The sequence below is a fragment of the Malania oleifera genome, chromosome 4 (assembly GCF_029873635.1).
Source record: "Malania oleifera isolate guangnan ecotype guangnan chromosome 4, ASM2987363v1, whole genome shotgun sequence".
Classification (NCBI taxonomy): domain Eukaryota; kingdom Viridiplantae; phylum Streptophyta; class Magnoliopsida; order Santalales; family Ximeniaceae; genus Malania; species Malania oleifera.
The window spans coordinates 36,864,411-36,936,499 of NC_080420.1; the positions used below are offsets into that span (position 1 = coordinate 36,864,411).

Consider the following 72,089-nt stretch of genomic DNA (forward strand, 5'->3'; position numbering starts at 1 on the left):
TACACAAAAAATTTACATTTGTTGTATTCCAGGTGAAGGCCTGAAAAGGGAGACTAGTCCTATAGAATAGTCTCGGATTGGCTTAGATCCGGTCAGGAAAGTTAGGTGCACCATCCTGGTAAGGTGTAGGTTGAGGTCAGCCCAATGAATTGACCATGTTGTAAATGGTGTCACTCCACCCGTTAAGTGAGCTATAGTGGAATCTTTGTATTGGTGTAGCCAAGGCAGGGACATAGGAACAGTTGGCCAAACCCCAATAACATTTCTTGTGCGTGCTTCTAATTTTTGCATTTTAAATTCTAGCACATGAATGTTTATATTTTACTATTGTGAACGATTGGGTTTATAATTGCATAGACAGACCCTAGGTTGAGTAAACTGTTGCTAGATTAGTTGAACCTAGGAGAAATTCTAAATACCCAATTCACCCCCCTCTTGGGAATACACCAAAGTTAACATATGTCAAGACTTACCCCCTCATGACTAAGTTGTGCAGCTCAAAGGTGGGGCTAAACACTAGTTGGCCCTCTAGTGCTAGCCTAACTGTATGCATATCTGGATGCCGATAGCATGAAAGGCCCGCTCCACCTGGTCCGAATGCCAAGGAGTTCAAAACTCTACCTGAGGGCACAATCGGCTGTACCATACTCTATTTGAGACGTATGGTTGCACTGTTTATACTATAATGCAACGGTATCGTGCTCTGTAAACTGTTGTATTCTATTGGGGTCTAATACTATACAATAATATTCCTGTATAAATCTAGCTATTTTACCATGATTATATATTTCTATATTAACCATGATCCTGTATAAACTGTATAGCCATGATGCTATAGTAACTGTATATCTGTATATCTATATATTCTGTAATTCTGTAACTGTAATTCTGTATTCTGTATGTTATGGCTCTATATTCTATATAATCTGTATTTTTGTATATCATGATTCTATATTCTATATATCATGGTTCTATATTCTATATAATCATGGTTCTGTATATTTTTATATAATCATGGTAAATAAAAACTTTGTATAATCACTCTGTAAAATACTGTACAATCATGCTTTGAGATTTACTACGAAATCATAATTCCGTAAAATATAGTGTAAGCATGATTCTGTAAAATACTATATAATCATATAAGTTGTATTCCTGTATAATTCTGTATATAAAGTTGTGTATGCTATGTTTCATAATTATGTAGGCTATATAATCATGCTTTTGTAAAACTATATAACATATTCTATAATATTCCAGTATTTATCAAGCCACACAATTCAATAAACTTTACACATATGTAGCTTTAAATACTGCTCATAGTTTCACACATGCAGCGTTCATAATTTTCAACTCTCTAAAATAACACCCATATAATTCCCAATCAAACCACTGAATTTACCGTAATAACTATAACATTCACTTTTCCCCAACTCCATATATTCATCATTTCTAAACTATAATTTACCTAAGTTTCTATAAATATACCCGCTGGGTTCCTCAACCCATATTCATAGGGTCCCAAAAACACATGAATCCTAAAAACACAATACCCCAGTTTTACTCCACAAAACATTAGTATATTCCCATACAACACAAAATCTAAACTCATATAAGCTTGGAAATACTAAAAATTCCCAAATATTCAACTTACCCTAGTTTTGGAATATTGCCCAAGTTGGCCTAACCAACAATCCACTCCAGCAGACTTGAAGAAAATCTTCCTAGGAGTAGTGTGGCGGCTTCCGATCGTCGACCCAGTGAAGAACAAAGCTGAAATCATAGAGAGAAAGGGAGGGGGACAGTTTTAGAGAGAGAAGGGTTTCTGCATGAATTTCTCACCAAAAAACTTGAATTAAGCATATTTATAAACCGGGATTCGTCGACGAGATATGTTACCTCGTCGACGAGTCCATGAAGGGAGTTCGTCAACGAACTCGTAACCCTCGTCAACGAACTTTAGGCTCTGCTAAACCCTTCTCAGTAAGTTCTTGTCGATAAGACACGTGTCCACGTCGACAAGCCCAAGAAGGATGCTCGTTGACAAGAACCCAGCGTTCGTCGACAAGACCCTATAAGTTCCCTTTTTTAAAAAAATTTTCCTTTTCCTCTCTCTTTCTTTTATTATTTAATTACTATAATTCTTTGGGTCTCTACATTCTCCCCTCCTTATAAAATTTCATTCTCAAAATTTACTATCTATATTGAACACCATCCATCGAGGAAAACATGTTACTTATTTTATTAATTACCCTCTCTTGTGGCGGATGAATACTATTGTTACATAAGCAGTTATGGGAGATTACAATTATACCCATAAAATAAAAATTCTCCCAAAACTAAATACTACCTACCCTATAATCTAAAATACAACTATACATTTATCACTCTATACTAAATAAAATAAAACTGCTGTTATTTGAACACTACTGACTATTACTGTATCTCACTAAATAAGTGTGGGTATTTATGTCTGATTTCCTCCTTAAGCTACCACGAAGCTTCCTCTATAGCATGATTCCTCCATAGGACTTTTACTAACTGAATTTTCTTGGTACACAATTCCTGTTCTTTCTTGTCTAAGATCTGTACTGGTGCTTCCTCATATGCCAGTGGATCTCTAAGCTCTATCTCTGCATAATTGATCATGTGGGATGGGTCCGAGACATATTTCCTCAGCATGGAAACATGAAATACATCGTTTATTTTAGATAGAGCTGGTGGTAGAGCTAGCATGTAGGCAATTGACCCCACTTTTTCAAGTATCTCAAATGGGCTAATGAACCTAGGGCTTAGCTTACCCTTTTTTACAAATCTCATAACTCCTTTCAGTGGAGCTACCTTCAAAAATACCCAATCTCCCATGTCAAACTCTAACTCCCAACGTGAGTATCTACATAACTTTTCTGTCGACTCTTAGTTACACTGATTTTGTCTTTTATTAGACGAAATTTATGGTATGCCAGCTGTACCAACTTTGGTCTCAATACTCGCCTTTCCCCCACTTCATCCCATTATAACGGAGAACGACACCTCCTACCATATAAAACTTCGTACGGTGTCATCCCAATGCTGGTCTAATAGTTGTTCTTGTACACAAACTCGACTAGCAGTAAATATTGGTTCTAAATGCCACCGAAATTCGGTACGCATGCTCACAACATATCCTCAAGTATTTAAATTATCCTCTCTGTCTGCCCATCTGTCTAAGGATGAAAAGAAGTGTTAAACGCTAACTGTGACCCCCTAGCCTCCTGAAAGCTCCTCCAAAATTGTGAAGTAAATCGGGGGTCTCAGTCTGAGACTATAGATACTGGCACACCATGAGAGCACACTATCTCCTTAATGTATAATTTTGCCAGTGTGTCAATAGAATAGTTGACTTTGATAGGGATAAAGTGAGTGGTCTTCATCAGCCGATCTACAACTACCCATATAATGTTTTGTCCCTATTGCACTGGTGGTAGCCCTGACACAAAATCCAAGGAAACATGATCCCATTTCCACTCAGGGATGTAAAGTGGTTGCACCTGTCTCACGAGTCTCTGGTGCTCAGCCTTTATCTACTGGCACATCAAGCACTGTTTCACGAATTCAGTAATCTCCCTTTTCATTCTGATCCACCAGAAGGATTCATATAGATCCCGATACATTTTCATACTTCTCAGATGCATAGTGTAAAGGGATCTATGAGCCTCTTCTAAGATCATTCTCCTGATCTCGGCATCTGAAGGAATGCATAGTCTAACACGAAACCTCAAAGCTACGTCATTTGAAATAGTGAACTCTTCCTTCTGTCCATCCTACACTTTATCCATCAGTTCTGCTAATTCTGGATCACTTCTCTAAGTGGTTTTAATTCTTTCTTTCAAAGTAGGCTGAACCACTAGGTTGGCAATGAATGCCTGGTGATCACCTTCCATCAGCTCCACACCTAACCTCTCCAAATCCATCAAGATAAGGTGCTGAATCTCCACTGTTGACAATACTACCCCCACTGACTTCCGGCTCAGTACATCAGCTACCACATTTGCTTTCCCTAGGTGGTAACTAATAGTGCAGTCATAATCTTTAATAAGCTCTAGCCATCTTCTTTGCTTTTTATTCAGTTCTTTCTGAGTGAAGAAATATTTCAAACATTTTTGGTCCGTGAAAATTTCACATTCCCCTCCATAAAGATAGTGTCTCCAAATCTTGAGAGCATACACCACTAGTTCTTCTCATATTCTTTAAGTTGCCTGGATGCATAAGCAATAACTCTCTCGTATTGCATCAACACGCATTCGAGCCCCTTCAGAGACGCATCACTGTAAATGACATATCCATCCTCTCCTGATGGAATAGCCAACATTAGAGCAGTAACCAACCTCTGTTTCAACTCTTGAAAGCTCTGCTCACATTCATCAAACCATTCAAATCTCGCATTCTTCCTTGTGAGTCGTGTCAAGGGACCTGACAGTCTGGAAAACTCATCCACAAAGTGCCAGTAATACCATGCTAGTCTTAGAAAACTCCTGATTTTTTGAACATTTTTCGGCCTTGCCCAATCTACCATTGCCTCTATCATGCCTGGGTCAACTGCTATACCATTCCCAAATATCACATGCCCTAGAAAAATGACCTGCTTAAGCCAGAATTCACATTTCTTGAATTTCGTGTACAACTTTCTTTCCCTCAATACCTACAACACCAGCCTTAGATGATGTTTATGCTCCTCAAAACTTTTCGAATAGACCAGTATATCATCTATAAAAATCACAACAAACTAATCTAGATACTGATAGAACACTCGATTCATCAGGTCCATAAACACTATCGGTGCATTTGTCAGACCAAATGGCATAACCAGAAACTTGTAATGCCCATAATGGGTCCTGAAAGCTTTCTTCGGAACATCCTTTGCTTTAACTCTCACTTGGTGATAACCTGACCAGAGATCAATCTTGGAGTAGACTTAAGTCCCCTGGAGCTGATCAAATAAATCATCGATTTTTGGAAGAAGATATTTATTCTTTATCATCACCTTTTTATTTCTCTATAATCAATGCACATCCTCATGGTCCCATCTTTCTTCTTTAGGAATAAAACTGTTGCTCCCCAAGGCAACACGCTGGGTCTGTTAAAACCTTTTTTCTAACAACTCGTGCAACTGATATTGTAATTCTTTTAATTTAGCTGGAGCCATTCTGTAAGGCACTTCAGATATTGGTGTCGTCCCTAGAAGCAGATCAATTGCAAATTCTATCTCTCGATCAGGTGGTAAGCCAGGTAACTCCTCCGGAAAAAACATCTAGAAATTGCCTAACCACTGAAATATCAGTAAGCTTTAATTCTTCCTCTGGCCTCTCCTTTACATAAGCTATGAATCCCTGACAACCGTCTTGAAGCAGTCTCCTCACCTGTAAAGCCGACACTAACTGCGGTGGGGCACACACACGTTATCCCATGAATCTGAATTCTTGCTCTCCCGGGGGTTTGAAAATCACTTCTTTCTAATGACAGTCAATGTTGGCATGATTAGTTGCCAACCAATTCATACCTAATATCACATCAAACCCCTGCAGGTCTAATACCATAAGATCAGCTGGTAGTACTTTCCCTTAAATGGCCACTAGAAAATTCCTAAGTATTTTCCTACATCTCACTGCAGATCCAGTTGGCGTGGCAATAGATAACTCTACCTCTAAAAGTTGTGCCTTAATCCCCGATAATTTAACATAACTCGATGATACAAATGAATGGGTAGCACCTGTGTCAAACAAAACAACAACTTTACATGATAAAGCGGTAAAAGTACCTGTCACAACGTCTGCTATAGTTTTTGCGTCTCTCGGTGTCAGCACATAAACCCTCGTCGGGGCTACATTCCTCTACTGGCTGCCACCCTTGGGTGCCTAATTATGTCTTTGGATATGTTTAGGGGTTGGTGCTTTATTCAGTGATCACTGACACTCTCGTGCTATGTGTTCAAGTCTACCACAACTATAGCAAACATTACTCCCTAACTGGTATGAGCCTGTATGCCTCCTACCACAAGTGGAGCAAATAAGGTATGCCTGCTCACCCTGATACCCGTGATCCCCTCCCTCCTATCTCTAAACTCTGCCAGACCTATCTCCCCTCCAACAGCCTAATTTAGAGCTCACCTGAAATCTCGAAGATTCGCGCCTCTTTCTCTGACTCGAGGTTCCCACATCCGTTTGGCTTAGTGCTCCGGCATCTTTCTGCTCGCTCTCCTCTACCATAGTGGCCCTATCAACCATCTCAAAGAAGTCCTGCAGCTTTAAAACCACCACTTGTTTATAAATGTCCCGTCTTAAACCCCTCTTAAACATCCTAGCCTTTTTCACTTCATCTAGAACAATATAAAGGGCGAAGCACGACAGATCAATAAACTTCACCGCATACTGCTAGACTGTAAGATTTCCATGAGTTAATCCCAAAAATTATGCTACCTTTGCCTCCTAACAATGGTGGGAAAATAACGATCAAAGAAGATTTCTTTAAATCGACACCAGATCATAGCTACTGGTACCTGCCTCTGTTCCTCCAGTAACCTCGTAGCAGGCCACCACCTCTCGGCCTCACCTGCAAGTTTAAAGGCAACATAAAGAACCCTCTGCTCATTGGTGCAATGGAGGACCATCGGTATTTTCTCAATCTCTTGCATCCAATTTTCAGCCACTACAGGATTAGCTCCTCTTGAAAAGGTTGGAGGATTCATCTTCGTAAACTTTTCAATGGTACAGCCTCGCTTTGTCGATGGTCCTCCCTACTCTTTGGAGTTACATACAATCTCAGTCATAACCTTCCGAGCCACACTACATAAGACTGCGTCTGAGTCCCCACCTCTTGCACCAGAGGGGCCTGTCCCATCATCCCACTATCATGAGCGCTACTCCCTCTAGGGTCCATCCTGAAAAAGAAAATAAACATAATCTAAGGACCCTGTCTGTATAACATAACTAACATATTCATCTACTTGAAATATCATATCATCAATTAATCTATCATCCTTACCCTCAATTTAAGATTCAATCCAATAATTGAGAAACACAACCCGACCGTAGTTTACTATGGCTTTCCTGAAATCGTCACCCTAGGAAAGACACAGAAACAACAATGGTAATTATGCTTCCCCATTACAAAACAAAGCCCTAAATACTTATCTCCATTCCCCCAACATTGACTTAATAAATTCTGGATCCATTCCTATACTTTGGTATTATTTCAGTTGTACTCTATAGTCTACAAAACCTAACAACCTATCAAATTAGGCTTTGATACCAAATTGTAACGACCTGAAATTTTCATCCTTTTTTTTTTTTCCTTTTCTATATTAATAAATGGGCTTTGAAACCTTACATGAACATAATTGACGTCGTCACGGCCCGAGGTGGGACCATGGTATCCTGTGCATTTCATATAATCCTTAAGCAACAAAAGTACATACACATCCAACATATACCAAAGTACAATACCAGAGTACCATATACCTAGTTGTACACATACACACATATATACAAAACACTTCCCAAAAACAAAGTCTAAAAAACATTGTGGCCTCCACATACCAGCCTAAAACTCACCCCAAAAATTATACCGACTCAACACCACCTCTACCTCTAAGTCAACTCTTCTTGCCTCTCCAGATTGCCTGAAATGTTTAATAAATTTTAGGGTGAGACACCTCTCGATAAGGAGAAACATGTTATCACCAGTGTGTGGCATATGAGTTAGTTGGCAACATATCATTTAATTAATGTTGTATATGATATATATATATATATATATATATATATATCAAGAAAACATCTGTATAATAACACATGCTTATATCATATTGACTATGGAAATTTCTAAGTTTTCTATTCAAAAGTACTTCTATCTATAATACGTAATCTCTACTTTCTGTGTGTACTATACATAGTTATATATCTGTAAACTTCCCCCTGGATGGCTATATGTCATGACTTACCCCCTCATGACTAGGTTGTGCGGCCCAAAGGTGGGGCTAAACACTAGTTTGCCCTCCAGTGCTAGCCTAAATGTATGCATATCTAGATGCCTATAGCATGAAAGGCCCACTCCACCTGGTCCGGACGCCAGAGAGCTCACATCTCTACCTGAGGGCATAATCGGCTGTACCATACTCTATTTGAGATGTATGGTTGCACTAACTATATTGTAACGCAACGGTACCGTACTCTATAAACTGTTGTATTCCATTGGGGTCTGATACTGTACAATAATATTTCTATATAAACCTACCTATTTTACCATAATTCTGTATTTCTGTATTAACCATGATCCTGTATAAACTATATAGCCATGACGCTATAATAACTGTATATCTGTATATCTATATATTCTGTAATTCTGTAACTATAATTCTGTATTATGTATGTAATATCTCTATATTTTGTAGAATCTGTATTTCTGTATATCATGATTCTATATTCTGTATATCATAGTTCTATATTTTGTATAATCATGGTATATATTTCGGTATAATCATGGTAAAAAAAAACTTCGTATAATCACTCTGTAAAATACTGTACAATCATGCTCTAAGATTTACTAAGAAATCATAATTCTGTAAAATACTGTATAAGCATGATTCTGTAAAATAATGTATAATCATATAAGTTGTATTTCTGTAAAATTATGTATATTAAAATTTATATGTTGTGTTTCATAATTCTGTAGGCTATATAATCATGCTTCTGTAAAACTGTATAACATATTCTATAATATTCTAGTATTTCTCAAGCCACACAATTCAATAAACTCTATACATATGTTCTGTAAAACTGTATAATTTTCATGTTCTAATCATATACTACATCACACTAATAAAACGTCTAATAAGGCTCGCATAACATGTATTCCCCTTACCTAGCTATCTAACTCTAAATACTGCTCATAGTTTCACGCATGCAATGTTCATAATTTTCAACTCCCTAAAATAGCACCCATATAATTCCCAATCAAACCACTGAATTTACCGTAATAACTATAACATTCACTTTTCCCCAACTCCACATATTTATCATTTCTAAACTATTTACATGAGTTTCTAGAAATATACTCGCTGGGGTCCTTAACCTATATTCGCAGGATCCTAAAAACACCCTAATCCTGAAAACACAATACCCCAGTTTTACTCCACAAAAAATTAGTATATTACGATACAATACAGAATCTAAACTCAGATAAGTTTGGTAATACTGAAAATGCCCAAATATTCAACTTACCCTGGTTTTGGGATGGTGCTTAAGTTGGCGTAACCAACAATCCACTCCAGCAAACTTGGAGAGAATCTTCCCAGGAGTAACGTGGCAGCTTCCAATCGTCGAACTGATAAAGAATGAAGTTGGAATTATAGAGAGAAGGGGAGGGGAATGGTTTTAAAAAGAGAAGGGTTTCCTACTTGAATTTCTCGCTGAAAACCCAAATGAAGCCTATTTATAAACTGAAATTCGTCGAAAAGACACATCACCTCGTCGATGAGTCCATGAAGGGAGTTTGTCAACGAACTTCAGGCTCTGTTAAACCCCTCTCGGTAAGTTCTCCTCGACAAGACACGCATCCACGTCGACGAGCCCAAGAAGGATGCTCGTCAATGAGAACCCGACGTTTGCGATGAGACCCTATGAGTCCCTTTTTTTAAAAAAAATTCCTTTTCTTCTCTTTTCTTTTATTATTTAATTACTATAATTATTTGGGTCTCTACAGAAGGCGCTTGAGTTATCAGAGCAAAATCCATAGTAGAAAGATCAAATGATGTATTTGGTGGACACTTCTTCCCAAGGACAATTCGTGACCAGACCACCAATGTTCAACGGCTCCAACTATCCAACAGGGAAGAATCGAATGGCCATCTTCATTCAATCACATGATCTAGAGATCTAGTAAGTCATCACAAATGGAGACTTCATCTTCAATAATGATAAAGAGGAACCAAAATCAATAGAAGAGATGTCACCACAGAAAAGAGGTTAGTACAATTTAATTTTAAAACCAAAAATTTTCTTCACTGTGCTTTGAGTGATGATAAATATAATCATATTTGCAGATGTGAAACCAAAAAAGAAATATGGGATAAGCTTTAAGACACATATGAGGTATTTAAAGAAGTAAAAGACTTAGAGAAGCCTGAGAAAGAAATAGGTATTGACCTAGAAACATTTAGTTCTAATCACATATACAAAGTAGAATAAGATGAAATTGATGGATTATCCACCGATGATGACATAGAAGAAGAAGCACACATTTGCCTCATGGCCGACGAACAAGAAGGAACAAGTTCTAATAATGATGATTATGCTCCTTCTTATAATGAATTAAAAATCACATGTACTAAAATATATAATGAATTAATTGTGATCAAAAGAAAGAACAAAAACCTTGAGAAAGAGCTTGTTTTAATTAAATAAAGGGAACCCTCCTTTAATGAAGAAAATGTTTCCCTTAAAAGGGAAAACGAGGAGCTTATTGAAAATGCTCAAAAAGACCATGAAGTTTTTCAAGTAGAAGTAGGAAATTTGAAAAATCAAATTTAAAATATTTTAAAAGAAAATACTCTCTTGAAAAAGAAAGATGAAGATCATGGAAAAACTATTAACGATTTTACAAGAGAAAAAGAAAGCTCCAATAAATTTTTGGGAGTTAAAAGAAATAGCTTTTACAAAAAGAATTTCAAATCCTCTTATAAATCACATGATTATGCATCATCAAGAAAAAATAGGGTTAATGAGACAAAACCTTCACATGCAAACAAAATTTGCTTTTATTGTGAAAGAAAAGGGCATTTCGTTATTCATACCCTTTCGGAGGTGCTAGAGGTAAGGAAAGGAAGCTAGTATAGGTTGTTAAGAAAACAAACCCTTTGGGACCCAAGGAAGAATGGGTGCCAAAATGGATTACTTGATTTTTTCTTTAAGGCCTAGGATTAGGAAATAGGATCTAGGTAGACTTAAAGGGATTGTGATGACTAAGTAAGTTTAGATAGTGCAAAACTTAGAAACATTTGTCATAATAGCGCTCAACGTATAAAATCCTAGTTTAAGTATAATAACGATTTGTTATGCTGAGGACTCTAGAAAATTAAGCCAATATGATGAGTTCAAATGATATATCCAATATGGTCTATAAACTGTAAATATCCTTATTGATTGGTTAATGTATATTTAAAGTATCGGTTATAGCTTATGGGAAAAAATAGCATGCACACCCTCACAAGCTCTATACATAGTGAGGGGAATGGTGTATTCCTTTGAGGGGGGTGAATTGGGTTTTAAAAACTTTTGCTGATAATAAATTTGGCAATTTACCAAAACATATCCCAATCAAAATATAATGTGTGTGTGTAACCATAAATGCAAACATACACTTGCAAAAATATAAAGTAGATAAGAGAGAGAGAGAGAGACAAAGATTTTTAGCGAGATTCGTCCAATCCTACCTATGTCCTCGCCTTGGGCAACCCCCCCCCCCCCCCCCAAGGATTTCACTAACTAGCTCCCTTAACTTAGTGGAGCCAAACCATTTACACTCCTTATAGGGTGGAGCCCCTCTTTACATATTCCTTACACGATGGTGCCCTCCTCTTTAGGCAATACCCCATGTCTGGTCACCAATCCTTCTAGGCAAACCAACCTCGCTGAGCGATGTTCCCTCGCTTAGTGCAGATCACACCGCAACCACTCCTTTTAAGCGGAGCCACCTCTCCAAGTGATGTACCCTCACTTGGCCACAGTTCACAACTTGAACTGCAAAGGGCTATTCCGAAAAATAGTTTTTGTACAATAGAAATGCTTCTTAAAAAGCTGATTTGTACACTTTGAAAAATCTTAATGCACTCTCAAATGATTTATAAATTTAAGCTTAGTAGAGTATAGGTTTTCTCACAAAAATATTTTCCAACAAAGACTGAGAATATGGAAGATGATTTTTCTTAAAATGATTGACCTTTCAAATATCAAATGTGAGAAGCCTCTCAAGCAAATATACATAGAGTGAATATATGCTCAAGGCTCTCTTGAGTAACCCAAATATTTTTCCTCCAAAAAATATTTTTCAAATAAAAGAAAGGGAGAAACTAGGGTTTTCATTTAAAATAATTGACCTTTGAAATATAAAATCACAAGTAGGCTCTTAAGCAATATATATGTGAATGTGAGATATATGCTCAAGCCTTTACTTAAAGAAAGCCAAAAATAATTTTCTCTAAAGAAATATTTTCAAAATGAACGAAGGAGAAATTTTAACTTTGGAATAGCACAAGGGGAAGAGGTCTTTGTAGCAATATATATGAATGAATATATGGCCAAGACTTTCAAATATAACTCAAAATTTTTTTCTCCAAAAGAAGTTTTTCAAATGAAGAATGGGAGAAAAATAATTTTGATCTTCAAAAGATTAGGGAGGCTCAAGCTATATATATGGAAATGAATATAAGCTCAAGCCGTCCAATGAACCCTTAAAAAATATTTTCTCCAAAAAGAATTTGTCAAAAAGAGTAGAGGAGAAAGTATGAATTTGATGCATAAAAGGGGTTTGAAAAATAATGGGAATCCAAAATATATGCAAGTGTGCTCCCAATATTTTTCCCAACCATCTCCAAGTGATTTGGATTCATATTTATAGGTAAAAGAAAATTATGACCATTATATGACCGTTGAGCATTATTAAAATATTTTATTTTGAATTTTATAGCCGTTCTATGCCCATAAATTCAAAATCCCGATAGATCTAGTCGACTGGGATAAGGTCTGGTCGACTGGCCCTAAGGCGATTTCCAATTTCGCAAGAAACGGTTTTCCAGGCTCAAGATCCAGTCGGTTGGTCTTCAACCACTTTAAAGGCCGATCGACTGGTCTTCAAAAGTTTTAAAAGCGCCAATCGGCTAAACCTTTGCAAATATGGCCAAGTGGTCTGGCCGGTTGACTGGGCTTATAACGTCGATCGACTGAGCCTTTACAATATTGGATTTTTGGCCATGTGCACACTCCAGTCAACTGGGCCTATCATGTTGGTTGATTGACCCTTAAGAAAACTTGAGTTTTGCCTTCTTTTTAAGTTCAAACTCATTTAAAACCTTTTGTATAAGTTTAGCATTTTAAATAAAAAGTTTTTATGTCACGCCCTGAACCCAGAAATGAGACCCAGGGTGTGTTATATTAACCTAACCTATCCCTAATTCATACAAAATACCAATGATACAATAATGAATGAGGTGGGTCCGACCCTGTGGGGTTCTCGTACACCCTATACACATTCATATCCATGGTAAATAGGCAGCGGAAAAAGTTCTTTCTATACATACATTGTACCATACCAGAGTCTATACAAAAAGAGTCTGAGCTCCATAATACAAAACATAAACTCGAGTGCCAACCAAAACCCCAAAATGACAACCCGATATAGTCCTAGTACTTACACAAGTACTACTCGCAATACACCGACCACTACGCTCCCAACATAAGGACGGTAGTTCCGGTTACTCGAAGGACTTGAAAAACATATACGTACGATAGGGGTAAGACACCTCTCAGTAAGGAAGAATCATGTCATATCGGTGTGTGGCATATGAGTGTTATCATGACATAAAACATACACAGTTCAAGACATTTCTAGTATTTTCACAAAATAGTTCCAGTATAGTGCTCATCACACACACACACATGATCAAGTAACCCGATGTTGTCACATCCTTCGGCTTGAAGTCGGCCCGCATTACACAACGTCCCCGGAACATGGCGTAGCCCCAGGCTCCCATGGCATCATACTGATACAACTGGTGGATTCATACCCTTCGGTGATCAACCAGTAAGGCTCATGCCCTTGGATATAGAGCCAGACACTCTTAGCACTGGAAAGTGGTATTTCACACCCTTGGATATAGAGTCGGACACTCTTTCACAACCTAGAACAATTCGGAACCCCATTCTTATATCTCATTTCAGAAAATCACAACTCATGCATGCTCATATAACAAAACATTCCACACCCATTTGATAATCTAAAAAAAAATCATAATTTTTTCCAAAATACAGTTTAAACAAGTCAAGGCACAGCCACCCCCATAACATAATATATATCACAATATATCCATGATTTTCAAACAAAACTAGAGAACATACTTACAATTCCATTCTCTACAGAACTATTAAAACGGAAATGAAAATCGAGCCTTACCTCGATTTTGGGTCAAAACCCGAAAATACTCGAAACGAAAAACTATTCCAAAAATCTTGAAGAGAATCCTTCCTTGATCCTCGTAGTAACGTTGGATCATTGATTCAGGCAACAATCGGTGAAGAAATCTAGAGAGAGAGAGTGGAATTCGAGTTCTTAGAGAGAGAGAGAGAGAGAGAGAGAGAGAGAGAGAGAGAGAGAGAGAGAGATGAAACTTGATTACTTAGCCTCAAAGCAACCCAAATATATATTTATAGCACCTTTGACTCAGCCAAACTCATCGAGGAGGCGGCGTCTTCGTCAACAAGTCAACGAAGGCAGTTCGTCGACGTGGCGATGGCCTCATCAATGAGCTTGAGATTTCTGGATTTCCTGAACCTCTTGGCTTCTCCTCATCGACGATCCCCTGTATTTCGTTACCGAACAACAAAAGGGTCTTCGTCGACAAACTCTAGCTTCTTCGACGAAGCCTGCTCAATTTACTGTTTTGCCCTTTTCTTTATTTATTTATTCCAGATCTCATGGATCGGGTTCTTAAATTTTATGAAAAGCTTAGAGGTTCCTAAGGTCATTCTTGATCATTGTTTGAGCCTCAATTTAAATCATGTGATATGCATGCACATTAAAACCTAATTACTATTACAATCCAAAAATAAAAAAAAAAGTCTTCATTCTTCTGCTCTTTGAATTCCTGTGGAATATGCCGAGGTATGATTGTCTAAGTACTTTTACGGCTTCCATATTGCATCTGTCACTTGTGCTTGCAAAAATATAAACATATTCATACACTAGGTACACAAATGAGATGATGTAATTTGTCATAATAAAAACAGGGATCAGATTCAAAAAGTCAACAATCTCCCCCTTTTGATGATGACAAACACATGAGCAAAATTGGGTTCAGCTTGAAAAGGCTCCTCTTAAGAATATGCATAATTTTGAAAAATATTTAATACAGTTCAAGCATATAAAACCAATAAGGCTTTAGACTTTTTCAAGTTAAGCAATTAAGTGCAATTCAAGTCAATGTGCGTATAGTATTGAAGCTTATTTTGAAAAAATATTCAATCAAGCACAATATTTACATGATACAAAAATAATTTTAGTTTTGCAATTAGTATCATGTCTTATCATTTTCCAACTTGTGGGAAACAACAGGCAGTCACTTATTAATTTCAAGAACTGCTGTCGTTGCTACCTGCTCTGCCCTTATGATTACTTTCTATTCTACTTTTCAAGATTGAGGCAGGAGCACAGGTAAGCTATGCTATAATAAAAGGTTAGGAGGAGACGAATTATGAATTTTGCTCATAAACATTCTCCCCCTTTTGTCATCAACAAAAGGGTTAAAAGAAATATCTCCTTGAAGAGTATTTCAAACAATTAGAGCCCTTAAGTTTTTGAATTTCATGACACAAATTGATTTTATAAAATTATAAGTAGCATATGTCATGAGTTTAAAAAAGATCTCCCCTTTGAATATTATCATTAATTGCAAGGGATTGATACCAAAGCTTGCTGAGAAAGAAACTTTAACATAAAGAGTCAAGCAAGCCTATATTTTTGTGGTGAACATTTAAGCATATTTCAAATCATATTTTAATTAGAAAAATCAACCATATAGATCCCAAAAAAATTGAAAATTTTTAATGCAAGATCATATGGAAAAAATTTGAGCAATGGTTGCACCTAATGTTACTGTGGGAAAAATATGTTTATACATATGTATGAATAGAAAGAGTAAAGATCTTGGTGGGAATCTGCAGGAAGGATGGGCTTACAAAAGAGAGGATTGGTTGAAGGGATTTTTGAACATGCCACTTCTAAAAGCTTTAAAAGAAGTCTAAGCTAAAGGATGGGTGAGCGTAATAAAGATGGAATTTTAATTTCAAAAGCTCCCCTTTTTTATTTGAATGCAAGCTTAGATGCATTTAAGTGTTGAAATGTGTCGATTAGTATAAATAACTGGTTTTGAATTTTTAACCTAATTTTTACTAGATATATGTAAAATCATTTGTGTTCAACCTTTAAGTTATTTCTAGGACACACATGCACCGGAGAATTGAAATTAAGTCGTGTACAGTGTTCATATGCTCCAAAAACAATTCATATCAAAATATGATTCCACAAGAAACAAGATATATGTGATGTTCATGGTACCTAAAAAAAAAACTTTTAGGACTCAAAACAAAAAACAATAGAAGAATAGTGCATATGAGTCCATAGGGCAGGTGATTTTAATTCTTTTGTCTTTAGGATGGGAATTATGCTCCCTTGTATATTTGGATGCACATATGCTTGCATTTTTAGTTCAAGGATGATGTTTATTTAAAAACATTAATCATATAATCATCCATCAAAGAATTTCAGCATGCAACAAATATAAACATTCAACACACAAGCATGACGTACTACATTTCATTCAACATATGATAACCATTAGGGCTATACACAAATATTATGCAATAACTATGCAGTTGGGGTTCAAAAAGATAACACAACTCAAAAGAATCAATGAGTGTGTGATAAATCAAATACTTTCCCAATGTCATGCTTTTTCTCACAGTTTCATGGACTTTAATCACGACATGAGATATTGAAAATTTAAGAAGCAACATGATTAACCATTTGGGTCCTAAATGAAGTATAGAAACCAAAGATTGGACCAAATGGTGTTCATGAACTAGATTTTCTTAGAACTAGAGAATGTGCATATGATTTAGATCATCCTAGGAAAATTCAAAGGATTATTGAAAATTGTGCATGTTTTTCAATTTAACATATACCATTTAAGGATTCAACATGCAACAAAAATTCATTCAATTATTTAGCATGCATTTTCTATGAAGATATTCATAAAGATCAATTAGTATGTAATAGATTTAAGGCATTTTCATTTAGCATGCAACAACTTATATTAACTATTTATATTAGCATTAACATAATATTTTTAACATGCATCCACTATAAATATTCAATAGTTACCAAATGCATGTAACAGTCTAAGTGACCACTTAAGCTTAAAACACTAAGTTGAACATGGTCACTATTTTGATGCTTCATAAGACTTGTGAAAGTATTTAGATTTTAAAAATAAGTCTTATGGAGTGATGATTTCAGTCAACTAGACAGCATGTGAGTCTAAAATAGATTATTGAATCCAACATACAAAACCCTAGTTATGTGCCCTCCATTTTATTAATATCTAGAGTTTAAATTTTGAAATTTAGATAACATATATTGTCTAAATCTATACAAATTAAAATTTAAAAATTAAAATCTGTATTCTCGAACACAATCGACTAAAAGGAAAATGAGTTTCTTATTTTATTTTCTTTTCATTTCTCAGAATCCAAACAAACCCTAAAACAATTATAACAGTAACACAACATGAACACAAGAATTTAGACTTGGTTCAACTTTGAAGCCTTGAAGGAGAAAATTAAAATTTAGTATTAGTCAGAGTATCATAAATCTGCATCAGCTATGTAAATGACATTCAATTCAAGCATGCAGTTTAGTATAGCCAATCAATATATAAAAAATATATTTTTCCATCAAATGAAATTAACCTTTAAGCGAAGAATGAACAGTAAGCGTTCAGTTTAAATTAGCAAGCAATCCATTTTAACTCAATATAAACTATCCATCATATGAATTTGGACATATAGCAATTTATGGATAGTGACATTCAGCTCACAAAAATCATCCAATATAAACACAAATAATAATATATTTCTAAAATAAGCACAATACAATAAAGTATTTATTGGATGAATTTTACAATGCTGCTCCCCCTCAATTATGTAGCCTAATTATCATGATCTTATGCTTTCAAAAACTTAGCCAAAGCTCTAAATTTTCAATAAATTAACTTTTTCTTTGAAATATTGGGCTCATCGGACCATTTTACACTAGCTGGTTGACTAGGTCAGAAGGTCCTGTCGATTGGGCGTGCACAAAATGAATCGGTTAATGGTCCGGTTGGCTGGGAAGCAAACGAATGGCTTTATCTGGGCAAACAGAGGATGCCAATCGATTGGTGTTGATGTACCGACTGACTGGGGCTCTAAATTGAACTGCCCATAGGGGTTCGGTTGACTAGACAATAAGGTACAATTGACTAGGCTTCACTAAATTCGAAATTTAAGCCCCTTTCCACCCCATTTTGCATTTAACCCCTTAGCCAAAGATACTATATGTTCAATTATTTTTATTTGGCTCTTAACTAGATTTATCCAAAAATTTCTAGCAAGGGGATGAGCTTCCCTTAATTTTGACTAATCATTTAAGCTTCATTATGAGATTAGGGTTATATGGTATATATATATACATAGTTTTATGATAACTTCCCTAATGCTCAAACATGTATGATGGACAAAATATGCTATATTTAAAATATTTAAACTTAATCATATATATATATATATATAGCATTAAGAATTAATCAACTAATAAAAACATCTTTGTCCATTTGAGGTGGATTTATCCTAGCATGCTTATATCCAATATTTTCATATTTTATCCAATCATAATGATATATAAGTTAAGTAATCGAATTGGATATTATCACTAAAAATTTTCATATTAGCTTGCTTAACTATAGTTCTTAGTATAACAGTAGATTATACTAAGATTTAGAATTTTAAGCACCATCTAAGCATTTAAACATTATTACCCCTTTTATGATAAATCCTAACACCTTATGAGTATTAAAAAAATTCTTTTTTAAGCTCCTCATAAGATAGTCTGCTATTATTACTAGATTTATATGATTCACAGAAAGATTTAACACAATATATACAACATGAATCATTGCATGAAATATTTAATAAAGTAGAAGGAGGAAATGTCTTTTCATTTTACTCCTTAATTGTTTAAGCTCGACTCATTTTGAGTGGCGTTCTCCTCTCTCTCGGTTTCTCCATACCTCTTATGGTTCCCAAATTTCCTTAGCACTTAGAACAAGATATGATCTTTTCAAAAACTTTAGAAACTAAGGCACAATTTAAAATATGCATGACACTAAAAATGATATGCATTAAAACTATGTCATGTTCATTCAAATCATTTTCATGTTTGGGAAACTCAACATTTTAAATAATTTTTATTGGGATAAAATTTCCTTTGAAAAATGCTTTCCAAAACCTCCAATCAATTGATTTTACAAAAATAGTCATTTTCAATTTTCAAATAGAAAAATCTACACAATAAAAGCAATGGAGGATTTGCAAAGGATTGACCCTCTCAAAACAGGGATACACCGAAGAGCTATTGCAATCTTAATGCAAACACGGTTAAGCTTATTGCAATCGGGCTCAAGTACCAATTGAGGGGAATGGTGTATTCCCAAGATGGGGGTGAATTGGGTATATCCCAATTAAAATATAATGCGTGTATGTAAAATAATTATAACCATAAATGCAAACATACACTTGCAGCAAATGAGAGAGAGAGAGAGAGAGAGAGAGAGAATGATACAAAGATTTTTAACGAGGTTTAGCCAATACTACTTACGTCCTCGCCTGGAATAAGATACACTAAAGAAAATTTTGAATTAAAAGAGTTAGAATTATTCCATATACACAATTAAAATTAAAAAGAAAAGAATTTAAAGATTTGAAAAAATCAACTTCTGTTACAAATGTTTTAATTTATATTTGGCATGTGCATTTAACAAGAAGTCGTTGTAGTATAGTGGTAAGTATTCCCGCCTGTCACGCGGGTGACCCGGGTTCGATCCCCGGCAACGGCGAAAATACATTTTGTTCCCCTTCGATGATACTCAAATTCAAAACGATGTCGTCGGGAACGACACTCGCCTAACCAGAACCGAGTGTACAGAGTTCCACAAACCTTGTCGGTAATTTTAAAAATTCTCCGCCACAAAACTTTTCAGGAGGGAAGCACGAGAGCCACTCCGCCTCCCGCCTTTTGTTCCCGCCATTGAACCTCTCTCCCTCTCTCGCTCTATCTCTGTCTTCTGAAGCTCTGCGTTGAACCATTCGAATGGAGAAACCAAGCGAAGACAAGCCAGACGGTTTAGAAATCACCTCAATTGGAGTTCTCTACCATGGTCCCTGGGACAAGAAGTACTGGAGCTCCACTAGGGTTTAGTCTCAATCTTTGTCTCCTCTCTCTTTCTATATTTTCTTTTTGTAAATTTATTTTTCTTTTCTGCACTACAAATCTAGTTTCTTTTCTCATGCTTAAAATTCGGCTTAAACACGCATATGCTGTGCTCTTGACGCGAGAGAACTGGTCTAAATGGAGAGTTAACTGAAATTCCCTTGAATGAGTGTTGTATTTTATTTGTAGATTCGTACATAGTGTAACATGCTGATTATTATTATTAGTAATTTTGGGGGACGGGGATACTGTTTGAAATATTATCTCTTTTGGCTGGGTTTCGGCTTAGTCAGTTGATGTAGCTCGATTTCTTTCGAATTTGATTACATTCTTCCTTGAAATATTTTAGGTTTTGGATTTCGTTATGATAAGTAATTTATTTGTGAGCAGAAATGGCTAATTTTTGCCGATGGTTTCAATTAGGTGTGAAGGTGAGGCTTTTGGTCTTCAAACCTTTACCTTATTTGTTGACAGAAATAACTATTTTCAGTATTTTAGTAAATTTTCAGAGAAAAGACATCAATTTTTTATTTTTTTTTGCCTCTTACTTTGCTGAGTGCTTCATTTGATGATTCATGAAATATGTCATAGTGATCAAGCTGTATTATGATCAAAACCCAAAACTAAACACAACTGTAAAGCATATAAACAAGCAAAACAAAAACATACCAGCAAAACGATATCAAGGTTTATGTAGTTTGGCTTTGAATTCCTAAGTTCACAGGTGAGGGACAAGAATTTTTGCTATGAGGTAAAATGAAGATCAGAAATCACAATCACATACTCAGATACACCAAATCACATGCAAATGAAGGGATAAACCATCCAAAGCCTACGAAAATAACAAATATGTTTGACCTGCTAATACAAAACACATTGTTGGGTGGAGTCAAGCCTGCTTTTAGCACTGTCTCTTAGGAAAGGGCTCATATTGGTGGGCCTGGGTTAGTCAGTTCAAGTCATAATCAACAAATCTCCACATAGGCTTGAATTTTGTGAGAGTACCAAGCCACCAAACAATGTAGACACTTATGTCCACCTTCTCCACAAGCCCCTTAAGGGCAGAGGATTATCTTCTATAACAACCCTGATAACAATTATCAACCATCTTATCAAGTGATAAAAAATCCTGCACTGAGTGACATCTAACCCTAATATGCTTGGTTTATCACAAATATCTTATTTTGAATCGGACCATTGACACTCTGACCATCACAATATATAGCAGTTGACTCTTGCTGTATCCCTAATTGCCAACCAAGCCTTTCAACTATAATGCTTCCTTTATAGCCTCTATGATTGTCATATACTCTACCTTAGTACTGGACAGTGCAACAGTACATTGTAAGACAACCTTCCAACTAATGGCACCCAGAAAGAAAGCAAAGAGATAGAGATAGCCTGTCTAAGAGTTCTTAAGAAAATTAGAATCAACGTATCTAACAATCCACCTTGAGTATATAGCAAATCACCTTGAGTATAGCAACTTACACTATCATACATGATATTAGTACATTAAGCCCAAATCTGTGGAACCTCTTAGTTATCATATGATCCATATTATAGCCTCATAATGACATTTGCCTGGATGAGTAATATACCTGACAACTGACAACACTAACAGTATTTGAAATGTTTGGTCAAATGCAAACATTACAATAACATACTTGACACTGACATCTGCACTAGCATATGGAACAGGATGTAATCTTCCTCGTTATCTGTGGCAACAATGCCACTATTAGCCTGAAGTGTGCTGCAAGTAGAGTGCTCATAAGCTTCACTTTCTGCATAACAAAGTGTTCAAGCACTCTCTCAATGTACTGCTTCTGACATGAACATAGCTTTCCATATCAATACCCAAAATCTCCTTAGCAACACCCAAATACATCTTTTATGCCAGCTTCACTTTGGGCTTGGTCTCTTGGGAAAGGGATCCTATATTGGAGGGGCAGGGGAAAGAAATTCAAGGCATACACAGCAAGCGGCAAAGTGATGGAGGACCACCGATGGTGAACTTTAGATGCTTATAATGTAGCTTTAGAATTTGGATTTTGTGTTAGTTTGGAAACATTCTGGTTATTTTTAGAAGTTTAGTTAATTTAGGTTTATCTCTTGTGCATTTTAAGTTCTTTGGATAATTTTGTAATTAATTGTCTTAGTTTTAATATTGGGTGTATATTTGCTGTCTTTATATATTGTACGGAGCAGTTTAGAACTGTTCCCTGATACTCTTTTCTCTCTCTCTCTCCCTCTCTCTCTCTCTCTCTCTCTCTCTCTCTCTCTCTCGTGCAGCCCTCTACCTCTTCTCTTCTTCTTCCTCCTCCTCCTCCTCCTCCTCATTCATCCCTACTCTTCTTGTTTCTCTGTTCTGTTTCTACTTCCTTTTTGGCTCTGCAACAATTTCTCTATTCTCTCTTCTTCTTCTTCTTTTTCTCCCTTCTTCCTATTTCTCTCCCTCAATTCTCTCTCTCTCTCTCTGTTTTGTTTCATTACTATGTCACAAAGCCCATCAGGAAAGGAGCCCATGTCAGCAGACTTGGGGGAAAGGAATTCAAGACATGCTCACCAAACTGCAATAATCTTGTAGGGTTCATGATTGGAAAGTTTTAATAACTTGGAAGATGGGTAATTGGTTCAATAAGTTAATAAGTCTCTAATGAAGCTTCTGTATCTGTTGGTAATTATGATTGAGGTTATGTGTCTGGCCTGTGGACTTTGGAGAAAAAGGAGATTGTTGTGGTTGTTATCTACAAAGTGCTTTGTCTTATGTATACAACTCATGTATTGTTGTGCTTTGATTTGCCTACTGTTCGTGGTTTTGCAGGGTTGAGGTTGTGGGTCTGGCCCATAGGTTTGAGAGACATTCCTGTGGTTGTTGTCTACATAGTGCTTTGTCTTCTGCATACAACTCATGTAATGCTGTGCTTTGATTTGCCTACTGTTTGTTCTTTTGCAGGGTAAGGATCGCTATCCTTATCCAGTTGGTTATCAAGCTGTTCGAACTCATAATGGCAGCACATATAAGATGGAAATTCATGAAGGTCTCAAAGGGCCTTTATTTGTGGTGAGTAACCAGGCCCAGTAGTTTTTTTTTTTTTAATAACAAAAGACTGTATATTGAGAGAGAGAGAGAGAGAGAGAGGGAGTATATGGGTGAGGATATGAAATCCTTAAAAGATTAAAAAAGAAAAGAAAAGGATATACCAATGTTTTGCAACAATTTCTATGAAGAATTAAGAAAACAAGAATTGTCCTGTACACAGGTTAACTCTGCCTATGGTCAGTCATGTTCTGGGCAAACTCCAGATATTGCATGGGAGAGCTTTCAAAAGAAGGGTTGGTGCCGTACAAAGATGTGGCATGGGAAGAGATCTTCTCCCAAGATAGATGGTGTTGAGGTATCTTGGTGTCTTTAATTTTAGTAGTCCTTGTAGTCGTTTTATTGCATGATTACCTCCTCAAGTTGTTTGTATAAAATCATACTTATTAACATGCAGTTGTCTTGAGGATGGTCATGAAGGTCATGATAATTTGACTTTTCATAAGATGCCTGTCTTGACATCCAAGCTTTGAGACAAAAGGCTCTTGTGTTACACAACGGCCACTGATAATTGATTTTGGCTTGTACAGATTGAAGCTTTTGCTTTGACTCATATAAGTCAGTTTAGTTGGAGGCCAATTATTGAAGTGTTATTCAAAATATCTATACAAACACTTGAGAAATTTTGCAAGTCATGTCATCTGCTTCTCAACTCAAATGAAGCTATATCCAAAATATTTGTGGGCAATTGAATTTGTTTCTTGCTTGCTGCTTATGCTTGTTTTGTTGTCTCTGGTATTTCATTATCTTAGGATGCAAGCAGCCAAAACTAAGACCTCAGTTGGTTATCGTAAACTCTTTAACATTTGTTCAATTTATAAGCCTTGTTTGTCCTAAATCCATATGTCCATTGTCAAGAACAACTAAGCTTTTCGGAAGTATTTTATCCTAAGGATTTCAAACATGATTATTCAGTTAGCTATGGCAGCAATTGAAACCTCAAGATCAGTTACAACAATATTGTTTTCCAGAAAAATGATTGACACTCGACATAGATTAATCCTTAAAATCTTGAGAATAAAGCTTAGAAAATGTTAAATTAAACCATTATGGAATTGGTACTATCAGTTTATTCAATGATACTTTTGTGAGTCATTTGTGTATGGGCCCTGTTTTCCAAGTCCTAAGCTAGTGTGATGGCATTAAGTTCTTTGGTGATATCTTCCTGGTACGGATGTCCATTGATTTTTTTCTTGAAATTAGATTAATTTTTAAGGTGTGCTTGGCTATTAGATATTGTCATTTTTTTTTTCATGTAGTTTTATGTTTGATGAAGTTTATCTTTTCGTTGTCTGCTAGTGTTAGCAAGTCAAAGATTCATATTTTGTAATTAGCTATCCTCCTTCCCTCTGCTCTCTGTTGTGATTTTAAAATTTCTTTTGGTATGCAGTTCTTTGGGTTTAGAAATCCTTTTGTCCAAAGGTTACTTCGGGAACTGGTGGCTAATGTCAATGGAATGGCTGAACGAAGTTTGTTATCTTCCAGCTTCTGTAATGGTGCTTCTGGAACTGAGCATGATAGTCAATGCCCAGGTTCATGTACATATGCTGATTTGCTACCATACTTGGAAAGACCACAGATTACAAAGAAGAGACGCAGGCAACACAAAATAAAAAAAAGAAAGCCAGATAGTGGGGCTAGACTTAAAAGACTACAATCTCAAGATCTGATGTATAATTCTGATGCCCCAAATTGCAGTCGGGGAAATGACAAAAATCAGAATGATAAGAATTGCACAACTTCTGCTTTAGATGCTTGTAATTTCCCAAGAGCTTTGCCAGTATCAATGGGCTTGGTAACTACAATTGAGGGAGGCAATGGTTCTTTTTCATCTCAAGATGGTCTGCATTTGGAATCTTTTCATTTTCCTGATACAGCTACCAAAGATGTTCTCCTTCCTCAAAAAGATAGCAGACTTGTTCCTATTGGAAATTGTAAATCAACTGGCATAGTAAATAACTTGTCGACAGATGAAGAACCTGTAAGTGCATTTCCTCTATAATCTTAATTTTCTCCCTAAATCTGATAATTTTGAAACATTATACTTTTCTTTTCCTATTTGCTGTTCCGCAAATTTTATTTTTATCAATTTGTGGTGAAAAAATTTGTGCATAATAGCAGCTTTATAGCTGATTGGTTATCAAGAGAAACATTCTTAATTTCTCACAGCTTGTTAGGTCGCAAGATACTGAGATAGGGAAGTCTGATTCCTTAATTCCCACAGAGGGCGAAGATAGAGAAGCACCAGTTATGAAAGACTGCCCAGCTATCACACATGTGGATCTTTGTGTGCCTGATACTTTGGATCTTCTGCAAGGTATCGCTACCTATACTGATTTGATGCAATGCAGATTAAATTTTATTGTCTTTAACAACTTGTCTTTCATTGCTGTTGACTGATTATGATCTTTGTCACAACTTTCTTGTTATCTCCCAATTCATTTGATAACTGATGCAGTTCTATGCAGATACATCTTCAGAATCTGCTCCAACAAGCCCCAAGGAAAGTCCTCACAGCTTGAAAGACAGTTTAGTTGTTGCAGAGGATTTGGTTTCTGAATTGAATCCAGAAGAAGAAATCGGCACATCAAATTCAAATCCATGTTCTGAAAAGAGTGATTTTGATTCAGTTGGTCACGAAATAGCCAAGTCAATGATGACAGTTCTTCTTCCTCAGGCACTTCCTCTGCTCAAGCGCTCCAGGAAGACGAAGGAATCCATTAACCAATCTGAGATTTCCCATTGTGGGGTGAAATTTGAGGAGAACAATGAAAATGACCACTTTGTGGATGTTGAATCTACTGGTATTTTTTGAGCTTAAAAATCTTTTCCGTTTCATTAACTACGCAACTGCTATGGGGCTCTCCTGCATATTCATCACCTTGTTTAATTAGATTTGTTCATGTTGTCTTTTCCTTCTAGTTGATATCTATTTTCTCTCTGCTAAACACGCAGCTGGATTGCTTTTCACGAATTGCTGCGCTGAAAGGGAAGCTAAGATGCAAATCTTAAATGCAGACATTGATTCAGTTGTCCCAGATCTGGAACATGTCAAGAATGTTATTCCAGACAGTTTTGAGAATGATAAATGTGAGTGCCTTGTAGATAACCAGATACCATCATTTTCTGATACTGCTGAAGCTGATCAAACCACTTCTAATAAAGATTTCAGTACTTCTGACAATTTAGAGGTGCATGGTTGTATTGATGGCCAGAAGAAGTATGTATGTCATCTTGAGACATCTGGCAGCAAAGAATTCTACTGTTGTGATGAGGCATGCGTAGCTCATAATAGTATGCCTCCAAAGATTTATAATCACATATCTGAGTCTGCTTTAGGCTGCTCATCATCCAGTACAAAAATCTTTTGTGGAAGATCCAGCAATGTTTGCAGAAATTATGATGAAAATTCTGAGGAAAAAAACCTTGCGTCTGCAGTTGATTGTAGTCCAGGTACTGTTATTGAGCCACTCTTTTCTGTTAGTACTCATCCTCAGTTTTCAAATAGTGAGAATATTTCTGACATTGACACACTCAAGTTCAGTCAAATACATAATGTACCAAATCCTTGCACTATAATTCAAAGTAAAAGGCAACGATGTAGTCCAAAGCTAGTTCCTTTGTCCTCAGAAACAGCATATCTTGCCAGGGAAGTTTCATCTGTTAGTTTGAGAGAAAATCTGGGTGCTATGAACTGTGAAATGCATAATGCTGAACTTGTTCAGAATCAACCTATGAACCATTCCAAAGAATTGGGGTTTTATGATTCTGTTATGCAACCAAATCCACTTTATTCTAATTCCTACCAAATTTCGACTAACCCTAGTACTGATTTAATGGGAAAGATGAGGTCTGTTCAAATATTACAGAAAGAAATCAGTGTTAAAACAGGGAAATCTGGGACTGCTGTTTTGTACTTTACTCAAATCCCAGATGGTGTAGCTCCTTCAGCAAAAAAGTTCAGTGGTCCTTTGTCAGAAAGTATAATTTGCAGAGACTTCCAAGATGGTTTTATCCCTGAGACAAATGCTTCCTCAGGAAATTTGCTTGCCTCTGAGAGTTGCCAAGTGAGCTCTGATGCCATCCCAACTAAAAAAATTCCATTTGATGCCGAAACAAGGCATGAGGAACAATCCCATAGCTCACACACAGAGACTACCTTAAATCCTCTTGGTGTATACCATGATATGGCTCCTGTTATATCACAAAATCAGTTAGTTTGTGCCTCCAAGGACAATGATACTTCAGGTCTTCTTGATCTATCTGTTTCGCATGTAGAGAAATCTGAAGATTACATTGACGAGATGCTGGTTGGGCATCAGAAACTTGAAGAGTCTAATTCCATACGAATGATTCAGAAACCAGAGACAAGTTGTGACAAAAACCTTTCTGATGCCAAGGAAGTTCAAGATGGTTCTTACACGAAGTTTCAAGGAAACATGGAGCTTAATAATGAGCTTGAGGGGATGGTTAACCTTGTGGGCTGCTATGTCCACCCAATGCCTGTTTCATCTGTGTTGTTGAACACTAAAGGGGACGATGCCCTCATTTGTGTTATATGTGGCCAATTGGTGGATAAGGACAGAACACTCTTTCTCTACAAGGTGCCACTACAAGAACCAAGGGTAGGGTGCCCATCTTTTGTTGGTCACACATCATTGATGTTTCCGATATCAAAAGACAAATTTGGTAGAGAAGTAAGTTATATGCATAAGTTTCTAGCATTTGTGTTTTTTGATAACTCCTTGGACTGCCATGCTTGGGCCTCATTGCATTTTATGTGATGTTCCTTTTTCCCTGTTACTAGATTGCAATGGAACAATCTTGTTTCCAATTCACTCCAGATGGGCAGTGCCTTGTTTTCATGGGTGACATTAAAGCACCTAGTTGCAGGTTAGTTATCTTTGTGGTCTTTAAATTATCAGGACCACTTACATTAAGTGGGCATAACAATGAAAGTACTAACACTTGGCATGTTCTCAGGGAACATAAAATTGATTGTGCATGTCCAGCATGCACATCAGATTGCTTAGGGGGGGATGCATTAAAAATTGTGCGAGTAGAACTTGGTTATGTTTCTGTCATGGGGAAATTGAAGGCAACTGACAGCGTTCGTTGTTTTTTAGTTTGTGAACCAAACTATCTTGTTGCTGCGGGAGAGAGTGGGGGACTACACATTTTTGTCATGAATTCAACATGGAGGTGAATTTTCTTGGGATCATGCCTATTTATGTTACTTTTGTTGGGAACTTTTCTGCGTAGAGATCTTGGTTTACTGTATGAACCATATATGAGCAAGGATCTGAAAAATAATTCATATACCTTGTGCCTTCTCAACCATACAAACGAGCTTTTCTTCTTTCCTTCTCTTTAATCAAATCTTTAAATATTTTCGGAAACTACTTGATCTTGTGTCCCTATACTCACTCTTATATTTGATTTAGTGATGGAAATTCTACCAAACTTGGTTGTGTAGTGAGAGGGATTAAGAGCTCTGTTTATTTGCTTGAGTGACTCAAAGCCATCGTAGAGTCATATACATGGCATTTGTCTTCTTCAAAGGTGGTTGTATCTTCAATTAATTATCCATGACTTATTGTGATATGTTCCTTAATGATTCACTGGTTAATGAGATATATGACTGGTTCGTTGTATTTCCATATACTTCCATTCTTCCAATATATCTTGGGAGACTATTCCTTAATCATTGAAGATAGATGACTCTAGTCATTGTATCTTGTACATCAAATAAACTTTCAATAAAATATGGTACTTGACTTTGCTTAATGTACCTATTGTAAAGTCATGAACCAAGACATTACTTAATTCCTAATTAGTTAGATCTTATATATAATTACATACTTGCACATGTGTACGCATATCCATGTGCTCATGAATTCAATAAAATATGGTACTTGACTTTGGTTAATGTACCTATTTGTAAATTCATGAACCAAGGCATTACTTAATTTTAATTAGTAAGATATTGTATATAATTATATACTTGCACATGTGCATGCGCATCTATGTGCTCATGAATTCAATAAAATATGGTACTTGACTTTGCTTAATCTACCTATTGTAAATTCGTGAACCAAGACATTACTTGATTCTTAATTATTTAGATATTATATATAATTATATACTTGGACTTGTGCATGCACATCCATGTGCTCATGAAGATCGCATGTGGGTGTGTGTATTAAAATCATGGTTGTTAAAATCATGATCCACATTGTTGGATCATACGATTCTATGATGCTACTTTACTAAAACAATCTTGATCCTACCTAGAATCACAAATTGGTAGGATCATAGAATCGTAGTAGGATTGTGGTTGGATCATAAAATGCTACATCCTTTCATATTTTAAAATATTTACTAAAATACTTTTTATATAGGTTGGGCTTTTGTTCTATAAGCGATTTGATTTACTTTATATTGACGAAATTATGACTCAAAAATTTACTTTTTGGTTCATAGGTGATTATCAAGTGGTGCAAACTTTAAAAGTTAAGAATGAAGATAGTTAAATAACACATTAATGCATTTAACAATAATAATGATAATGGTGGTGATGAGTTTAATGATGTCCTTGATTAAGCCATTGATGATAGTCTTAGTGATACCAATGAGACAATTGAGGGCTTGGATGCTAAAATTTAAGGTAGGCGCTAGCTTGATAGTTTAACTTTTGTTTGTTATTTTTTCTTTTCCCATTTTTTTTGAAAAAGAAAATCCATATTGTATGTTCAAAATAATGTTCTTGTTTTTTATAAGTTCTTATTTATTTTTCTTTGTAATCCGGTTTGATTAAGTTAGGAATGCAACAACTTGAACACTTCATCTTTTCTTCTTTTTGTAATATAAGGGCTTTGTCATAGATACTTGTAATTTTTTGAGTCTTCAATGCTTAGTAGCCAATTTTGTAGGTTTATATCATAGAAATTTGTGAAGAAACAAAGTACAAAAGCATTTTGCATGTTTATATGTGTTTAGTAGAATCTTACATTCCTCAATCCAATTCTACGATCCTATCTTGCAAAACATCATAGTGATCCTACATAGGATCCCAATTTTAATAAACCTTGATTAAAATCCAACATTCTCCCACTTAATCGAATGATCATATTGATTTGTTTATTTAGATTAACGTTCACTATACACTTAATTGAACAAATAATTGATATGGATCATGGTGGTTTTATGTCAATAATATGAAATTCCTTACATGTGTCACAATCTTAGCATTTATTTATGTACGTCATAATGAGGAAGAATATAACTTTGTCTGTCGTGTACTTAATGTCCTAATCTTTTCACACACAACTGGTCCCAAGCCCGAGTAAAGGAGGAGGTTGCATTAGGTAGTTGACAACCAGCGTAAAACTTATTAGATCACTATTATGTGAATCCTTATTGAATATTTTCTGGAGTGTCCCCTACGAGTGACGTATTGCACTTATACTACCTGTGTGTAGCGAAAAATGGGCGAGGGTGGGCTAAGTTGTCACCTTGAAACGATGCACTATGTCAGCGTTTGGGTATGGTGTCAAATATGCATGGGTTCCCGTATCATTCTGGATGTGGGTAGGTAAAGAAGTTAGTTTAGGAGCCTAGGATTAGATTAGCAACTTGGAATATGGGGACACTTATGGGTAAAATTGTGGACACAATGATTAGAAGAAAAATTAATATAATTTGCTTTCAAAAAACTAAGTGGGTGGAGGAGAAAGTTAGAGAAGTTGATAAATCAATATTTAAACTTTGACACACTAGAAAAGAAAAACATAAGAATGGGGTAGGAATTATTGTAAACAAAAACATAAAAGATAGCATTGTAGATATAAATAGAGTAGGGGATAGAATTATAAAAATCAAGATGGTCTTAGGCGAAGAAATAATAAATATCATTAGTGCTTATGCTTCTCAAGTAGGCTTAGCAAAAAACCTTAAGAGACAATTTTGAGAAGATATGGATAGTATTATACAAGGCATATCAGAGATTAAGAAAATATTCATAGGAGTAGATCTTAATAGACATATTGGAAGGGATAATAAAGGTTGAGAGAATACATGGATAATATGGATATGGAGACAAAAATAAGCCTACAGAGATGATTGTAGACTTGGCTATGTCATTTGATTTTATTACAAGGAATACTTGCTTTAAGAAGCAAGGAGAACACTTATTAACCATCAAAAGTGGGAAGAATAAAAGTCAAATAGATTTTTTCTTAATTAAGAGGGTAGATCGTTTATCATCTAAGGATTGTAAAGTTATCCCAAGTGAAAGTTAACCACACAACATAGAGTCTAGTGTTAGATATATGTATTAAAAAATGGAAGAGAAAGAATAAAATAAATCAGTGCAAGATAACTAGGTGGTGGAAGCTAAAGGGAGAAAATATAATAAAATTTAAAGGTAAAATGATCAAAGATGTGATTAGACTATGGAGGATGGTATAGATACATACTCTTTGGAGTAGGATAGTTAGCTCTTTTAAAAATATAGTAAAAGAGATTTTAGGAGAATCAAGAGGAAGATTCTTGGATAGCAAAGAAAGTTGGTGGTGTGATTAAGATGTCCACAAAGCCATAAAGACAAAAAGAATTTGCTATAAAACATGACAAAAATGTGGAAACATGGATAACTTTGAAAAGTATAAGGAGGTGAGAATAGATGCAAAAAAGGCCATTAGTGAAGCTAAACTTAAATCATTTAATAATTTTGTATGATAATAGATACAAAAGAAGGGGAAAGGGATATATTAAACCTTTCCAGAGCTAGAGAAAGCAAGAGTAAGGAGTTAGGTAGCGTAAAATGTATAAAAAGTGAGGATGATATTGTGTTGGTTAAGGAAGAAGACATAGAAGAAAGATGACAAAGTTGTTTTAGTAAGTTATATAGTGAAAACCAAATAGAAGGCTAACTTAGAATTGACAAATGAGGAAAAGAATAAAAATATGAGATTTGCTCACAAGATTAGAGTTAATGAAGTTAAGTTTGCACTAAAAAAATGAAAAATGGAAAAGTTATAGGACCGAATAACATCTCAATTGAAGTTTGGAAATGCTTAGGTGATAATGGAGTTATATGGTTGACTAATTTATTTAACACAATTATAAAAAACTGAAAAAGACAAAAAAAAAAAGGCCAAATGAATGGAAGAAAAACACCTTAACACCTATATACAAAAATAAAGGAGATATTCAAAATTGCAACAACTATCGTGGAATCAAACATACGAGTCATACGATGAAACTATGGGAAAGAGTAGTTGAACAAAGATTAAGGCTAGAAATGAAGGTCTCAGGAAATTAGTTTGGTTTAATGCCTGGATGATCTACTATAGAAGCTATATATATATTTTAAGAAGATTAATGAAAAAGTTTTAGGGAAAAGAAGAGGGACTTGCATATGGTATTTATTGACTTAAAGAAAGCATATGATAGGGTACTTAGGGAAGTTCTATGGTGGGTTTTAGGAAAAAAAGGGTATATGTAGTAGGTGTACTAATGTCATTAAGGATATGTTTGATGGAGTAATGACCTAGTATAAGGACTATAGATGGAGGAACTAGAGAATTTCCAATCACAATAGGTATACATCAAGGATTTGCTTTAGTGATGGATTAGCTGACTAGGAGTATACAAAATGATGTTCCATGGTGTATGTTGTTTGTAGATGATATTGTATTGATTGATAAAACTAGGGGTGGAGTAGAGTCTAAGTTAAAATTATGGAGCGAAGCTTTAGAATTTAGAGGTTTTAGGATGAATAGAAATAAGACAGAATATATGAAATGTAATTTCAGTAATAGTAAGAGGAATATTGGAGATAAAGTTAAACTTGATGATGAAGAAATAAATAACACTAGTAGATTCGAAACCTTGGGTCTATTATGCAAGAGCTGAAGGAGAAAATGAAGAGAATGTACTGCATATAGTTAAAGTAGGTTGGGTAAAATGGAGAAGTGCTTTAAGTGTGTTTTGTGATTGTAGAATACCTTTAAAATTAAAAGGGAAGTTTTATAGGACGACTATAAGACGAGCTATGCTACATGGATCAGAATGTTGGGCGACTAAGAAAAAACATATCCAAAAAGTAAAAGTTAGTGAAATGAGAATGTTTAGATTGACGAGTGGTATAATATTGAAAGATAACTTAAGAAATGAACATATTCGCAGTAAGTTAGGCGTAGCTCCTATAGAAGATAAGATAAGGAAGGGATTACTTAGATGGTTTGGGCACTTGCAACATAGGGCACATAATGCGCCAGTGAGGAAGAGTAAGTTACTGTGAGGGGCAGTAGAAGGGGTAGGGGTAGACCTAAAGTAACTTGAAATAGTAAGGATTTAATAGCCTTGAATTTGTTGAAAGAAATTGTTCATAATCGCATTAATTGGCGAAAAAGGATTCATATAGCCAACCCCACCCAGTGGGTCTTAAAGCTTGGTTTTATTGTTGTTTATATAATGAGGAAGAATATGAACTATTCACTTATGCTCATGTCATCAAATGATCCCATAATAATGTCAAAATACTGTATTCATTTTCCATCATTTTCATTTGAATGACGTGCACATGCATGAATTACAAAGTATCGGTTAGACACAGTGTAGAATTTACATGATCATTATGCATTTTAGGTGCCAATGCTTTAGTCAGTTGATCTGCTATCATCATTTTAGTATAAATGTGTTTAATCAACACCATTTTTATCCTATACCATTTCTTTAACAACATGATATCTCAACTCTATGTTTTCTTACTTGAGCACTCGTTTTAAGAGAAGAATATTGGCTGAATTGTTACATAATACTTTAATGGGCCTCAAAATGAAATCCACTATTTGAAGTTGTGCATGCTTCCACTAAATTTTTCTTTTTAACATCCATGTAGAAAAAATGTTTCATAATAATCAATTCCTTCCTTTTTCATGAATCCTTTAGAAACTAGTCTAGTTATACATTGGTAAGTGTCACCTTTGGAGTTACATGTGGTTGTAAAAACCCATTTGTACTAAACAAGAGTAACTCCATTAGGCAATTCTACCAAATTTTTGACTTGATTTTTATATGATGTTATTTCATCTTTCATTGCATCTAACTATCTTTTTTTGTCAACTAACACTTATGCCTTGTGAAAATGTAATAGGATCATTCCAATGTCAATGCCTTGTTCTTGTAAATATAGAATATAATTGTCCAAAATTGTAGATTTTCTTTTTGCTCATTGTTTTCCTTAAATTTTCTGTTCAAATGTAGTTGTTGGTGTTCTGGTAGAAAATTGGGGGTGTTCGGTATTGGTGGAGGAATTGTTGGTTGCTTCATTTGAGGGCTTTGGTAGAAGGAAGGATGGGGCTGTATTATGAAAGTGTGGTATTTGTGCATTGTTGTGGGGGTTATGGTTGGAGTGTAATGCACAACTCTTTTCGGGTAAAAAATTGAATTGATAGCGTTTGGGAAAAAATTCACTAGGCCTCTCTGTGTTGTGTTGTGTTGGGTTTGGGGGAGTTAGCTTTCTCAAAGTTCAGCAAGATTGGAGGAATCTTTTGAATTGATTTTCCTCTTCTTTGTGGTTCTTAGTTTTTTTCTTTTTGGTTTGTTTTAGAATTTTGACAGGAGATGTCTTATTCTCCTCTCTGAAAATTCTTCTCTTATTAATGAAATTTCTTCTTTTGCTATCAATATATGTATATGTAATGTCATAAGTGGTATATTCTCATCATATTGATTTTCCATTTAACTTGTTTGATCAATTATATGGGAAGTGTTTGGGGACCACCCCCCCGGGGGGGGGGGGGTGGATCTTGGCAGTTTGGTACCTAAAAACATTACTCTTTTAGCTAAATGTTATGGCACTTTCCTTTTAGAAATAATTCCTTGTGGCATAGAGTTATACAAAGTAAGTTTGGATTGGATGAGAATGGGTGGGATAGCAATGCTAGTTTGAGATGTTCTTTAGGGAGTTTGTGGAGGTCTATTTCTCATATTTATGCTCTTTTCATCCCTCGCACTAGATTTTAGGCTGGGAGGGATTTCCGAATTCATTTTTTGGAAAATCCATGGCATGGAAATTTTCTTTTTCCACCTTTTTTTTTTCCTTTCCGTTCTTGGTCTTTAGATCAATCAGGGGTGTTTTCTTGTAAATCATTTTATGAATTCTTGACATATTCTGATTCTCCTTTCCCTCTCTATCCTATTATTTGGAAGGTTAACGTTCCCCTAAAAATAAAAGCTTTTACTTGGTTGGTTGTGCTTAAAAAAATTAATACCAATAACTTGCTACAAATTGGGAGACCTTTGGAGGCTCTCTCTCCAGATGTATGCATGCTCTGTTTCAGGCAATGTTTTAAAAGGCTTAATCGACGCTCGCCGCAAGGTAATGCTAAAATGCCAAATCCAAAAAGGGCAAACACATCACACATTGAGGCGTACACATTTGTACGAAAGGCATGCCTTTTGCCCCGTTTTACTTAAGGCTTACGCTTTTTGATGCGTGATTCTCAAGTAAGATTTGGCTAGAAAATATTAACTTTATGTTTATATAAAAGGAATGACAATTTAAGTTGATTTCTAAAACTCTTGAACCTCAACCTTTCCAAAACAATTGAGTTGTATCTGAGATCTTGAAAAATATTTTGAACTTTGTAATATTATAACTATATCTTTTCATGATTTGTGTAATGAATATTAAGTTAGCAATTTTTTTGAATGGTCAACAAGTAGTATATTTGATTTTTTTTTTAAAAATCATAATTGTGATTTTTTTTCTTTACTTAAAAAATATATTATTTATTTACATATTTCAATCTAAAAATAAAATTCTCAAAAGGCTCACGCTGAACTCTATAAGGCTTAAGCCTTGCCTCTTATGGGTCAGAGCGCCTCGCCTTATGCCTTTCCCTTTTAAAATATTGGTTTTAAGATCTCCGAGATAGCTTCCCAACTGTTTTTGCATTGTGATTTTGCATGGAGGAATGAGGATATGGAACAAACAGTTTGGTAATGTGGAAAAGAGTTGGGTTTGTCCCTATTCGGTGGAAGACTTTTTAGTCATTTCATTTGCTGGCTTTAGTATAAGGATAGGGCAGCTCTGGAAGAGTGGCAAATTTGCAGTTTTATGGGGTATATGGCTGGAGTGTAATGCACAGATTTTTTCCGAGAAGTTAAACTGGTCACTGGTGTGGGAAAAGATTCAGTATTTGGCATCTTTTTCCGACATGTTGGGTTTGGAATTTTTAGGGGAACTAGTTTTCAAGATTTAAACAGCAATTGGAGGAACTGAATGGTTTGATTTTTGTTGTTTTAGTAATTTTTTTTCCCCCTCGTTTGAACCAGATTTTCTGCAGGAGATATCTTATTCTCCCTTCTCATAAATTGTTTCCCTATTAATGAAATTTCTTTTGTTATCCGAAAAAAGTTATAGTAGAAGTGGGGAGTAATACCATATTTCTCTTCTCATGACTCCCACTGTCAATTTCTTCTTTTAAGGACTTAGTTGTTCCCATTTTCACGACTCTTATGTAATGATTATAGGACAATTAAGTTTGTATCATTTGGACCTTGGAGAACCAATAAAGAAACGCGGTCTCCAGGTTTGGCAAGGAAGTGAGGGTCCAAAGGGCCCTGGCCCCCCGGTTCCTAGTCATAAAAATAAATAAATAAATAAACAACTTATAGTCCAAGGATCTAATTTTCTTTCTTGTGGGTTGTAAAGCCTTGCTTCAACCCTGCAGCCCCAAAGATGTAAATGATTTAAAATTGATTTCCTTCCTACCCATAATTCAAGGGAGTGGTAGGTATAGTTTTACTAGGGAACCCTATTTTAAACAAAGTTTTTACAGCTTCATATCACAAAAATTCGGGTTAAAAGAGTCACTTGTCATGATTTTAATAGGATAAGATTACACCTTTGAGCCACACCGCTGCATTCCTGCATTGTATATTGTTTCTATTATACTTGTGGAAATCTGGCGAAGGGACCCAAGTTATAGCCGCTTTCACTGTACTTCCCATAACATTCACAACTTCAATCACATCTCACTATAGGTTTTTTATTCAGTCGATTGTTAGCTTCTTCTGTATATATTTTAGAAACATTTAAAGCATTATTTTTCCTTAAGTAGGTATATATACCCATAATGTGTGAAATCATCAATAAAAAAGTATTTTCACCACTTATGCAAAGAGTTAGTGATCACAATTATTTGTGTAATACTTACACTGCCTTTGGGAACATGAATTTCGGACCTTGAGTTTGGATTTGGGTGAATTTAGACAAATTTCAATACAATTTTATATCACATCTATCCAAATCCTATGCAACTACAAATCCAAGACTTATCCAAACATGGGGTTAAAGTAATTATAGCCACTTTCATTGTACTTTCCATAATCCTTACAACTTCAATCACATCTCATTATAGCTTCTTTTTTTTTTTATTCAGTTGATTGTTAGCTTCTGCTGTGTATATTTTAGAAACATTTAAAGCGTTAAATTTTTCCTTAATATATGCTTGTAACATGTGAAATCATCAATAAAGGTGATAAAGTATTTTCACCACTTATGCAACGAGTTAGTGATCCACAAGCATTTGTGTGCAATACTCAAAGTAATTATAGCTGTTTTCATCGTACTTCCCATTATTCACAACTTCAATCACATCTCGTTATAGGTTTTTTATTCAGTTGATTGTTAGCTTCTGCTTTATATATTTTAGAAACATTTGAAGCAGATTTTTCCTCAAGTAGGTATATATATCCATAACGTTTGAAATCATCAATAAAGGTGATAAAGTATTTTCACTACTTATGCAAGGAGTTAGTGATCCACAAATATTTGTGTGTAATACTTCAAGTAATTCTTGCCTTTTAGTAGCATTTATGTTGGTACTTGTAGTTTTCTTCCCTTTAAACCTTTATAGACTTTTGGTGCATGACTTCTTGTGATATTCTAGGGAATGCAATGCACATCGCGTCCCATTCCTGCATGTGTTTGGACATTAGAATCTTACATGGCAGGCATCTTAACATTCCTAAAATGGAAGATTCACACAAAATATGGGCATCCCATTCCCACCCTCCCTCGTGGTTAAGTTTCACGGGAATCCATTCCCATGTGAGTTTTTCTTTTGGGACCAAATTGCCCCCCACTATTATGGCTGGTTGGACATCAATGTTCCTATAATCTTGTATTATAATATTATTGCATGCTATTATTATATTAAACTAATTAATTATTAATAAAATGAAAATAGGATTTTTAGTCTTATAATAATAAAATTTAATGGTTAATATTGAGAGACCATATTACCTTCAATTTAATTATGTTACTAAGCGTTGAATTGTTTTGATTTACAATTGTTGAAAATTTCAGGACACTATATAATGAAGTACATATTATTATGAGGTTCTTGTGTTAAAAATATAATTATTCTTCATATATTGTTTATTCACATGTCAAGGGTATAATGGTCATATTATTACAATGTGTGCCAAGATTCTCCTATTTAACAAAACATTCACCTAGAAATTCTTTGTTAATTCCTGGAAATCACACAATGCAAACCAGGAAAAAAAAGGAAAATCACATGATATAGGCATATCAGTCCTAGGGATGAGATTCCTAGGAATGTTATTCCATGGGAATGTTTCTAACTCCATGAACCAAATGCATTTTTTTTTTTCCATTATTCCCTTGAAATGCTATGGGAACCAATAGCAATCTTTCACTCTTTAATTTTTTTCCATTAATGGTCCATTTATCTCTATATGTGTTGTAACTTATCCTTAAATGGACCAAATTGAGGAGGAAGATAGTTGAGGATGAGTTGCACCATAAAGGATTCTAAGATGGTCATACTTGTAGAATTAAGTTGTTCAACCAAGTTTTTCATTTCCATTATGTGCTCTCACACATCACTAACCCCATCATATTTCTTAGTAGTCAAAGTTGACATGAGTGTACCTGCTAATGCCTTATCAAAAGCATGAAATTATTTCTATGCCAAGTATTCACATGCCTTTTCAGATGTTAAAATTGACTTAATTGACTTGTGAATATTCTTGGCAATTTTGCTTTTCATCATCATATAGGCTTAATCTATTAGAATGCTCCTAGCTTTCTCAAAAAGACTTATCTCCTAAGCCAAACTTGTGTCAATTTTATTTTGAGCTTCATCAGTGTAGAGACATAAATTTAAGTCTAAATGTTCTAATGTGTTGGGTATTTGTTTCTTTCGGTCAGGAAAATTAGAACCCTTCAACTCTAGAATATTAGACTCTGGCATTTAATGTGACATTTAATTATACTTATATTGAGCAATTCAATGCATCATAGCGTCTATCCTTTGGGCTGAAGTTCCTATCCCATATATGTTTTGGACCAAACATAGGATGTGGGGGCTTAGCTGCCAAGCCAGCACCCTTATGGGTTTTGGTGTTCTGCTTGGGTGCTGGGCTCATTTAATGTTTGCAGCTTGAAAAACTTGATTACTAAAATGAAACTTCACATTTTGTTCCTTTTGTTTTTTCTTTAATATGTTTTTGAACTTTTAAGGTTTTCTAGTGATAATGTTTTTAAATTCTGATGGTTCATGATGTATAACAGTTTCCTGGAAGCTAATGTTTGCAAACAGTTATGATGCTATCTTCTTGCTGATAAATTTTCATTTGTTTTTAATTCACTTCTAGCAGTGCACTGGCAGAAGAATTTGTTCTACCAACTTATGAATGTGTGTCACCATGGATAGTTGAGTTGAAGAGAATTCCAAAGTGCAATCCTCTGATTGTTGGTCACAATGGTTTTGGGGAATTTGGTTTATGGTACGCTTCTTTCTCTACATCACAATGGCTTCTGCTGCATGCTATCTTCCACATCTACACATTTATGCTTCCTATCCCACACCTAGTTTTTTCTTGTAAATAGATAAAGAAATCCATGGAGAAAGTACAATAGCTGGAGAGCAAGATGTTCTCATAAAAGAAAAGATAAAAAATTACTATGGAAGTGCCTTTGTATCTCTATGTCTATATCTCTTCTTTCATGTTAACTGCTAGTTGTCTTGGGATTTCCATTTTCATAGGAACCTTAGTAAAAGAGAGGCTGTCTGCTTTTTTTGGATGTTTGTTTTCCTTCTAATGTGAGGGATGTTCAATTGTGGATTTTGGCACCTCGAGAAAGTTTTCTTGCAATTTTTTTTAAAAAAAAATAAAATAAAATTTTGATTGGTTCTTCTTGATCTTTTTCTTGTCATTGTTGTATCTGGAAAAGGCAAAGGTACCCCCCAAGATTAGAAGGTCCTATAAGGCTTTATCCCCATGTGGGTGACTTTTCTGTTACAAGAGTTTTAAGACTGCATGTCATCTCTTTTTGTATTGGTTTGTAGCTTGGGAATTGTGAACCAGATTGTTTGATTTGTTTGGAGAGAGTTGGCATGTTCAGAATCAGTTGACAGGTTTTCTTCTATTTCTTTAAGAAGTTTTGGGACGAGTGAGGATACTAGTAAATTGTGGAGATGCTATTGTTTAGGGAATTTGGTTGGGAAGAAGGCATGAATCAGTAATGGAAGGGGTTTGTTTGTATCTTTGCCTGCGATAGGATCTGATTTTTGGCTTCTCTTTGGCCTTTTTCTGCTGGTTTCTTTAAAGGGACTTGTTTTTCTGACTTCTAGTATACTTGGCAGGTAGGCTAATTTGATGTGACTTATGTTTCTTTTCTTTTAATAGTGCTTTTCTTTTTGGGAGAGATTTCTTATCCTCAGCTTTATATATTCTTTTCTTTCTTAATGAACTTAAGTCTGGCAAAAAATCTGGCATAGTGCCAGCTGTAATTTGGACTACATCTAGAAAGAAAATTTCGATAGTTCCTTGGACTCTCGACAGCTGGTCAAAAACTAATGTCCTAGCTAACTGTTGCATGCACGCGAGTGTGCACGTAGTGTGCGCACATGTGCGTCTAAAACTACAGGTTGACTCTGTGTCCACTGCTGCATTAAATGTATGTTACATCCAAATGCATCCCAAAGTCTCCAAAAATTTTTAGAAGGCTGAGTACCCAGAGCATTGGATTCTTTTGTTCCTTAGTCAAGGTGTGATTCCATGATATGCAAAGGGGATATACTTCTGTTTCTTTTTCTTCTGATTCTCTGAATCATTATTTCTTCATTTGTTGAAACTTTAACCCCCTGTTCCTTTCCTTTTTAAGGTTAGGATGTTCACCTGAACTTTGACTCTTAACAGACTAAACACAAATGATTGATTATAGGTGAGACCTGACATGACCATTAGTCCGCATTATTGAGTTAAATCTAATTAGACCAGTGCACACCTCTTTCTTCATTGTTGGGTGGTTAGACATCTTTCTAGGTCACTCTTTTCCCTGTTTTTGCGTCTTGATGATTTTATGATGGTGCAATTTTGGGGCTTTTGGAGAAGAAAAAGAGGGAGGAATTTGTTTAATTGTTAATGGTTTTTACCATTCTTTTGTAGAGCTGCACCTTTTTTTATAATTGCATTTTTTTTTTCCAGAGCGTCTTGCTCTCCAAATATTGTATTTCTTTCTTTTTTCGTTAATGAATTTCTTTCGCTATTGAACAAAATATTGAATTTTCACATGCATTTATATTATGTGTAATTCACTGATGCCCAAGATGTTCTAGGGATCTGCAGCAAGAAAAACTTAGATGCCCAATAACTTCTGCTCCCAGAAATACCAGTAGAGATTTGGAATGACAAATAAAAGGGGTGAATTGACACACAGTGAAAGGATGATATCACGACAACCATAATTAATAACAAAGAAGCAATTAACACACAAACAGAATTAATTAAACAACAGAGAAATCCGAAGATAAGTCAAATTCAATTTTAGTGGTTCAGTCATCTATTCTGGGCATTCTACTAGCAACTGTGGACATCCCATTTTGTCTAGGGCCAAATATAACAAAATTATATATTTCATGAAGAAAGTACAAAATTCAAATAAAACAGCAAAAAATACAAAAAATGCAAAAATACAAAAAAAGGGTTCAGAATAAAGCTGGAAAATTCAGAATATAGGGAATACATTGAAAATACAGGGAAATACAAGTGATACAAAAAAAAAAAAGGAAAAATACACAGGGAATATGCAAAGAATCTTCGGATCTTCCCACATGCCCCTGCTGGCACCTACATGCATGCACAAAGAGAAAAAGTTAGGAAAAAATCAGCAATAAAAATGGGGAATTTCTTTCTTAAATTAGTTGATTCTGCAATAAAATTGAATGATTTGTTTCTTAAAATTGATTGATTTGCAATAAAGAAGGGTGATTTGTTCTCCAATCCAATTGATCGGCTTGAAACTCATATGGAAGGTTATCGGCAAGGGAAATCCGGTTTCAATGAGCCTCAGCCTAGAATGGGATTTTTCTGTCGGAAGGAAAGGACACGCATGTAAAGGCGGGGGGGTTTGGAAATAGGCAATTGGAAAGGGGTTGATCTACTACCTAAATGGGTGAATTTGGGTTTTAATGCTTGCCGAGGCCCTAACCCTATAGATAGGGGCCTCCGCAAGAGGGGAAGACAAGAGAAGGCAATTGAGAGACACAATTGAGAGGCCATACACGCAATATTCGGTTTCTCTCGAAGAGATACATGGATATTAAGAGAGTATAGTGAGGAAGATTGGTTGAGAGAAGGGCAGACCAAGTCCTTCCTAAGCAAACTGAGGGTCTAGATTGCTGAAGGACTGAAGTCCCAAAGATCCCTTACAGCCTGAAGGATTTTTAGAATTAAGGAGCAGAGGTAGAAGACAGGAGCAAAGAAAAGACCAACACCCAAAGAGGAGCAACCTGAGGACTGACTCTAGACAAGAAGACTAGAGGAGTTGAAGGCTTGTGGTTAGAATCAACTCTAATTCCATGCATAACCTTGTTTTCATAATATGCTTTTATTCATGTAAGTTTTCTGCTAAGATTGAGGTTTCAACATATTAGTGACCTACAGACCCTAGGACCCAGGACCCAGGTTCGGTTTGACCCTGGGTCAATTAATCCCTGAGTTCAAGCCCATGAAGCCCGAAGAACATGGTTTTAAAAGTCCCAAAGCCCAGAATCATCTTAGAAAAACCAGCGCCCGAGAGCCAGTGTTAAAAGCCCACTGTTTTGGAAAAGGTCTAGGTCTGTTATAAGAAGCCCCAGCCCAAGTCATTTAAAAAGAAGCCCAAGCCCATGTCATTTAAAAAGAAAAGCCAAGCCCAAGTGATTAAAAAGGGCCAAAGCCCTAGTCTGTTTCAAGAAAAGCCTCGGCCCAAGTCATTTTAAGAAAAACAGAACCAAGATCCCAATTTAAAAAAAAAAGGCCCAACCCAGCCTATTTTAAAAGCCCCAAGGCTCAGTTTCGAAAAGCCCAACTTGTTTTAATAGCCCCAAGGCATAGTTTCAAAAAGCCCAACCTATTTTTAAAAGCCCAAATCCCAATTAAGCCCACGTGGGCCAAATCTGACCCGGACCCAACTTAACCAACTGGACCCTAAACCAAGCTTCCAACTAGACTCGGGCCCAACTCAACCTAACCGCTAGCCACTGGGCTTGACCTGACCAAGCCCTAGTCAAAACCAAACCACAAACCTAACCCCCAGTCCCAGCTGAACTCAATCTGAGTCAACTTTGTGATCTGCTTGGCTTCCAATAAAATCCCAAGAAAACTCCTAGGAAAACCTTGAAGAACCAAAAAATATTAAAAATAGCAGCATTCAAACAAAAATGGGAAAGTGGATTAGGGAACTTATCCGTGGCCCAAATCGAACCGTCCCCACTCCAAACTGATTTGCAGGATCACCTCCCTACAAAAACCAAAAGAGAGATCAAAGAGAAAATAGGGTCAGAGAGAGAGAACACCGAAAAGAGAAGAGAGAGAGATAGATTAAAGAGATCAAAATAGATAGAGAGAGAAAGCTTTGGGATCACAAAGAAGAGAGAGGACAGAGAGAATTGAGAAAAGAAAAGAAAAAGAACTGAGAAGAGAAGAGAGAAGACAGAAAGAACTAAAAGAAGAAGAATCAGGACAGATAGGGGGCTGAGAGTGAGAATACTGATTGGGCAGAGAGAGAGAGAGATTTGAGAGATGTAGAGAGAAGGAGAAAGAGAGAGAAGGGGGAGAGAGAGTTCATAGAGGAGGAGAGAGGGAATGGGAGAAATGGGGAGAAAAAAGAAAAAAAAAATGGTTTTTATACCTAGGGTTTAGTGGAACATATGTCACTACACGAGTGGTGACATGTAGCACAACCCTGGCCGAATGTTGTTAGGGTGATGTGGAGCAATCTTGGTCGTCCGATCTGTGTTTTCATTGGACGGCCGGCTGCCATGTCAACGATTTTGGTCAAAATTACAGGACCAATTGGGGGCTGAAATGTGGCAGGTGACGTCATGTTGATGTCACCCGGTTATTGGGAAAAAAAAAAGGAAAAAAAGAGAAGCAATCAAAGGCTGACAATTGGCAGGTGACATCATGTTGATGTCACCCTACTACAGTAAATTAAAAAATAGAGGCAGCCACGTGTCCCTACTTTGGGTGGACACATGGCCCACCAAATCCAACCGTGCGAGACCAGTTGAATCGATTTGGTTTGTCTGAATCATTTTTATTTTTATTTTTATTTTATTTTCAATTTAATGTTAATTGGATTTTTAATTTTGAAAATGAGAAAAAATAGAGAATAAAAAAAAATTGGGAAAAATCAGTAAAAAATTTTAAAAGTCAGAAAAATAAGAAAAAGAAAATATTTTTGAGTTTTTTTAAGCTGAAATAAATGAGAAAGTCTTTAAAAAATCCCAAAATATTTTAGAAAAATTTTGAAAATCTCATTAATTTTTTTATAAATTTTAGTAAAATTTGGGAATATTTCTAAATACTCTTTTGCTCAAAATTGAACAATTTTTCTTGATTTTTGCCTGGATGCGTCCCTATGATTTGAAAAAAGGGATAGGGGTATTTCAAACTTTACCTGTGTTAGCTTTGAGGGGGGTTTATCCGACAAGATCCTTACGTTTGGAAGTCTTATTAGACATTCCTAAATCACACTTAAATTTCCATTCCCCTTTTAAATTCTTTTATTCATTTGTTCATTTTATTTTAAAAGGTCTTAATTAAAGACCATTGAAGTCAATTTAGGTATAATTCATTCGTAGAATGGGTGTGTAAGGAGTGCTGATACCTTCCCCTCGCATAACTAAACTTTTAATCCTAACTTTGGTAAAAATAGACTGAGACTATTGGTTCTTTGGCCTAGGATTAGTCTAGTGACCAATCAAATGAACAGTTAGTGGCGACTCCATATCAATTTCCAATATCTATTACCCCTCACCTATCTCGAGGCACCTTCGTCTGCCGGGGACACATCGCGACAGCAATGAGAAAGTATAGGTGCATTATTGTCTTTTCATAGTTCAGCTTTCAATTTGTTGAAGATTTTCATGTCAAGCTCTTATTTTAATTTTTGGTCATTTGTGGATTTCAATCACTTGCTTGGCTTAGTATAAACATCCTCTTTTATTTTCTTAAAAATTGAATTTATTTTGATTTATAACAGGATCAAAATCCATGCTGAAACCCCTGTTACCAGAAAATGCTTAGCAACCTAGTTTGAACCATGTATTGGTACAAACATTCTGAAACATGATACATTTTCGTTCTAGATTGCTAAATCTAACGACCTTTAATTGGATATTTTTCACATAAAATATTTTTTTATTAGTTGAAGTGGACAATTATCATGTTATAACTGCATCCTAATTCATTATTTATATATTTCACAAAAGAGCATTTCTTCTAGATTTTGAAACACTTCTACATCCTCCCCAAAAATATAGGAGTATATTACATATTAGATGAGTATACCCTAACATTCCACATTTTAGAGCAGGTGTTGTACCATGATCCCATTCCCATTCCATGAACCAGAACATTCTGCGTTCTAGGTAACATTGGCTGAAACTAAAATTAAAAGCTTGTGCAGGATCGCAAGAGCCCTATATTCAGAACCTTAGGTGGTGTAGCTCAAAAATTTGTGTTGGTAGTTTCATGAAATTCTTTTTGGAAATTATGCATAATAGGATCACTTCACATAAATCTTGGTTCATGGGAAAGAGTGTTATCTCGTTATATGTGAGGCTCCCTTGCTGGTTTATAAAACTCATAATCATCCATTACTTTTTCTCTCCTTCCTCTTTTTGGTTTCCCTTTTTTTTTTTCCTCTTCAATGACTAGCCAGCTATTCTTTGCACATACCTTTATAGCTAATTATTTTGTAATTTTTTTTTTTAAAAAAACATGTATTCTGATGTCTTTCCAAGAGTTTTTTCAGTTCCAAGAGTTTTATGGGATTGTTTTATTTCTTTTTCTTTTTTAGCACTTTTATGTAATTGTAAATTTGTACTCTACTCACTTTCATGTTTTGATGAATATATTCATTTATTTCCTCTCCACCACACATCTTTTTTCCTCAATACAAATAATTAAAAAAAGGCTGGCGGAAATGGCATTTTGTTTTTTGTTCTGTATTTGATGTGCAGTAGTTAATTTCTTTCAGGGATATTTATAAATGTGCTCTCGTATCAAGGTTCTCTGCTCCTAGCACGTCAGTTTTTAATGTCATTCCAATTAGTTTGTTTAGTTGGCAAAGAGAAGGCCCTCATTCTGGTAATGCTGGTGTGGAGGACCACATTCAGAGAAATATGGATGCAACAAAAATGTGGTTTCCAGAACAAGGTGAGAAGCATGCCTTTCTTCCACCTGATGAGGAAGATATGGCTGTCTGGCTTTTTGTCTCAACAGTTGCTGATCGTGATGCTCGAGTGCAACATGACCATCAATCAGGTGATGGCCAAAAAAATCAAATCAGACAGTGGAGGCTGGCTCTGCTGGTGAAAAATATGGTGATTTTAGGAAGCCCATTGGATCTAAGGTGCATTCAAGTTCCTCATGAAATTATATTTCGGACACCATATAAGATATTTCATATAATATTTGTACTTGTTTTTTCTTAAATCGCAGGGTTGAAGGCTTCATTAGGGGATGTTCAAATTTTTTTCGCATGGGATAGGATCATTCCTTTGTAATTTGCACACTTTTGAATGGATTTTACTTTTCTGTAGCATTCAAAGTGAAGCTATTATGTTGCATGCAAATCTTAGGAATGATTTGACTCTAGCCTTTCTCAATTGTTGGTTGTGATAAACTGTTTTTGTTTTGTATGAACTTCATCTTTGAGATGGATTTATGCTCCAAAATTCTATGAAAAATGCAAGGGAGGTTCTGTTTCTTTCTTAAAATTTTTTTTGGTAGACAGTTGAGTTACCCAACTCAAGGCTTGTTATTCTTCTGTTTCATCTTATACAAATTTACTGTCCAATGTAATGAGACAAGGACACCTGTATGCGTTCTCTGGGAAATTAGTATGGGGGAACATACCTTTTTAAATTTGAGCATGAAGGGCATGCACCATTCTCATAACCTGTGAGAAATCATGGCTAATGTTCTACCATGGGTGTGACCATGCTTTTTAATGTCACCAAAATCTAAATTGGAGTACTTGTGCAGGGCTGCTACCATTGGTGCATCAGCTTGTCATGGGATAATTGGCACGCATGATGGACTTGTGTACATGTGGGAAATTTCTACAGGAGCTAAGCTTGGTACACTGCATTATTTCAAAGGTATGCTTTAATTTGTCATAATATTTGCTATGATGTTCTTAATCTGAAACAGGCAAGGCCTGATCTAAAGCTGAACTTTTGCATAGTTGATCCTCCATATAGACGTGTTTTGCTATTCTTTAAACTGCATTGATGACTGCTGAATATTATTGAAGATCTCTATTACCTTCTGCTTTGCTGGTTCAGTTGTCAGACTTAAGCTTTTCTTTTGTGAGTCTTTTTTTCTGTTTGGTGGGGTGTGGCATAGCTAGAGGAATGAAAATTCTTAAAAATATCATTCCACGGCATGCATATGAAAAAAAATACACCAGAATTGACTAGGCATACATATGAAAAACCTAAGCCAGGACTTCTTGTGATGCTGCTGATTGCTAGTGTGGACCACAAGGACTTGACTGAAAGGATTTTGCTGATATCATGTTTGGTTTGTGGATGGAAGGGAATGGGAACTTAAATTGAGAATATAAAGAAATCAAATAATAAATTTCCATTTCATTTTTATGCATCAAAAGTATAGCTAAAACTTCACATTATTCAATATAACTAGAACCAAGTTAGGGCTTGTTTGAGTCATGCATCGTCACAAGTAGGGTCCATATCTCATCATTATAGAAGGTTACTGAGGTTTGGCCTTCTCACGTGATAAAACTTGATAATACACGATTGACTCATAACCTAATAGCTTAAGCTTTTAGATAAAGTGATTATCTAAAAAATATATTTTCTTTTCATTGGCAGCAAGTGGTGGTGTTACATGTATTGCTGTTGATGATTCATGTGCACAGCATGTCATGGCCGTGGCTGGAGATGGAGGTGAATTGCTGGTTTATCTGCATCGACAACAGGATTTTGCAAACTAGGAGTTAACATGAAAGCATCTCGGATTGGTGGGCTGGCAAGCAATTGGTGTAGGATCTTGTGTGCAGCATAGATTGCTCACAATGTGCAGATTTGTGACTCTTTCATACCCAGATGCAGAAACATCACACCGGTGCCTTTAAAACCCAATGCTTGTTGAAAATGATTAACTAAGTTTGAGCCCTTTCTCCTTTTTCACTTGAATTTCCTTTTAATGCAATTTTTTCATCATTAATAATCCATATTTTTTTGCTGGTTTCTGCTTTTTGTTATGTTTTCTCCTAGTCTGTTGGCAGTTTGAAAATTGGATCTTCCTCTTCATAACAGGTTATGAGGCTACCGCATTTTTAAGTGAAGGACTAATGCAAATCAAGTAGTAATAGAATGGATTGTAATTAACTAATTGTCTTTTTTGCATTTTTATTGTCTCTTTATACTTTTTTATTTTTATTTTTATGAATCCTTACATTATAAATTGTTTTTTTTTTTATTTTACTATTGGTGAACCAAAAAAATTTTAGAAATAACCAAAAAAAAAAACTAATTCCTAATACTTCAGATAAGTTGGGTCTATAATGAATTAATATGATAATTTCAAATCTTAAATGGAGTTAAAAGGGAATTTGAGAAAAGGGACTTAATATGATATTTTCAAATCTTAAAGATTCAAAAGAGGTTCGACGGGCTATTTCTTTTTAGGGATGAGCAAACGGTTGGTTCGACCAAATTTGGTTAATTAATCGAATTAATTAAAATTTTTGGTTAATGAGAATTGTTAATCGAATCAATTGAATAGAGAGGCCTTACTGAACTGAATCCGATTAAATTACCTTTTTGAGTAGTTAGGTTAATTGAATTTAATCCAATTAATTTGAAATTAATTAATAAAAACATAATATAGTTATAGATTTTTTTTTTATCAAATTTTAATTAACATATTAACAAATTAATATATTCTAATTAACATATTAACAAATTAGCATATATTAATTTATATTTAAATTTTAATTATTTATTAAATCGGTTATTTTGGTTAACCGAATTAACATTCCTCTTAACTGAACCGATTAACCGAACTTTGTAAAATAATAACCGAATCGACCGATCTTGTGTTCTTAACTGAATCGAACCTTTCAATTTTGATCGGTTAATTCGGGCTTCTCCGAATTATGCTCATCCTTATTTCCTTTGCACAGCCCCAAAACAATGGGCCAGAGACATCTGATTTCTAACATGTGTCTATAGCTAATGTTAACAACAATGTTTCATTGATATGATTCCCTTCTCTATCTCTCGAGAAGGTCAAAACCTATTCACGAAAGTAGAGGCAATCGTCTTGATTGTTACCCCATCTCCATATTTTGGATAGGTTAAGATATCAACCCTAAGTTCGTGAAACCTTTACTTGGCTCCTAACTCAAAATCTCCTCTTTGTAAGCTAGAGAGGTCGCTAACTATTAGTCACTCCCTTGAACTCCTTGGATAGATATAGTCCCTCATAGGTGCTAATACGAGGATAGGAAAATTTGCTACTCTCAAAATTGAGAGGAAAGTGTTCTCTCTCGTTTGGCTGGACTCTGCGACATATTGTTTCACGAAGTATGCTAGGAAAGACATATCTTTCATCATGTTAAAAAAAGAGGAACTTGTTTGGGTCCTTAAGATGCTGTGAGTGATGTGCGAGGCTAATGTAGATACTACAAAGAGTCTCCATGAAGCTAGATTCAGCAAGGCTAGGGATAGCGTGGGTTTGAAGCTTCTTGAAAATGGCAGAGGTAGGTATTTATGTTTGGAGAAAGGTTTTATGAAGTTCCTTCTTGATGTTCACATCTCAGAGGGTGATTAGTGTTGATAGTTAGTTTTTTACCAAACAAATTTTGACTCAAGTGAAGACATCAAAATCAAGGGAAAGTAAAAAAGAGAAGAAAAAGTTGCACTAGGCGGATGAGCGGGTGGTGGTTTCTTATCTTTAATTTGCTGATGATACCATTTTCTTCCTTGATAATCATAACCTTTCTTTAGACGAATTTTGGGCCTACTTCAAGGTTTTGAGAAGGTTTATGGGCTTAAAATAAATATGAGAAAGTGGTTTAACAACCTTAAATGTACCCATTGAGAGAACCAGTAACTGGGTTGCAAAATGAGGTGCGTTTTACTGGAGTTCCTAACTTATTTAGGGATTTTGTTGGGAGGGAATCCTAAAGGGCCGGATTTTTGAAATTCACTAGTGGATAGGGTCACAAAAAGATTAGACGATTGGAAAGGAGCCCCTTTTTTCCTTTTGGGAAAAGAATTACTCTTATCAAGGCTTGTGTTTCTAGCATTACCTCTATTTTTTATCTGTTTTTAGAATTTTAGTTGAGAATTATAAGAGATTTTTTGTAGTATGACGTGGGGAGTCATAGAGACCATTTAGAAATTTGAATGGAGGTGTGTAGGTCTAAAAAGGAGGAGGGTTTGGGTTTTGGTTAACTTCAGTGTCTAAAAACATTGATTTTTTAGCTCAATGGTTGCGGCGTTTCCCTTTAGAAGACAATTTCCCATGGCATGAAATTATTCGTAGTTAAGTTTGGGTTGAATGAAAATGGGTGGGACATTAATGCTAGTTTGATATGTTCTTTAGGGAGCCCATAGAAGACTATTTCCTAGATTTACTTTGTTTTTACCCTTCACACAAAATTTGAAGTTGGAAGGGCTTCCATATTCATTTTTGGAAAGACCCTTGGCTCGAGAAAAGTTCTTTTTCCACTTTTTTTTTCTCACCTTTTTGGATTGTGCTATGAGCCAAATTGAGTTTTTTCTTTCTTCTTTTTGTGAACAATCTGAGTAGCTCTCGGTCTCTTGCAATCTTTATTTCAAGAGAGTGGAGTCGCTCTCCAAGTTGTTCATACTGAACAACTGCAAATTATCCTTAGGTTGGGACATTCATTTTTGGTGTTTGGATCATTGAGGATGTTATCTTGTAAATCATTCTTTCAAATTTTGACCTATTCTACTTTCCTCTTATCCTATTATTTGGAAGGTTGAAGTTTCCCTAAAAATTAAAGTGTTTACTCGGTTGTACTTAATAAAATTAATACCAATAACTTATTTTAGATTAGAAGACATTTGAAGCCTCTCTTTACAATGTCTGCATGGTCCGTTATAGGAATTCTAAAGCAACCTCCCTTATCTTTAAGCTTTGTGACGTTGCATGAAAGGTTCGGAATAAATTGTTCAGAGAGTTGGAAATAATGCACAGATAATTTTTTTATGGGGAAGAAGTTGAATTCATCTTTGGTGTTGGATGAGATTCAATTTTTGACTTCTTTAGGACCTGTTAAGTTTAGAATTTTCAGGGAAACTAGTTTTCAGGATTCATAGAGGAACTGGAGGAGCTGGTTGGGTTGATTTTGTTGTTTCAGTTTTTTTTTGGTTTGTTCCAAACCTTTTTTGGAGATTTCTTGTTCTCCCTCTTTGTAAATTGTTTCATTGATGCTGCTTATGTTCCCACACAATGCAAGGGTCTATACTTATTTTTAAAAAATTTAATATGAGTTACATCCAAGTGAAAATAGTTTAGCTTCATTATAACTCTAAATAAAACATTATTAATATTATGTTTACTTTCAGGAATAAAATAAAATAAAAATCATATTATAACATTCTTACTAAAAAAAAATAAACACACAAACATGGGAGCTACAACGTAACTAAATACCGCGTCAACCAAAACACAAATGCCTCTCGAGCAGGATTCACCAATGAAGGGCTCCATTGAGCGATCTTCATAAAATCTCCCTCGGCTTTGGTGTACACAGGCAATTTTCAGTTCGAAAATTCCTCATTTCTAAGTTTCAAACTTGCCACACACAAAAGCAGAATTATAATTATCATCATCATCAAAACAAAAAGAATGGGAACTTAGGCACAACGTAAGGTTGTCGCTGTGTGACCTAGAGATCACGGGTTCAAGATGTAGAAACAGCCTCTTGCAGAAATACAAGGTAAGGCTACTATTGACCCATATGATTCGCCCCTTCCCCAGACCTTGTATACACGGGAGCTTTGTACATTGGGCTGTCTTTTTTTTAATATGGGAGCTTTGTACATTGGGCTGTCTTTTTTTTTAATAATCATCATCAAAACAAAAGCAGAAAAAAAAAATAGTCAAACACCCTTCAAATCTCAAATCATTTTTCAAATCAGTTTTGACCGACTGAATTTCAAATCCTAAACCTTATATAAGCTCTAATATAAAAGACTTCCAAAATCAATATATCACCAAAAAATGTGTCACTCTCCCACTCAACAAGGAGTAGAAAACAAAACAAGCTAGAATAGTAATTGTATCAGTAAATAAATAAATGTAACAATGGATGGTAGCTTCTCAAGCTATAGAATGCAGGGAAAGTATCTGTGTATCAGAGTCTCTACTTTGTAGTGCCGCTCGGTAGCTGGGAAGAATCTGCCACCGAACCATTGAGCTCATCCCAAGCTTCAATCCATGTGACCATGGCATCAGCTAGCTTAAGGAAGTAGGGATCTACCTTGCCAAGCTTAGCCTTGACTTGTTTTGAGAGTTCAAAATAGCATTTTTGAACCGTAATGCATTCCTTTGGAAGGGCTATGGCTTGGAAGAAAGGGATGATCTCTTCTTGCCAATAGATACCCTTGTACTCCTTTTTGAGGTTAACAAATGGATTGCTGGCTTTGCTGTGCCATATGTATGGCAGGCCAGTCTTAACTCCCCATCCTAGATGGTCACATATTACCTGCAAGTTTGTCAATAGACTGTGTATTAGTTTTTGTACTTTCTGCATCAGAGATAATTTAGGAGTTGGGCTCAGGTTGGCCACCACAATCCTTAAAAGTTTGACTTGCCCAATTTTGTGCAGGTTAAGAGGAAATAAGAAACCATCTCAAAGCTATTCATTTCAAGAATTCTGATGACCTACCACACCCACAACACATGCATATACACACAATCAACACTCTTAATTTTTACAGCAGTTTCAAAACAAATTGTAACAAGACAGCCTAGTGGTTAAAGGGATTTTCATGTTGAAGGTCTCAAGTTTGAATACTGGTTGGGGAGGAAAGGGTACAGGACGGGAGATGGGTTGCCTCCACTGTGCAGCCTAGGTCCCTTGTAGCCTCCTAAGACAAAATATAAAAAATAAAAAATAAAAAATTGTGACAGTTTGTTAGGGAAAACAAAAGGAAGTATGGATAACTTTCCAGTTTTCAAGCTGCCTATTTTTGCTAGTTAAAACTTAAACAAGTATATGCTCAAACGATGCATGAGAGAGAGCATAATGTCAAATCACTAACTAAAAAAAAGGTTAAAATAACTTGTCAAGATGGGCTTTGAAAATCATGCATGGAGAAAAGAGAATTGTTCCATTTTTTTCCTTGCAATATAAGAAAGCACAGATCCATCCTTTAGACAGGAGGTCCAGAATAAGAATCTAAAGATGAACAATTATCATGTATAAGACTTACAGAACTGTTTTATAGATTAACATGTATTAAAAATTCAATTTAAAAAAATCTCATCTATGAATTAGCACAAACCACTACTAATCTCCAAGGGAAAAAATGTAAGGAAGTTGATCTAATGAAACCAGAAGAGCAGTAAGAAATATACCTTCATGCACCAGCCAGCCCACATATCATCATAACGTCCAATCGGTTGGCCATCACCCATGAGACCAAAGTACATTGCAGGTCCAATCAGCTCACGGTTGAATGCCAAATTCATACCACACATGGGAAAAAGCGTCCCCTTTGGTACTGTCATAACTGCATCCACATACCTGCAGAAAGGAAAAGGAAATTACTACCAATGAGGTCAAATAAATTTGTGTTTTGAAGCATGAGGTTGAGTATTGAATTTGGATTTGTGCAAATTTGAACGAAACTCAAAGGATTTTGTATTATGTTTTGTTCAAATGAATGCATCCACATTCAATACCCCGATACATGTTAACTCTAGTAAAGTGCATTATAATGTTGATATTGTGCAAGGGATATATAAATTTATACCTCGTGTTTCTCTCACGAGGCTTGACAAGCTGGGTGGGAGCATCATAGTCAGGGATGTTGAGCCAGAGGCCATGAGAAACAGCTGTGGTGACACCCTCACGGAGGCTGAAAGGGTATCCACGCACAAAGTCAGCACCCTCCCTGTATGGATCATAAAGGGTGTTGAAGAAAAATGGAGTAGATGGACTCAAAAGGTTCTTTATGTGTTGTTGGAGGGCATTTATCTCTTTCCCTGATGGATCTTTGGCTACCTGCAGATCAACATAGAAAAGATACACACAAATACAAAACCTTTTCAGGTCTTAAACAGTATATAAAAGTAAACAGCATATGGATCTCCTCTGCCCCAAAAATATATGCACAGATCATGAAAAAGCAAAAAAGCAAAGGCACCCACATTAACCACTACTAAAACCCTATGGATCAACCGAAGACCCAAAACCACCACCAATAGAACAAAGCAAATAGCAATCCATCAAGCAAATTTACAACTATATGCGAACTTTCCCACCCAAAATAAAAAACCCCAACCAATCATTGCATAAAACCCCACATTTCCCCCAATCAAGCTTCAAATCCGCGAAAACCCAGAACTCCACGACTAAATCTCGCCTATTTACAGTCAAATGAGCAAAAAATAAACGCCAGAAAACAGAGAAACATAAAGGAAGAAACACTCACGAAGCAATCATCGTCAATGGTGAATATGTACTTCTTCTTGGAAACCATGTAGCCAAAGCATCGACAAGCGGAGTCCTTGAAGGAGATGCAGGAAGCCTTAGGACCCAGAATCCTGTTGATGTCGTTCCTATTGTACAACTCGTAGTCAAAGCCCTCTGGAACCTTGATGGTCTTCGATGGATCCCCGTCTTGAACGATGATCAGGTGGTACGGCTCAAAGAAAGGCCTCCACATCTCCAAGAAATCCAGGTTTCGGATCGTGGGTATTACAATATCGAGCTCATCCTTCAACAGCGGGGTGGGTGCGATCGAAGCTTCTGCCATGGGAGAGAAGCAGAGAGTTGCAGAAGCTACGAAACAGGGGAGACGACTTGCGGAAGTAGAGCTTGATGCCCGGTGTTGTAGACGGTGTTTTACTTGAGAATTTAAGACTTCAAACACAGATTGAATCAAAGTTGACTACAAATTGAGACCTTAAAAAGGTATGTAATTGTATGAAGATAGGAGTCTCAACCAACCATGAATTTCGTTTTTCTTGAAAATACGTCTTTTTAAAAATATTATGCTTCAAATTATGTTTTAAAAGAATTTAAATTAAGTTAAACCTTAAATTTAAAAATGTTATTCGAAATAAATAGAATTATAAGTACCCTCGTTTGGATTTAAAAAAGTTAAAAAAATTACATATAATAAAATTACTTAATTGTCCTTTGATTTTATTAAGGTTTCCTAAATTACAAAAAGTCATAAGGGCAATGCGGGCTATTTTTTCATTATTATAAAAATTGATATATTAGATAATAAAGTTAGTTTTATAGACAAGAATACCATTAAATAAATTTAAATGAAATATAATACAATTTTATACATATTTAAGTGAATTTAAAACCTTATATTTAATTTTGTGTGGATTTAGCTAAAATACAGTATAAATTATACTGTATTCCATTTAAATCCATTGGACATTCTTATCTACAAAAATAACTTTTTCACCTTATATACTGATTTTCATAAAAAAAATCTAACAACATTATAATTTTTTGTAATTTTAGAAATTACAAGGTGGCTTAGTTAGTATAACAAAATCATAGGGTGATTAAGTAAATTTCGGTATTTTTCAAAATATTATGTTTTTTAGTTAATAAGAGAGAGAGAGAGAGTGAGAAAATTCATTATTTTTTTTATTCTTTTAGAATAATCTACATCAAATACTATTAAGGATAAAAATTTAGTCAACATGCCTAAAAATAAGAAAATTTTAATTACCCATAATCTAACATAGGAAAACACCTTGGATCGCTATTGTTGTTATTATTGTATGGCTTAAAATGAGAAAAATAGAATGTTGCTAGAGTGTAAGTTAAATTTTTTTTGTTTATTAATTCATTGCACACATGTAGTCACAAATTAAAATAGATGATTTAAAATTAACATATACATTATTTAACATTTAAAGCATAACAAATTTGTTGTGGGATTATGTTGCAAATAAAAAATTTTATACTAAAATCATATAAAAATTTTAGAGTAATTTAAGTTGAATTTATCTTTTGTTATTGTTGAAACAAATAGAAAATTATATGAAGAGTATGAATTATTAGACAATAAAATATAGAAAAAAATATAAAGGCTCTCTTTGCGATTTCGCCCAAAACAAAGAGGTACCTTATGGTTTATTATAACCATTAAACCTCCAACTTGTACTTGCCAAAATATATAAAATAGTAATTCTATTATTTGATATGAACAAAAGATTATAGAAAGATCAAAGTATTCACAATATAACTTGTTTTTTGAAACAATGGTGTCTGAAACCCTTTGGACGTTCGATTAATCTATCAAAATAATGGATCCATCCCTCTAACCTTCTCCACTTAAATATTTAGATAATCTTAAATGAAAAGTTGTAACTCTCAAGACTTGAACCCTAATCATTTAACTAGGAGAACCTTGAATACTCACAATAAAATAAAATAAAATAAAATATTAATAGGATTAGAATTCATACAAATTTTACAACATTATTAATGATTTTGTTAGGTGAATACGTAGATAGAATATTAATTTAATGTGTTTGTCACTCCCAATAAGTGTGTAAGTTTTGAACTTTCGTGAATATTAGTTAACATTCTAATTTGATTATTATTGTGAGAATATTTTTATTTTTTTACCACATTTTATCAATTAATTTAATTAATAAAATTATGATCTAATATGGTTTTGGAATGCATGAGAGGATTATCGTAATGAAATAAGAACTTAGCTCTTATTTTTGAGTCAAGTCACATAAGGGATTTGCATAATTTTTCCTAAAATATATATAGAAACAATCAATATACTTGAGAAATAAGATAAACGACGATGATCCCTCATGAGATTTAATACGAATTTTGAAAACTAAAACATAAATAAAAAAATTCTTATAGTTATTTAAAAACTAAAAGATAAAAAATATTTTCCACAACCCTAAATGTCTTTTGCCTTAAGAAATAATAATATTATTTTTAATATAAATAAATAAAATTAGTTTAATTTAATGTTTTAAGTTATGTAGTTAATAGAGATAGAGGGAGAGACGAGAGAGACTTTTAGTATAAATAATTAAAATTAGAAGTTTATTTAGTATTTCATGTTATATGCTTTCGAGAAGCCTTTCTTGAAAGGAACATTGATTGGAGCTACATCTCCTACTTGAAAATTTATTTGGCATAATCAATTTCAATTATTAAAATTTTCAATTAGATGATAAATGTGTTTAAACTACATGATAAATAAATCTTGATCTAATTTTGAAATCTCTCAAAAATATGTAATTTCATTCTTATAACAAATAATGAAACTTGAAATAAAAACTTATGCAACTATTGTAAAAATTAAATTAAATTTTTTGTAACTGATAATAATAATAGAATGATGATCAAATAATTTTTAAAATGTTTGAATTAATAATTTTAATAATAACTAAAATAATATTAAATAATAAAATAATAATTAATATATCTATACGTTGTCCCAATTTATTTTCTATTGTGCCCCTTTAAATATTGGGTAAAATAGGAAAAAAAGCATAAATATATTATTTTTTACTTATAATGCCAAGCAAATAAGTATTTAAATAAATAGAATTCACCTAAATTTCTAATCATCCCAATTACCATTATTAAATTATAAGTGGCTTTAATTGAATTTTATTGGAAAGTACCATAAATGTGCATTTAAAGAGTAAAATATTATTTTTATTTATAATACCAAACAAATGTATATATTGTTAACTTTTTGAGTCTGATCTTTATTTTGATGTTGACGAAATACAAAAATCTTATGTGTGCATCTAGTTTGTGAACATGTTCATAATACAACACACATATGAGATACAGAAAAAATGAAAGCATGAAGAACTCAAAGAACACATCATCCGGATCTTCTTGATTTCTTGGATCCAATTCTTAGCTCGAATTGAATCTGCACTTCCTATGAAAACGAAAGGCTTCAATCTAGTGAACTGGTCAATGGAGCATCCCAACTCAACTGTGGGGCGGTCATGCCCCCTATTTGTTCACACCACCTCAACCATAAGCTACTGTGCAAAATCCTGCAACACACTTGTAGAGTCATTGCTAGCCTCATGGTCGACACCCTCACTACTACTGCCTCCCACGTTGGCAGTATTGCCTCTGGATTCCATCTTGAAAAGCAATTCTGATCTCGATTAGAAGCTTAATAACCTAAGTATCAGCTAATACTACAATATTATAGAATTAGTTCCCTAAATTCACATTCCTAATATTGACGTACTCCAATGATTTAACATTCTTGCTCTAACTCAAGTTCCGCCCTTCCACTTGGAAACAAAACCATCAATGGATTGCCGTGATTTTCTGAACCTTTCAATTGATCCAGAAAAGCGAAGAAGTCTATCAATGAATTTCTATCTCTAGGTCTACTAAGCAAGACTCAAGATCTTATTTACATCAAAACTCTGGTATAGTCTAATCTACGGAACCTAACGACCTAAATTCTGAGAATTTCCATAGCCAGGCAGTGTAATTCACACTTTCGGCTGGTTAGCTGCTCTGATACCAACTGTAACGCCCTGGCCCTTTATACGGCCCCAGATTGCTACTACACCTGTAATACCTATCTCCGATAATATACATATACCACCCGCCCTTAATAGGGACATACAAGTGTTTCATACTCATTTGTAATCTTAAGTACAACAGAAAACATAAACATCCATTTGGAAATCTAATAGACATAACCCCAAGTTCCTAACTATATCCTCAAATACATACAATTGTACTTAAAACACAACATGTTCTTACAATCTCTAAAAGATATTCTGAACTAAGTTTATTACATACATAAAACACTTACGTAAGTTAAAATCAAAACAAACCTCCAAGTCCCTCTAGCAACTAGGACCAATGTCCTGTAGGACCTGAAACAAAGGTTGTATATTGGGGTAAGACACTTCTCAGTAAGGAGGAAGATATTACATCAGTATGTTACCATACATATTCAAACCAGTAGAAAGCAGTTATGTATATATATAGCATATTCTCAATACTGTAATATAGAAGATATATAGATATAATTCCTATGATAGATAATTAAGCATCATTGCAAGCAAAAGTTCCCGAGGTTAGGGTAGGGTATAGGCCCATACACTGTACGATCCCTCCACTCGGTACTCAAACCTATGACTTTGCCAATTTTAGTTTTCAAATCATAAATATGCATATTTAGAACACTCTCCAGCTTAGATACAATAATAACAAATGCCAACACTACCCCATGGCTTTGGGTTATGTGATTTACTATAGTCCGACTGGTACCACCTGGTCCATTAATCCACTAGTGGCCACTTCAATATCCAGCCAACTATCTCGATACCCCACACTGAAAATCATATGTGTGGTTGCACTGTATCCAATATGAAGCAACGGAACCACGTTTAAGCTTTTTAAGGCTTTAGATAACGTTGAACTTTTTAAGGCTCTCTTATAATGGTGAGCTTTTTAGGGCTCTCACATAACGGTGAGCTTTTTAAGGCTGATATAATGGTGAGCTTTTTAAGGCTGTGATAGTAACAAGCCGCGGTTTCAAATATCATATATACAATTTATAATAAAACAAATAAACTTGTTTCAAATTCATGAATCACATGTACAGTTCCAGTATTTTCACAAACTCATTCATTCATACTAAGGTATAAACCAGCACAAATTCTTGATTTAACCCTTTTACATATATAGCTCAGTATATAACCGACACATGTTTTCCACATTTTCAAATAGTAAATATGGAACTCTAGTTCCCATAGTTCATATACGTATTTAAATAGGTTCGCATATTCCATTTCATATCATATGTCACACTTGTTTGTTCAAAATTTGTTATATATCATATAACTCGATAAATATCATTTTGTTAGCTTTACCGTGATCCCAAGAGGGGGGGTGAATTGGTATTTTTAAAATTTAACCCCTAGGTGTTCTTCCTAATAACAGTATGTTCACAATCCTATGGTCAATCTAATGCGAATAATGAAAATATATCAGAAATTAAATGAAGCAGTTTAATTAATCGTACAAGCACTAGAAAGCAGTAAATAAAGGGTGACACGCAAATACATTATCAAGGTTCGGCTAACTGCCTACATCCCCGCCTTGGCTAACCAGCACCAGGATTATCACACTAACTTGCTCACTTGAACGGGTGGAGCGGCACCTATACAAACCAGGTCAAATTATTACAGGGCTGACCTCAACCTTTACACCAATCCTTACCGGACTAGATTACCGCCCCTTCAGGCCACGCCTGGAATCTCTCAGATATACAATCAGAAGGTACAATATATGGGTGCTTTCATGTAAAGCAAATTTGTACCACAAATGCGCACAATATTACATACACCACAGATGATTTAATAATGTAAGCAATGTGGTCTAAGTAGTTTAACTCTCAAAGATGTTTTCTATCAATGTAGTGAGTACGTGAGAGTATCAATAATAATCTGTGTATCTTAAAATATTCAATCAAACGTGTTTACACATAACACCAAGCAAGCCTCAAGAATATCAATCAGAGAATATCTCAATCACACGAATGTGTATATGCTTGGATTGTAAAATAGATAATCTTTGTTTTCAGCAAATGATATATATACTTGTATAAATATTATCACAAAGATTAGTGTAACAAGCACAAATATCTTTTCACAAATAGTTCAATAAATTTCACAAGATATTTGAGTAAGCTTGAAATATGTTTTTGCAAACAAAAAACAAATACAAACTTCCAAAGATATTGCAATGATAATGCAACACTCGAAAGTTTACCACAAGTCTTCTTAGGGTAGGCTTATTAGCAAAGCCTCCTAAGAAAACTTAGGTTATGTTCTCGAGAGAAAAATTGATTCAAACGCTTCAAACAATGAGAGCAAAACCTTTTAGAATATACACTCAAAGCACTTACAAATGATTTTGAACTTGAAGAGGTAAGCTAGAGTGTTTGTAAGAAAGGTATGAGCAATACGAATCAAAAGTAGTATTTTTGCTTGAGAGAGAAATCTTTAATCCTTTTTTTGCTAATCACTCATTAATTTTCCCAAATGAAACAGTATATATAGACATACCAAAATATTTGACTGTTGGACACCTATTAGGGATTGTTGGAAAAGTTTAATGACACTTAAACCAATTTAACCCTGTTTAGAATTATTAACTGCGGTAAAAAAATAGGAGCAACCCGAGAGGTCCGATCGACCATAAATGTTTCGGTCGACCAGGACTCAAATGGTTCGGTCGACCAGGGGACTTTTGAATTGAAAGGCTCGGTCGACCGGAGAGGGAGATTTCCCAAACTTTCGAGGTTCGGTTGACTGGGCCTTTTTGAACTATATGGTTCGGTCGACTAGACCGCTGGGAATTCTCCCGAGGACCTTTCGGTCGACCAGGTAGTTGGAGTACAAAAGTGGTCGGTCGACCGGAAGGTCAAAATGTTGACTTCCAGGTGGTTTGGTCGACCGGGATCAAATGAACTGTAGGGTCTCGGTCGACCGGAACCTTGGTCAACGGTTGACCCAAGTATGGTTCGGTTGATCAGGCCAAAAAAGAACTGATTTGGCCGGTCGACCAAAAGTGCACCAAGTGTGCATTTCGATCCCGTCTTGACACAATCAAGCCCTATTTAAGTGTCTAATAATCATATGTGTACATGTGTGTGTCCTAGGGTCACTTGGGTCCAAAATAGAGACACCAAAAAAGTCCGGTGTCGGTCGACTGAAGGTCGACCGAAGGGTACACGCTAAGGTTATACTAAGGTGATTTTGCATTATGATTTGTTTTGAGCTTACAAGATAAACCATGCATGTGATGTGTGTGCTTATTACAAACCGAATACCTTAATTACTATTACAGACAAATTTCACTAAAAATATTACAATTAAGAATATGAATTTGTCTTCAAGCTTTGATCTTTTACGTGCCATTAATGATATGCTAATATGGACCTGCACATGAATTAGATATTCATTAAATACAAGAGTATTTGTCATTATCAAAACCAAGGCGTGACCTATAAGGTCAACACATTTAAATGGAAAAATAAGGGATTCAAGCATATCCTATGTTAAGATTAATATAAATAAATAAGTTTTGAAAAGTTTGGAGATCATACGCCAAAACCTTCATTTTTATCAAAATCGTAAAATTGTAAAATCGGCATTTTTACCCGGTAAAACTTTGCAAATAAGCAGTCAATACATGTATATAAATATAAGCTAACTTTTTAGTGGTTTAGTTTTCTAAAAATAAAAACTGATGTAAAAAAATCCCCTTACCTTTTTCCCGAATACAGAAATACGTACTACCAAGCTCCAAAACAATGAATCGAGTTCTCAAAACCTAAAAACCACATAACAACACTTCAACATAATTCTATTTACTATAGATCTACCGAATCAGAAACTAAATCAAACTCTTACCTCGATTTCGAGATAAAACCCGAAAATCTTCAAAATGAAGATCCAATCCACTATAATTGTAGAGATTTTCCCCCTAATCAGCGTAGTAATGTCGGATTGTGGATTCGGGTGACGAACAGCGAAGGAATTGGAGAGAGAGAGAGAGAGAGAGAGAGAGAGAGAGAGAGAGAGAGAGAGAGAGAGAGTTTTTGTGATTTCTTAACCCTTAAACAACCAAAAATGATATTTATAGACCCCTTGACCCAGTCAAACTTGTCGACGAATGGTACCCTCGTCGATGAGCCATAGAAGGCTCTTCATCGACGAATCTTTTCCTTCGTCGACGAACCCTTTGTCCAATATTTTTCTTGTCAGTTGGGATCTCCTCATCACCGAGGCTCTGAATTTTGGCGACGAATCGTAGAAGAGCCTTCGTCTACGAGAACATTGGTTTCGTTGACGAAGCTTGCTAAAATTACCTTTTTACCCTTTTTCTTATTTTACGGGTTCGAGTCTCTACATACCCCACTTGTGTGAAACATCAATACTACAACTAATGCTATTGAATATATAAGGAAATGGAAAATGCTCCCTTTTATCAAATAAAAATTTACTAGCTTTTTTCCATCGTTAGGGCCAGATCATCATTCATTGCATCTCTCGTCACACGGTCAATCATTAAGAAATTAATTCAATTATTCCTATATGTATCTTCTGAGGGTGGATTTCGGAATCTCACAACACAAGAGCCCTATCATCACTTCACAGCCAACATGTTGCTAATTTTACTGCTTATTTAGATAAATAGAATTTGGATTGTTTCACCAATTGACAAGGATGGGATAGATGAGCTTGCTTTTCCTCTCATTTTCTTTAAGAGTAATGAGTTTGGGTGGCAAAGATACAGATACTCCCAGGTTCTTGTTGGTTTTAGGTTCATGCTAACTCTATGGTTATTTCTGCAGTCTTTTATTCATCTGTTGGTATGTTCACAGATATCCATATTCCTGCCATGTGCATGCTAGAATTGTTCCCTGCCCAGTATGTGTGTATATGTGTAGCATCATTATTAGTACTTGGACAGCTTCATATGCAGCCCATTTGGTGCTTCAACTCTAGGGAACTTCTGAATCTCATTTTCTGCAACTTCTTCCCACCTGCAAAAAATAAAATAAAAGAGAAAAAAAAAAGCAAGAAGACATCCAAAAGCAAAAATGTTAGGAATGAAGAAGGACACGATATTAAAAACGGAGTGTGGATTTAGGGCTATCGTTTACTTCAAAGGAAAATGCAACATGCGATGCAAGAAAGAAAGGAGATTCATACTGCCAACCTGTATCTGGTGACCAAGTAGTGAAGGAAGACCGCAACTTTAGTTATACCCAATTCTTTTCCAGGGCATAACCTGCTTCCCCCACCGAAAAAGAAGAAGTGATCATGAGATTCCAAGCGCTTATCCTACATTTAAGTTGTGAAACCAAATTTATGAAACTTTTATCTTTTCTTCTTGGCAGATATAATAATCAAAGAGATACATATATAAGTGGAATTCATAATCAACTGACCAGCCATCTCCATGGATTAAAGGTTAAAGGCTCGGGATAGAGGAATGGGTCATAGTTGATTTCCCTTGTGTAGACATATATCCTCCATCCTTTCGGAATTACAAAGCCTAATCATCATGAGACTATGTCACTTTCAACCACAGTTGTAGGAGAATGCATAAATGCTGCTACATGGCCATTCATGCAAAGCCAAATGAATAGTACTAAGATTTGCATTGATCTAAGAGTTTCCTGAAACAATATACCATTCAATTCCATTTCTTGAGTTGTCTTCCTCAATACCCCATTTATTACTGTAGCCAATCTCAAGGTTTCAAAGATCACCTGAATCAAAATAAAAAAATTTAAACTTATTTTGTGTTACTAAAGTGGGATTTTTTTTTTCATAGATAGTATATTTGTATCATTGAAAATTCCCTACTTTTTTTTTTTTTAAAAAAAAGAAAAGAAAAGAAGATATGCTTCAAAATTGGAGAGGGAGCTTTAAACAGCTTACGGCACGGGTGAACTTCATTGTCTTATAGTCATCCCAGTAAATGGGCTCATCTGGCATTTTCCTTTCTCGGATGGTTAAATGCTCTTCCTGAACATTATTAAGCAGCACCATTAAACTTGAAGTTGCATAATTGAGAAGTTCAAAGAGCCTTAAAACATAGAATCCCTAACTCACTCTTAATTCCTCAAGCGCTTTTGGATGATCGTGGAGATATTTGACAGCCATCATTGAAGTTCTTGAGACAGTTTCGTAACCCGAATTCAAAATTGTAATCATCTGATCAATTATCTCCTCATCATTGAGATTGTGTCTTGAGTCTTCATTCCTTAGCATATAACCAAGCATGTCATTTTGATATGTTGATGAAGCTCTTCTTTCCTTCATTATTTGTCTCAGTGTTCTTATTACATTCTTCCTTGCCTGAAAGGAGGATCCTCACTTTCATATAGTTAGCTTCTGTATGCATACTTAATAGGAATGGCAGCAGGTTGAGGTTAAATTTAAAATTATGTACCAGCAATCCACGACGATAATTTGAGCCTGGAAAATTGATAGGCAGTGCTAGTGTTCCTAGCAACATCGTATCAAACTCGGATTCGAATGACTCATAGATGGCAGTTGACTCTAATTCCATAATCTGCCTTAAGGATGTGAGCAGTGCCATCTGAACAAAATAATTATAATAAATATTATAATAAATTTAATCTTAGGACTTTCCTTTAACTTTTTTCCTAAATTTTTCTTCAAATAAAGCAGTTGGAAAAATAATATTTTCAGTCTTCTCACACCATCCACCTCCCCCCTTTAAATCCCAACTACATACATATGCACCCCTTTTGATCTAATTTAATTTTGAACTTGAAGGATTCTTTTTCCCTAAAAGGACATTGTACACTGCACTGTTCCATTAGGTTCATATAATTTACATCAGATTAGACAAATTGTTATCAAAGTTCAATAAGCACTACACAAACCTTAGTAGTTTTTTCTTGCATGTCAATGGTTTTGCCATCCCAACAGTCGAGGTGGGATCTTACTACTTTATTGATATTAGGCAAAAGACGATCTTTTATCAGGCCAGGACCGATAAGGGAGAGCAAAGACCCTCTTATATTTTTGTGAGCAGAGCCATGTACAGCAGCAATATTGGAATTCCCTATTATATCCACCATGGACTTGGGGTACCCCGGAACAAGTCCTTTTCCTTCACTCAACAGGATGTGTCTGTTCACGTCTGGGTCCATGGATATAATGGTAGGACTCCCCAGTATGTGGGTTTTGAAGAAACTTCCATATCTGCGCGCCATTACAAAACGTCATTACAAAAAAGTAAGCCTTCCGCATCTGAATCTGATGGTAAATTTCTTTTCTGTAATTATCTTTGTTTGAACTAGAGATGTTCTCAATCTCAAGCAATAAAGCATAGGTGTAATTTTTAATATTCCATCTGGAGAATGTGCTTTAAATGCATACATGCATACATGATATTTTGGATTAAACAAATGGTTCCGTTATATTATATATCTATGGAATGCTTCTGCAGCAAACTCTGAGAAGAACCCTTTTAGCTTCTGCAAGAAAAGCAGACAGCGCTTGCTTTTTCAAGGAATCATTAAAACAGGCTGTGTGATAATGTATACAAGTTTTCTGTATTCATGATAACCAAAGCAAAGTGCAAAATTACAGAATGGTGCTTGCCTATATGTGAAAGCCAGTTTCCTTGCAAGCACACCCTAAAGTCATGCTAGGTTGGTCTCTGTCATAAAATACCTTTTGTGGGGTTCTCATGCAAATAAAGATTTGTGCTAAAAAAAGCAGAGAGAACCCATTTCATGCCTAACAACCATCTTGGATTTAGAAAAAAAGATGTTCTTAAAAGGAGTTGGTGCTTTCAAATTAGAATAAAAAAGTTAATGTGCAACCTAATCAACTCGTGTGTGTGTGTGTGTGTGAGAGAGAGAGAGAGAGAGAGAGAGAGAGAGAAAGCTACCAAGATACTGACCTTGCTCTCTTGTTTTTCAAGAAACTTGGTCCTTGTTTGAGAAATTCTGTGGTCTCGCCAACAATAGGCCACCCCATTGTCCCTGGAGGCAAGCACTTCCTCCTGTACCTTACCTCATTCCATGTGAACAGAGCAAAGCAGAGGCAGAGCCCCATTGCCAACCCATAAGCCACCGCCAAGACTGCCATTGACGCTCTCAATTAAGAAAGCTCAGCCCACTTGAGACTTAAAAGAGTACGCAGAATGTGATATGGCTAGCTCAGGTTCAAAGAGTTGAGCCAGAATAATGTGTATGTGCGTGCCTCTGGACTAGTGCACGTAGGAGACACAGAGACGGGGAAAGGGAAGACTTTTATATCCTATAGGATGTGGATCCTACCATCAAATCTAAGTGTGACAATCAATATTACCAAAATTACCAAACCTGGTATTAAATATAAGTATTAATTGGCACAGTTGCAGAGTCTTCATTGTAAGAGCTACTAATAAATGTTTTGATTAAATGGGAGCGTCCTCTTCCCTTTTAGTCCAAAGCAATTCATCTTCCACTGAGTTGTAAGCCGTTTACCCACATATTTACTCTCTTTCCATTTCTGCGCAAACCACATTAAATGCAGGGTTTAACCTACAGAAAAAGATTTAATGGATCAAGCTATCAAGTTGATTAGACCAATTAGTAATGACCCTAATTTATTATTATTATTATTATTATTATAGATATAAGCCTAAATATCTTAACTGTTGAGTTTCTTTGTCAAAATTTATTTTAAAATTTTAAAATTATCCGATAAATCTGTAATTTAGTAAGCTAATTAATAGATTGAAGCTAGCTCACAATAAAACCATTAAAACTTTAATAGTATGTGATAAATTGAAATTTAATTTCTGTAGCTGCAGATGTTAAATTGATTAAAATTGAGCGTGTCTTTATGCATAATTATTTATTTTTGTTGTTAATATAAAATATAAGATCTAGCTACTAATGAATTTAATAAATTTAAACCTAAAGCAAGGAGGCTTCTTCTTGTTTTATTGTGACCATTAATTTTTTTTTTTTTTTGGTTCTTCCCATAAACATGCAAAATAAGGGATCAATTATTTTCTATGAATAATAAGTATAGAAAAGATTAAAATATCCACAAAACAACTAATTAAATTAAAACATTAATTAATTGGATTACAATCTATACAAATTTTATGGTTTCATTAATCATAACATGAGGTTGTAATGTGGATACAAAATTGAATATTAAGTTGATGTCTTTGTTGTTGCTGCGTTTGTGGTTATAATATTTTAGTTATTTAAGTGTTTGAAAATTATTTGAGGATGAGAGGATAATTTCTTGCCTGCCACCCAAAAGCTCATTCAAAATTTGATACGACCCAATAAATTATAATTGAATAAGTTGATTAATATTTTTAAACTGTCCCATCAATAAAATCATTAGTATTTCGAAACCATAACCTAAATTTGTAATTCAACTTTTTAACAATTAATGATCATTAAATTATATATATATATATATATATTTATAATTGCTAGTTATAATTGAATTAAAAATTGTTGTGGCTACTCATGAAATCATAAATAAGTGCCTATACTATTAATAAAAATGTATTCCTTATATTTTTATTTATTACAGTCAACGACTCGCAATTATTAGTTGTATTTTTGTCATTTAAAACATTTTAATGGTATTTATGAATTGAAGAATAGAAATAAGAGAAGGTTTTCGCCCTATAGATTAGTCAATCCACACAAGACCGAGGCATTATTGGTTGTGAAAAAAGGGTATATTTTTATCATTTTTAATTATTTTATGCTAATAATCCACTTGAAGTCATAATCACTTTATGAAAAAAGGTCTTTCAAAATTTTTTTAGCACTAAACTCCTTGGAAATAAGATCGATAGATATATAATGCCTCTTCAACACTTTATATTTGTAAGGGGTATTCCCTAATTTTTTTTAAAAAAATTTATTTAGGATGATAAAAAATAATTTCAAAACATTAACACCTACAAGTCCTTAAGTATGCTAATTAAAAGTACAACAACAAACAACAACAAAACCAAACCTTAAGTTTAAGTCTGACTAGGTGGGGTTAGCTACAAGAATCATTTTCTATCAATTTATACGATTATGGACAATTTTCTTTCGATAAATTCAGGGTAATTAAGTTTTTACTCACTATCTCATTCCAAGTTATTTTAAGTCTACCACTACCTCTTCTACTAACCCTCACAATAACTAATTCACTTTTCCTCACCGGTATAATATGTTACCTACATTGCAAATGGCCAAACCATCTTGAGTTGTCTCTCCCTCATCTTATATTTTACAGGAGTTACACCTAATTTACAGTCCACGGATATGTTTATTTTTAAATTTATCTGCTCATGTTATATCACTTACCAATCTAAGCATTCTCATTTAGAAAATTTTACTTTTTGGATAATGTTTTCGGTAGTTGCTCAATATTCTGATTCATATAACATAGTTAGTCTTACAGTTGTCCTATAATACTTTTATTTTAATGTTAAGAGTATTCTATGATCACAAAAAACACTTGAAACACTTCTCCATTTTACTCAACCTTCTTTAACTCTATGTATTACATTCTTTTGAATTTCTCTTTTATCTTGCATAATAGATCCAAGGTATTGAAATTTACTAGTGTTATTGATTTTTTCATCATCAAGTTTAACTTCGTCTTCAATATTCCTCTTACTATTACTAAAATTACATTTCATGTATGTTATCTTATTTTTACTTATCCGAAAGTCTTTAGATTCTAAAACTTCTCTCTATAATTGTAACTTAAATTCTACTCCACCCCTAATTTCATCAACCAAGATAATAACATCTACAAATAATACCATGGAATCTCATTTTGGATACTCCTAATCAGGTCATCTATCACTAAAGAAAAAATATAAGGGTTTAAAGCATATCCTTTATGTACATTTATTGTGATTGAAAATACTGTAGTCTCTCCACCTATAACCTTAACACTAGTCATTACTTCATCATACGTATCCTTAATAACATCTATATACCTACTACATGCACCAATTTTATCTAAAATTCATTACAAAATTTCCCTAGGTATCTTATCTTACGATTTCTCTAAGTCGATAAATACCATATGTAAGTCCCTTTTCTTTTTCCTAAACCTTCTCATTGATCTTCTTAAAAGATACATAGCTTCCGTAGTAGATCTTCTAGACATAAAATTAAATTGATTTTTCGAAATCTTTGCTTTGAGCCTTAATATTTGTTCAATTACTCTTTCCAATAGTTTCATGATATGATTCATAAGTTTAATTCCACAATAGTTATTACAAATATATCTCCTTTATTTTTGTACATAGGTATTAAAGTGTTTTCCTCAATTTGTTTGGCAGTTTTTTAGTTTTTATAATTGTTAAATAAATTAGTTAACCATATAATTTCGTTATTACCTAAACATTTCCAAACTTAATGAGAATATAACTTTATTTACAATTATTATTATTTTGAAACCGCCCCATAAATAAAATAATTTATCTTGAAACCACCTCATATGCTTATATTTAATTTATTTAGTATATAATCATATTTGAATTAAATTTATTTAACTAATAAGAGCAATTGGAGAAAAAATTAAATAAATTGCCACTATGACCCATATTATTGACGAATTTACAAACTTCATATACGACGATGTCATATACGATTTATGAAATCTTGATTTAAGATGGAAATCTTTACTAAAGCTTGCCAAGCCAAAAGAAAAAAAAAATCACTTGTTGGCATTCTAAAATTTAACTTCGACAAAATCATTTAGCATATGAAAATTTTCCCAACTCAATTGTTATTTACCCTTTTGTGAAAATTTTGACTTCAAAATTACAAAATTAAGTAGGGATGAGTAACTTATATTACATGGTTTCTGTAGTTGCTATGTAAAGTTTAATTATTTATTTTATTAATTTCTTCCACAACATTACCCAACTCAAGTTAATGGGTGCTTGTTAGTCTTCAAAAGTTTTGACAGGACTTCTGTGATGACCCAAAATATATATATATGATTAAAGTACAATAATAATAAAATAATAAAAATGGTCATTAAGTTAATATCAATACAGAAGTATTTTTCTGTAAGATCCTTAATTCCATATTTGATGCCTAAGAAAGACCTTGTCTTAGTGAGTGCTTAGAGACCATTGCGGCTCAGTCGCTCCCTGGAGGTTGGCCTGATTAAAATGGAATTTCATAGGATAAATAGGGTAGACACTGTTCATATACGTAAATAAGTACATAAAATAATGTTTTGACTAATATAATTTATAAAAATATATGATAAAATA

At 34.9% G+C, this 72,089-nt stretch overlaps 3 protein-coding genes and 1 non-coding gene across 6 annotated transcripts; 2 read left to right on the plus strand and 2 right to left on the minus strand.

Annotated features, from left to right (window-relative positions):
* The first annotated feature begins 19,885 nt into the window (after positions 1-19,885).
* TRNAD-GUC (transfer RNA aspartic acid (anticodon GUC)) lies at positions 19,886-19,957 on the plus strand. Its single transcript has one exon. It is a non-coding gene; the product is annotated as a tRNA-Asp (tRNA).
* A 104-nt stretch (positions 19,958-20,061) lies between these two features.
* On the plus strand, positions 20,062-49,407 carry LOC131153051 (uncharacterized). 3 transcript variants are annotated; one of them, XM_058105076.1, is made up of 14 exons: positions 20,259-20,313; positions 23,159-23,205; positions 23,291-23,398; positions 23,598-23,732; positions 24,825-25,415; positions 25,604-25,751; positions 25,903-26,238; positions 26,390-28,131; positions 28,242-28,327; positions 28,418-28,636; positions 40,136-40,267; positions 47,013-47,387; positions 48,023-48,138; positions 48,877-49,407. In XM_058105076.1, the coding sequence occupies exons 3-14, from the start codon at positions 23,360-23,362 to the stop codon at positions 48,996-48,998; spliced, it is 4,041 nt and encodes a 1,346-aa protein (XP_057961059.1). In that variant the 5' UTR covers positions 20,259-20,313; positions 23,159-23,205; positions 23,291-23,359; the 3' UTR covers positions 48,999-49,407. The 3 variants fall into 3 exon arrangements, with proteins under 3 accessions (XP_057961057.1, XP_057961058.1, XP_057961059.1); XM_058105074.1 differs by lacking the exon at positions 23,159-23,205 and having other exon boundaries at positions 20,062-20,313; XM_058105075.1 differs by lacking the exon at positions 23,159-23,205 and having other exon boundaries at positions 20,062-20,313; positions 40,139-40,267.
* Positions 49,408-53,234: 3,827 nt separating this feature from the next.
* On the minus strand, positions 53,235-56,339 carry LOC131153052 (probable UDP-arabinopyranose mutase 2). The gene is made up of 4 exons (XM_058105077.1): positions 55,705-56,339; positions 55,024-55,274; positions 54,626-54,794; positions 53,235-53,750 (listed from the first exon to the last, which is right to left on the minus strand). Exons 1-4 carry the CDS (start codon positions 56,026-56,028, stop codon positions 53,409-53,411), a joined length of 1,086 nt encoding a protein of 361 aa, XP_057961060.1. The 5' UTR covers positions 56,029-56,339; the 3' UTR covers positions 53,235-53,408.
* Positions 56,340-64,449: 8,110 nt separating this feature from the next.
* LOC131154317 (cytochrome P450 85A-like) lies at positions 64,450-68,123 on the minus strand. The gene is made up of 9 exons (XM_058107010.1): positions 67,737-68,123; positions 66,709-67,030; positions 66,249-66,398; positions 65,909-66,154; positions 65,735-65,821; positions 65,484-65,562; positions 65,239-65,345; positions 65,007-65,131; positions 64,450-64,830 (listed from the first exon to the last, which is right to left on the minus strand). The coding sequence occupies exons 1-9, from the start codon at positions 67,922-67,924 to the stop codon at positions 64,743-64,745; spliced, it is 1,392 nt and encodes a 463-aa protein (XP_057962993.1). The 5' UTR covers positions 67,925-68,123; the 3' UTR covers positions 64,450-64,742.
* Between the last annotated feature and the right edge of the window lie 3,966 nt (positions 68,124-72,089).

Coding starts and splice junctions, on each gene's coding strand:
- LOC131153051 (XM_058105074.1), top strand. CDS start 20,212: ATGGAGAAACCAAGCGAAGACAAGCCAGACGGTTTAGAAATCACCTCA. Junction 47,388..48,022: donor GGAAGCCCATTGGATCTAAG/GTGCATTCAAGT, acceptor GTACTTGTGCAG/GGCTGCTACCATTGGTGCAT. Junction 48,139..48,876: donor TACACTGCATTATTTCAAAG/GTATGCTTTAAT, acceptor TTTCATTGGCAG/CAAGTGGTGGTGTTACATGT.
- LOC131153052 (XM_058105077.1), bottom strand. CDS start 56,028: ATGGCAGAAGCTTCGATCGCACCCACCCCGCTGTTGAAGGATGAGCTC. Junction 54,795..55,023: donor CCTCGTGAGAGAAACACGAG/GTATAAATTTAT, acceptor TCCTTTCTGCAG/GTATGTGGATGCAGTTATGA. Junction 53,751..54,625: donor GGGCTGGCTGGTGCATGAAG/GTATATTTCTTA, acceptor ACAAACTTGCAG/GTAATATGTGACCATCTAGG.
- LOC131154317 (XM_058107010.1), bottom strand. CDS start 67,924: ATGGCAGTCTTGGCGGTGGCTTATGGGTTGGCAATGGGGCTCTGCCTC. Junction 66,399..66,708: donor TGCAAGAAAAAACTACTAAG/GTTTGTGTAGTG, acceptor TATTTTGTTCAG/ATGGCACTGCTCACATCCTT. Junction 65,346..65,483: donor TCAAGAAATGGAATTGAATG/GTATATTGTTTC, acceptor CATGATGATTAG/GCTTTGTAATTCCGAAAGGA.